The sequence below is a fragment of the Gadus chalcogrammus genome, chromosome 1 (genome assembly GCF_026213295.1).
Source record: "Gadus chalcogrammus isolate NIFS_2021 chromosome 1, NIFS_Gcha_1.0, whole genome shotgun sequence".
NCBI classification, from domain to species: domain Eukaryota; kingdom Metazoa; phylum Chordata; class Actinopteri; order Gadiformes; family Gadidae; genus Gadus; species Gadus chalcogrammus.
Genome location: NC_079412.1, coordinates 12,319,347 through 12,381,846, shown reverse-complemented (window position 1 = coordinate 12,381,846; position 62,500 = coordinate 12,319,347). Strand labels below are relative to the sequence as shown.

At 45.6% G+C, this 62,500-nt stretch overlaps 4 protein-coding genes across 9 annotated transcripts in view; 2 read left to right on the top strand and 2 right to left on the bottom strand.

Annotated features, from left to right (window-relative positions):
• Window positions 1–28,821: 28,821 nt before the first annotated feature.
• On the bottom strand, window positions 28,822–33,021 carry aar2 (AAR2 splicing factor). 3 transcript variants are annotated; one of them, XM_056590019.1, is made up of 5 exons: window positions 32,775–33,021; window positions 31,709–32,499; window positions 31,358–31,587; window positions 30,539–30,743; window positions 28,822–29,871 (listed from the first exon to the last, which is right to left on the bottom strand). In XM_056590019.1, exons 2-4 carry the CDS (start codon window positions 32,469–32,471, stop codon window positions 30,576–30,578), a joined length of 1,161 nt encoding a protein of 386 aa, XP_056445994.1. In that variant the 5' UTR covers window positions 32,472–32,499; window positions 32,775–33,021; the 3' UTR covers window positions 28,822–29,871; window positions 30,539–30,575. The 3 variants fall into 3 exon arrangements, with proteins under 3 accessions (XP_056445994.1, XP_056445977.1, XP_056445985.1); XM_056590002.1 differs by having other exon boundaries at window positions 28,827–30,743; window positions 31,709–32,496; XM_056590010.1 differs by having other exon boundaries at window positions 28,827–30,743; window positions 31,709–32,496; window positions 32,640–32,780.
• On the top strand, window positions 32,894–38,315 carry LOC130382314 (FAST kinase domain-containing protein 5, mitochondrial). 2 transcript variants are annotated; one of them, XM_056589981.1, is made up of 2 exons: window positions 32,894–33,109; window positions 33,572–38,315. In XM_056589981.1, the coding sequence occupies exons 1-2, from the start codon at window positions 32,995–32,997 to the stop codon at window positions 35,998–36,000; spliced, it is 2,544 nt and encodes an 847-aa protein (XP_056445956.1). In that variant the 5' UTR covers window positions 32,894–32,994; the 3' UTR covers window positions 36,001–38,315. The 2 variants fall into 2 exon arrangements, with proteins under 2 accessions (XP_056445956.1, XP_056445965.1); XM_056589990.1 differs by having other exon boundaries at window positions 32,895–33,268; window positions 33,572–38,312.
• Window positions 36,142–53,038, bottom strand: prpf6 (PRP6 pre-mRNA processing factor 6 homolog (S. cerevisiae)). Of its 3 annotated transcripts, none has more exons than XR_008895549.1 (25): window positions 52,775–53,038; window positions 52,280–52,439; window positions 52,066–52,184; window positions 51,869–51,947; window positions 51,221–51,397; window positions 50,767–50,880; window positions 50,273–50,367; window positions 49,807–49,963; window positions 47,037–47,199; window positions 45,674–45,792; window positions 45,347–45,565; window positions 43,499–43,621; window positions 43,287–43,408; window positions 43,013–43,151; window positions 42,766–42,885; window positions 40,811–40,987; window positions 40,480–40,613; window positions 40,242–40,333; window positions 39,865–39,979; window positions 39,523–39,649; window positions 37,845–38,985; window positions 37,433–37,567; window positions 37,161–37,217; window positions 36,857–36,994; window positions 36,142–36,596 (listed from the first exon to the last, which is right to left on the bottom strand). XR_008895549.1 is itself a non-coding variant. In XM_056589968.1 (21 exons), the coding sequence occupies exons 1-21, from the start codon at window positions 52,960–52,962 to the stop codon at window positions 38,833–38,835; spliced, it is 2,892 nt and encodes a 963-aa protein (XP_056445943.1). In that variant the 5' UTR covers window positions 52,963–53,038; the 3' UTR covers window positions 37,644–38,832. The 3 variants fall into 3 exon arrangements, 1 of the variants encoding a protein (XP_056445943.1); XR_008895550.1 differs by having other exon boundaries at window positions 36,857–36,952; XM_056589968.1 differs by lacking the exons at window positions 36,142–36,596; window positions 36,857–36,994; window positions 37,161–37,217; window positions 37,433–37,567 and having other exon boundaries at window positions 37,644–38,985.
• Window positions 53,039–59,877: 6,839 nt separating this feature from the next.
• samd10b (sterile alpha motif domain containing 10b) overlaps window positions 59,878–62,500 on the top strand; it is a 46,407-nt gene continuing 43,784 nt past the window's right edge. The window contains exon 1 of the mRNA XM_056601208.1: window positions 59,878–60,060. Within this exon, the coding sequence (XP_056457183.1) occupies window positions 60,048–60,060 (13 nt within the window). The 5' untranslated portion in view covers window positions 59,878–60,047. The remainder of the gene's footprint in view (window positions 60,061–62,500) is intronic.

The following is a 62,500-nucleotide window of genomic DNA, read 5'->3' as shown; positions in this document are numbered from 1 at the left end:
ATTGTTGGGGGTTAGCAGGGTTAGCAAAATAGTTCCCTACTCATGTCCCCACCCCCTTCCCCTTTTTCTTTCCATGGAGAGATCTGGAAGGCGGTGAATACACAGATTTGTTTGGTCACAGATTTGAGAACTGACTTTGGGGAAGCTTATTTTTTTGCATCAGAGCATGAAAGAGGAAAACGAAGGGATGGCAGGGAGTGCTGGGAGAGACAGTGAGGGAGGGAGGGAGGGAGGGAGGGAGGGAGGGGGGGAGGGGGGGGAGAGAGGGAGCCACGATGGCTGAAGGGTTTGAAGACGAGCTTTGGAAAACTTTGATGGGCCGCTGATGATGGCGATGGCGAGTGCGTTGGTGTGTGTGATCCGGGTGGTCGAGGGGCCAGCTGTCCAGACTTTCATCAGCCATGCCAGCTGGACTGGACAAGACCCTGGAAGCCCCTGGGACCATGGGGAGAGAGAGGGAGAGAGAGAGAGAAAGAGAGAGAGAGAGACAGACAGAGACAGAGAGACAGAGAGAGAGAGAGAGAGGGGGGGGGGGGGGGGGGGAGAGAGCGAGAGAGAGAGAGAGAGAGAGAGAGAGAGAGAGAGAGAGAGAGAGAGAGAGAGGGGGGGGGGGAGCGTGAGAGAGAACAAGGTTGGATGTCACGGTAGAATGCGTAGAAGAAGAATCACCGTTTTGGAGAGTCATGGCATTGGTGACAACTTTAATATCTGGTAAGACTCTGGCTGACTTCTGCTCCTAATGGTGGAACGGAAACTGAAAGCGGGGGGGGGGGGCGGTTGATAAGGATGGAAAGACATTAAGGTCAACTGCATTCATGGGGACTGCAGAGAGAGCTGGCCCCAGAGTCCTCTACAATACTTTGCAATTCTGTGCTTTCTCAAACCCAAAGTACTGCGTCACTCTCTCAGTCAGACTCACCCCAATTACGGCCCAAAGTCTCTTCTGGCGCCTCCACTAGCTTGCAATGCAGTATCTGCCGTCTGTCATTGTGTGCTGTGGTGTATGTATGTACGCCGCAGGGGGAAAGGGCCGGGCCGGGATGGTCTCTGGGTGCATGTGTGCATGTGCGTGTGCTGTGCACATGGTGCTACTGTGTGTAACATTTTGCTGCGTTTACATTGCATCTCTGTTCTTGCGGTACGTTTGAGTGCACGGCTTAGCTCAATGATTCCACCGCCAGGTCCCATCCCCATGTACGCTCCCGTTTTCCGAGGATGATAAAAAAACATTTTCCAAGAGCTCCTCTTTTCTCCGGCCCATTTTGTATGACCTTTATAAACTTTAATTGCCATAAGGATGATATTAGGGAATGTTTTCGTTCCCTGCGCGCTGCGTGATGCTGACACGGGGATGTGGCTCGTATCAATACGAACGCCGTCCCACCCCCACTGTTCCGTGGTGCAAAGCCACCTTCAAACCCAGCCGTAGAAGATCAACTTGTAGATGAGATTGCTCTTGAAACCGCCCGCGTTCTCTCATCTGTGAGGCAGACGTCAACAGACACACGCTCGCATACACAACATACTAAAGTCAGGAAGATTGACCGACCCATCTACATTTCCTGATTCAATTAAACGCAGGGGGAGCAAATGTCAAACCAGAGTAGATATAAGCATGTGTCCTTTGTGGTGTGCTGTGTTTGATTAGGACTATTTTAGATCAACACATCCAAACCAAAGCTAACCTGAAGTCAAACAAGACAGTCACAGCATAGTGGCTGTGACCATTCGCGGGTTGCTTTGCATTGTTGTTTATGATCCCATCGTTTCTTTGGTTTTTCTCAATAGTTTTGGTCTGTTTTGTGACAGTAAAACTTGATAATTAGACAAACCACAAACGTGCATGGATACGTACACACAAAGATATACCAATTCACACACACAAACACACACACACACACACACACACACACACACACTTAATTTGTTTCCCTCTCTAAGTTTGACTTTCCCTCTGCTGCACAGCTTCTCACACACACACACACACACACACACACACACACACACACACACACACACACACACACACACACACACACACACACACACACACACACACACACACACACACACACACACTTACCTAAACACAGATGTGATTCACAACATAAATGGACACCGTTTCGCTGAATTCTTCTGAAAGGTTCAATTTGTAGGACTACAGCCAGTGTTAGTCAATACAACCATGAACTGTCGTCTGTAATCAGTGGACTGTCTGGAGAATTTGTATCTTCACTCTATCGAAACCTGTGTGTTTGTGTACAGTAGATACGTTGCTTATTGAGTGTGCACATGTTTGTGTGAGTGTGTATGTGTTTGTGCACAGTACTGGAAATCTTTGAAAGCACTTTTTCATTGTTTGTGTGTGCACGTGAGCGAGTGAGTGTGTGTTCGTACGTGTACGTGTGGGTGTGTGCGCGTGCTCGCGTGCGTGTATCATGCGTGAGCACAAGTGTGTGTGAGTTTGTGTGTGTGTGTGTGTGTGTGTGTGTGTGTGTTTGTGTGTGTGTGTGTGTGTGCGTGTGTTTGTGTGTGTTTTCAGCTCAGACTGCAAGGGACCTGTGGTCAAGCTTTAAGGAGTGGGACGGGGATGTATGTGAATGAAAGGAGACGTTAATTATATGGTACCGACGTGAGGGAGAGCTGTGGTGGTCTGTGGCATATAGTAAACATTTGACCTTTCCTCCTCCAAACCCAACTTCCACTGGAGACCCCAATGCACAGCGGAGATCTGAGATTTCCCTCAAAAACACACACACCAACACAAACACACACATGCAAAATTGGGGCGATGATGGAAAGCGCTTGTGTTTCCTAGTGTTTGGGTGGGTTGAGTCATAGGACCACGCGTACAGAGTTCGTGTTACAAGGCTGCATCCTCCCTGATAAGAGCGAGCTTGACTCCTTGACGACGCAGAGACACACATTGGTGTGTCTCTGCGTTGTTCTTCACGCTGTCTCCGATGCTCCACACGTCTGTCCGTCTTTCTGTGTGTCTGTCTGTCAGTCTGTCATTCTATCTATCGGTCAGCCAGTCATGCAGTGAGTCAGTCAGTGTTAAGGGGCCTTAAGTGGTGCATGATGAGGATTAGAATGCACATGTTGACTCCAAATCCCGCTGAGGAAACAGAGGATTAGTCTCTGTGTGCCAGTTAGATTTGTCTCAACCAGGGGTCTTAACTGAGGTCAGAGGCTAACCTCTGTTTTCCTTTTTTTCTCCTTTCTTTTCCATGTAGTTCCTTATATCTCTGCTGCTAAACTGTCATCATTCACATGTTGATACAGAACTCAAAGTATCAACTTGCGAGTCCCCCCCTGACCATCTAAACACTGGGGGCCGCATGCGGGCCCTGGCCGCCCGGCGGACCGGACCGGTCGCCACCGCTCCGGTACGCCACCGCTCCGGTACGCTGTTTGTTTTCCAGCAGATCGCTCATTTCAGCTGTGAGGACTTTCAAAGCCGACTCCAATCCGTTTGATTAGTCGAACCCGGGCACCCGCTCGGGGAAAACAATGAGCTCTTTCACGCAGGCAGCCTCTCCTGACGGCTACATGTGATGCCCAGAGTCTTTACATCACAAAGCATTCTTCTGCTCTCCCCGCTCTCCGCCCTTGTGTTTTAGGGGGTCGTTTTGTTTTGGCTTTCCCCCGTTTTCTTCAACGTGGAACTAATGTGGCCAATAAATTATATCTTCGTGTCTCCTGCTCTTGGTCCATGGAAGTGTTTGAAACAGTTGGGGTCGTAGGGATTCTCGTTTCCGTGCAAAAATAAAGAAAGACTGTTCTGTTAGTAGTGATAGAAATGTTATAGTGTGAGTTTTACGAGTGAAAACCCACACTAAACTACTGCTATAAACTGGAGAGTTAATAAACGCACAGTTATACATAGCGGGCAGCAATTAATTAACCTTGTTTTTAAGGGAAAGGGGTAGACTCTAGTCCAAGATTTTAAGGTAGAGATCAGATCAAGATGATTGAAGCAGAACACAAACCTTGAGTGCTGCAAGGCTTGGATTGTTATCCGTCACTAAACCTTTAAGTGGATATAATCATCTGTCATTCTCAAGCAATTTACATGGTTGCCAGATCCCGAAAAAAATTGATGCAGTGTCTATGCAGCTTAATCATCGGCATTATACTCAAAAGGCATTATTTCATTTACTTCAGGAATGATAATAAGGAACATAACTAATTGGTTAGTCTTTATCATGATCCAAGGCTTTTATTTATTAAGTGTTTGAACTGGTCATTGGCAAGAAAGTCACAGCTGATGGGATTGTCCCCCGCTTTCACGTTACCACATGTCATTCCTCATTCCAGAATCTGGCAGTACAAGGACTGTGAGCTGTAAACAGAGATGCTCACAACATAAACTTTCTCAGCACAACGTTCAATGATATGCATCTAGGAGCCGACCGAATCGTCCTAATTGCTAATGTTTGAGAGAGCATTGCCATAAACAAATCAGTTTCAGACAGTGGGCCGAGACGGCACAACAGCATTCAACAGTCGCTCCTTGTGTTCACGGGTTCTGAATGCCTTTCAATCGTCGCCATCTCTGGTTCTGATATCGAGTGCAGAAAATCTCCACGGGCCATCTGGTTTGATGGAGCCTCATGCATGGATACGAATCATGGTTACACAAGCTATCCGCCACACTTCCATGGGGGATGACTGAACTGTTTAATATTAATGTGGACAAATAGCTGTGTAGCTCGTACCTTCTATTAGCATCTCGTAATGTGGCTGGCCGGCAATATGTGGCTCGCAGCCACAGTTTATAAGATGAGTGAAGCATGGCCGTGTAAGTCTTTTTAAACAATAATTAACAAATCTTTGATTATTCGGGCCTTCCTCCACCCTTTCATTGCCTGGACATGTAGTATGTAAACGTGTGGATTTTAAATTGGGCAATGTATCAGGAGTGATTTAAGAGCTAGTCAGTGCTCTGCCTCAGTCAGGGTATTTACTTTGCTGAAGCTTATGCACGGTAAACATTTGGCTCTTTGAAAAGCCACATCCAGGTAAGACCTCTGGTACATGGACAGAAGCCACATGTTGGGAAGAGAAGTGGGTGTATTTAGGTGTTTGCTTATGGGGCCTTAAGAAAACCCATAGATTCCATCTGAAGTCCTGCGTATTAGTCTAAAGTCAAGGTACCCATTGGACTGTTTCAACGCTGTGCTCACCACACACACACAATCACACATACAGACACAAACACACATAAACGCTCATACACAAAGACACATCAAACACACAAACATCAACAAGCACACAAGCATACACTTCAATAAACACCCACAGAAATACAAACACACATCCACAAACACACACACACAAACACACACGAATCAACACATGCACACAAACATAGCGACACACACACACACAAACCCACAAACATCCTCAAACACAAACATACACACAAACGCACACACAGACACATTAACAAACACACACACACACACACACACACACACACACACACACACACACACACACACACACACACACACACACACACACACACACGCAAACATCTGCAAACATCACGCACATCCTTACAGCCCCTGCTGTAATAAAAGCAATATTGCAACATGAATCAGCCATCCACCCTCGGGGCCACTTTAACAGTGCCTTTCTTACAACCTATGGGTGCATACGTTTTCTCATACAGGTTCTCATGCATGTGTGTGTGTGTGTGTGTGTGTGTGCGTGTGTGTTTCTACGTCGTCATGCTGTGCATCTGTGTGAGTAAGTGAATGCACGGCGCCTGGGTTTTATGCGACACAGGGCTGCGGCCAGACAGCCCTGTTAGCGTTAGTGAGGGAGTGGCAGGGTGACAGAGCGCTGGAAGAGCCAGGCAGCTGCTGGCTCTCAGGCCCCTTGGCGCTCCGCTTCCCTCACCGTGGCAATAAAAGCTCTCTCAAATGTTCCCCTCAGAAGAACCCACGATAGCAAGCGGTGATGCGATGTGGCGCCCCGTTCCCCCATGGAAAGAAATCCCAGAACGGTGACTAGAAAAGAAACAAAGGTAAGACGAAGATGGATATAATAAAGAGAAGTGTATATCTATAAGATAAAAAATAAGGGGAGATAATCGAGATAGAAGGATGTATGCACCATACATTGTCCCTGCTTGCCATTTCCCAACAAGGAAGTTCAGCCGTATAATCTCGTATAAAAAAAGATTGGCTAATATTTAGTTATCTGTAATGCAATCACACAGCACTATGGACTTTGAACGCACCCTCTGCTCTCTCTCTCCCTGCGTCTGTCGTCCCTCCAAATTCTTTTACACTCTGCTCCAAGCCAGCTGAGAGCCTGTCCAGCCGAGCCGCAGCTAACATCTGGGTTGCATTGGACCAGGGAGAGAAAGGGAGAGACAGAGAGACAGAGACAGAGACATAGACAGAGACAGAGACAGAGACAGAGACATAGATAGAGACAGAGACAGAGACAGAGACAGACACAGAGACAGAGACAGAGACATAGACAGAGACAGAGACAGAGACATAGGGAGGAGGACGGAAGGAGGGAGAGAGGCGGATAGAGATGGAAAGAAGAAATGGTGAGAGGGGGAGAGAGAGGGGGAACGAAGGTTATATATATATATATAGATATAGATATAGAGAGAGAGAGAGAGAGAGAGAGAGAGAGAGAGAGAGAGAGAGAGAGAGAGAGAGAGAGAGAGAGAGAGAGAGAGAGAGAGAGAGAGAGAGAGAAAGAGGCAGCTGCAACCCATCCATCCCAGGAGAGGATTTAGATGGGGTCTGATGAGACCTGGGTTCAAGTCTTTTCTGACTGGCCATATATACACAAGGTCATGGGAGCAACAAGATGATTTTGGACTTAGAAATGAATCCAGAATCAGCTTTGTGTTTCTTGAGTTTAGGGTGGATTACAACTGTGTTTGATCTCCAGGTTTTTTCTATATAAATCAAAGTAGGGAAAGCGTACGCATACACTAGGAAAACAAGCACTGAGTGGGAAGGAATTGTTGTCAGAGGCCAACACAGACATGGGTTTGCTCTGCGTGTGTGTGTGTGTGTGTGTGTGTGTGTGTGTGTGTGTGTGTGTGTGTGTGTGTGTGTGTGTGTGTGTGTGTGTGTGTGTGTGTGTGTGTGTGTGTGTGTGTGTGCTCTCTCACACACACAATCACACTCTGGATGATTGAGTTAGGGGGAGACAGAGAGACTGTGGGAAAGACAGACGAGAGAGAGAGAGAGAGAGAGAGAGAGAGAGAGAGAGAGAGAGAGAGAGAGAGAGAGAGAGAGAGAGAGAGAGAGAGAGAGAGAGAGAGAGAGAGAGAGAGAGAGAGAGAGAGAGAGAGAGAGAGAGAGAGAGAGAGAGAGATAAAGCCCAATTCTACTCTCACCCTGTGTTCCAGTGTCGGTGCTAGAGCTCACACACTGACACTTGGCTGCTTGGGGAGCTGGTTGGAGGGGCGGTGTGACAGCCAGAGGTGTTTTGCCCTCCGTGAGAGAGAGAGAGAGAGACAGAGACATAGAGAGCCAGGGAGACAGAGAGACAGCGAGAGAGAGAGAGAGAGAGAGAGAGAGAGAGAGAGAGAGAGAGAAAGAGATTGGGGGGAGTAGGGGCGGAGTTGTGCGGGTTACACACTGATATGTTAATATTGTTTGTCCCGGTTCCGCAATAAAAACAAAATTATGTTCAGTTTTTGTTTAAACATATTTAATGCATCCCATGGGTGCAATACAAGATCTAATACACACTAATTACCTTCCTGCACTGTGGTTCTCATAAATTAGGTTGTAAAAGAGGATTATGATTATGGAAATTGCCAGGAATCTCGTACTATAACTCATGCCCTGATTACTATGTGTGTGTGTACTGAACAACGCTAAGTTCCTCAGCAGCGGTATACATCCAAACCAAAATCTAGTGAATGGATTTTGTTTTGCATGCTTACATTTTTTGCTAAAGATAATATATTATAAGCAAAAGAAGACTCAAGCCAAACAATGATCCGAACCACCGCGGCTATTCCTTCAGACTGGGGAACGCCTTAAAGACACCCCAACAAATCATTGAACATTAGGGATCCAGCAGGTCAAGAAGTGACCCCCGTCCCCCTCTTCATTAGTCCTCAGTGGCCCTGGCCTCCGCCCGTACCCCCCCAGCGGGGTGGACCTCTGTGGACAGGTTCATCCAGGTGTGGTCTGACCCCCGTGCTGGGGAGTCTGGGGCGGGCCCTGGAGCTTAATGCGAGGGGACAGATGTGTTGAGCGGGGCGCGGAGGACCGGTGAGACTAACAGGGCCAGACACCCAGGGCTCCCAGCTGCCAGGGGGATATCTGGGACAGGTCCTTGGCCTCTGATCGCTTTACGCTTGGCCACTGCTTTCTTTTCTTTAAATGAGGAGACAGAATGAGTCAAAGAAAGACAACAGTGTTGACAAGCAATCGGGATGGTCTTCTGCTGCACGGCTGGAAAATATGTGGGATCAAAAAAAACTTGCATCTTGTGTAAGGGCCTGTGAAGCCCTCGGGGAGTGTAACTGTGATTAAGGGCTATACCATTAAAACGGACTTGACTTGTGGCTTTACACACGGGTAAGGCACGACATGTATAGGGAAAACTGACAGGAAAGTGGGTGGAAAGAGAGACAAAGGGAAGAGGGGAATGACTTGTAGCTTGGGGCCAGGGCCAACGAGGAGCAGGGGCGGGCCCCCGGGTCTGGGGGTGTCTGGGGGTCGGCAAGAGCCCAAGATCTTCCCGGCCCCCTGGTAGGACGTATTACACGCATGGCAAAAATAATTCCAGCATAGTACAGTTTGATACGATACGACGAATCCAAGTTAGTAAATCAATTGAGGCTGCGGGTTGGTTCGGTTCTACTCACAATGTAGGGCCTACGATATATAAAAACTTAAATATGGCCCGCAGCAGGCATGAGAGGAAAGAGGCCGTGGGCCCGAGGCCCCTTGATTTTATTTAATATTATTATTAATCTTTACGGGCCCCTTGTCATGCCGGGGGCATTTGCCCGGGGGCCTGGCTTCTGACTGAACAGGTTGTGCAACCGAGACGCCCCCTTGAATGTGTCTTCTGAGAGCTGGGAAACTAGCCAGGCCCGAGGCGAGACTTCACCCAGATGATCAAATAGACGCCGAGAACAAGAAGCATGCCGTCTGTCGCGCAAAGTGCCACTGAACTTGCCTTCAGAGTTATGGTACGCTTTTTTTTTGGAAACGTGCATGTACAGTGTGTTATGGGATGCTTCTGACATGCCAAATGTACGCGCCAACATCGACTTTCAATGTTTCCCCGCCTCGGGAGAACCAATAATTAGCATTTAGGCCAGCGAACGGGATACACCCTGGGAAGCAGACTCCAACAGAGCTCCGTGGCGTGCTCGCTCATCTACAGTACACGCAGAAATAGGAGCTCCAACCTCATGAAAATGATGTGCTACATGTGCCGGTTGGTGTAATTTCAAACATCACACTGCAGCACCCAGAAAAATTGCCGAAAACAGAGCACTCCCTAAATATGGCGCACACATTTTATTTGATCTAGTCCACTCTTTGCCATGCACGGGTTATTTACACATTTGCACAACTTTTGACTCTGAATTTTGCTGTAAGACCCGACCTTTTCAAATCCATTCCTCTTTGCGAATGCGTCTCATGCCTGGCCAACATACCAATCATTTGATTCGTAACCATACTGCGAGCACATGCAGGGGAAAATACGGACCCTCTGGTTGCTAGCGAGGCTACGTGGCACCTGTCAACCTCCTGGGCTACCTCTGAGGTAACCCTTCCATGGCAACAGTGTATTGGGAATATTTGCTTTATTTCCCCCTCAACAAGTGAAAGGTGTACTGTATTTTGACAGTGTTTTTTCTGCGGCCCAGTGTAACTGTTTCTTGTTAGGCTGTCAGTCCCCTGGGGGGAGCTGAGGGCATATGGATCACTAGAACACTAGAACAATGGGCTGTTACTCTAGGAGCTGGACAAACAGTCGTTGTTCCTTGTTTTTTTGTGGCAATGGTCCCCCCCCCCCCCCACCACAAGCCCCCACTGTGTTTCCCGGTAGCTTTCTCGCAATGTTCTGTTGCAACCATGCTGTTTTCTGTTGTTTGTGCATGAGTGTGTGTGTGGTCTGTGCTGGCCTGTTTCTGCCTTTTTTGATATATGTTAATACAAAGGAATGGTTGTCGTATGTCAAGGGGTGCATGCACCTTGTTCTGAACACATGTAGTGATGTATGCGGTTTTGTGCTCTTGCACCCGCTTGTATACAGACCATGCACGTGTGACTTTGCAACGCGTTAATGATCTAATGGACACACACGGAGGAGCATGTGCTTCCATTGTCTGCTCGCTCGTCAATCACAAGACAATCCGATGTGACGTTAGAAGGGAGAAACGCTAAACAACCGTTGTAATTCGTCAGGAGAAGAAAAGCAGGAAGTAGTAAAAGAGAAGGGAAAGAAAGATTGGGTGAAAAAATAAAGGCAACCCCTGAGACACGGTTCAGAAAGTCCCGCGGTAAGCCTCCGCTGGGGACAAACTGACACATGAAAACAAAAGGGTGGAACCGGGAGTCCAGAGAGTGGGAACATCTAAGGGGTTTGGGGGTCTCTGGGAACAAACCCCTCCCCCCCCCCCCCAGCCGGCCCTGCGGAGGCCAGTCCTCCCACGAACCATGGCTTTGCGCTCTGCTGTCACTTCCACATGACCTGATCTCTACTCCCAGGTCCCCGGCCGCGGCGGGAAGTCTGGCTCCTTGGAATGCTGGAATTCCATGGTGGTTGTTTTTTGTAGTCTTTTCTTCCTGGTCACAGCGAGGGAGAGAGTGAAACCCAGTGCTACCGCTTCTACAATACTTATCTTCTAGTCAAACTCACTCACTCTCTCTCTCTCTCTCTCTCGCTGTACCTCGCACACACATCCTCCCCTCTGTCGCTCTCTCTCGCTCCCCCTCTCTCTCTCTCGCTCTCTCTCTCTTTCTCTCTCTCTCTCACTCTTTCTCTCTCTCAATCTCTCTCATTCTCTCTATCTCTCTCTCACATACACATCCTCCCATATGTCACTCTCTCTCTCACTCTGTCTCTGTCTCCCATTCTCTTCGTGTCTGGTATGTTCTGCAGTGGGACTCTTACTTTGCACAATGGTACTCAATCAACCTTTTACTAATGCAGCCAAATCATTTTCCCATATCTGGTCAGCTGCTTATCATCACAATTTATTCATGCATGCACTGATAAGTTACAAACTCCCATGAAAATATCCCCCCTCCCCCCGTTCACCTGTTTCAACCTTTGTTATTAAAGTTATTATAATTCAGTCATTCCCTCCTGGGTCAGTAGCGTCTCTGAACGATTACGAAAGCATCACACTTTGACATAATTCTAAGTCACACACATGATATTTCCATTTCCATCCCCTGTCAGTTTCCATATCCTTAGTCCCTGTATTATTCCTAATGCTATTCTTCTATGCGGCTTTTTTCAATAGTCTGTCTCTTTCTCTCTCTCTGTCTGTCATCCTGTCTCTATTTCCATATGCTTGGGGGAAAAAAAAGACCTGCTGGGAGACAATCAAACACTGTGTCTGGAATGTGACTGCGTACAATCTCCATCTCACGCCCGCGTTTAGGCGCTCCATCAGAACAGGGAGGGAGAGGGAGGAGAATAAATGATCTGGCAGTCAGTCTAGGCATCGCATGGCTGACTATTGCCTCATGTGGCTTTACACCAAGAAAAACATCCAGTCATTCAAGCAGCAGGTATTCTCCAGGGCCAACAACTTGTGTATCTGTGGGTGCGCGTGTGTGCGCGCGCGTGTGTGTGTGTGTGTGTGTGTGTGTGTGTGTGTGTGTGTGTGTGTGTGTGTGTGTGTGTGTGTGTGTGTGTGTGTGTGTGTGTGTGTGTGTGTGTGTGTGTGTGTGTGTGTGTGTGTGTGTGTGTGTGGGTGACTGTACATGCTATATGTGAATCGTCACTCTCAATGATGGTATTCCGATTGATTTGGGGGATGACCGTGATAACAGCGTTTAGGAGCAGTGCGCAGAGGTGATTAGTTGTGGCTCCCAAGGACCTGCCAGATTAACATTTAGCAGTCAATATATTTCACGAATTATCCGAAACTCATATACTCTCATAAAAAATCACCGCCAGCAGGCTGTGTGTGTGTTATGTGGATGTGTGTACTCGTGTGTATGATCGTCTTAATGTGTATGCATCAATTTCAAGAATGCGAGCGCATTTAGCCTAATCGCTAACATAAGCGCATCAACATGTTGATGTACAAGCAAGAATAACAATGGGAATGCAGCAGACTCTACTGCTTCAACCATATGCCAGTATTTTTCAATTTTTTTCGGTTGCAATGTTACCTGTCCAGCAAAATTAAAATGAAAGGAGTGGTTTGTAAACCAACTTCATTAAGTGTTACGAGAGCCACAATCTAGAAGCACATCTGTTTCAACTTTATGTTAAACGTATAATCTCTGAATGTATAACTTTGTGCGTTTTCCATGATATATAAAGTGGAGACAGCGCTGGCCCTGTTTGACGTACAAAATATATATTGGCATAATAATCCGTTGAGACGAGTGCATCACACACTCAGTAAGAGTCTCAGTGAGACTCAGTCCATTGAGACAAAGATCTAGGCCAGCAACCTACTTCTCATCCACAGAGAGACACACACTTGTGCATGATCCTAAAGACTACATGAACCATTCAGAACCTAGGGTTTGCTCCTCTTTTCTTACAGCCACCATAGCCTTTTCCCGGTCCTTCATATTTGCTTTGACCAATCATGTTGCTGGAGGCAGGGATCTATAAACCCGTAATTGAACACAATCTCTGCCAACAGTAGTAATCTGTAAAAAGCTGTCTGTAAAGGTTTCAAATCAATACTGTGTATCTGGCAACTGTAGAAATACACTTATTATAACCCCCTTCTGAAAGCCTCATCCACTCGTGCAAATGAGTTTCTCTTTGGTAGAACAACAAGGTGTAACTGCCCTTTCAGTGTTTGGTCTCTGGCCCTGCAAGCTCCGTGACGTCTCCCCCTGCAAGTTCTGCCTTAACATAGTTGGACTGCTGGATCTGAGTTTACCCAGTCACTAACCAACCTTCCCTCAACACCTCCACCATGTCATGCTGGGGAGAGAAACCGGGGCTCTCATTGGGACAATGGGACACTTGTCTCACAGTTGTTGTTGCTGCTGCTGCTGTCACTGCAGTCCTGGGACAGGCGTTTGCCTAAGCTCTGGAGTCACAACAAAGACTAGGACTGGCTAGGGAATAAACAATCATAGATCTTCTCAGGGTCACATCCAAGAGAGCAAGCAGACCTTCCTCGCCAGCGCCTCCCAGGGCTGGTGCGTCAAGAAGCAAAGCCTTGTTCTTCTGGTTTTGGGTTCTCCTCTGTAGAACGGGAAGAATGGGCCGAAGGGGATGGATTATTATAACATTATTACATTGTCCCCATGTTGTTCCATTGCATTCCAAAGCATCATAATGACTCATCAACCATTTGAACCTCTAATTCAAACAAAGAGCGTAGTGATATTATAAAGCATGCATTGTCTTGGTCCTTTAAGAGACTTACTGCCTCATAACCCAAAATATTAAATTGCTCCCAAATGCACGTGAAATGCTCTGCAGGCTATGTTGATGTCACTCACCCGCATACTTTTCTCTCCTTCTTCCTCTCCCACACACACACACACACACACACACACACACACACACACACACACACACACACACACACACACACACACACACACACACACACACACACACACACACACACACACACACACACACTCCTGTGGTGTGTTAGTAGGGTTTTGATCATGTCACGTGACCGACTACCAAAAGCCATCGCTTCTGGAGAACACCAAAGAATTCCAAACACGTTCCATACAGGGAGTCAGATAACTGCACTCTGTGGACTCCGTCCCTCTGCATCACCGGGCTCTAGCCTTTGAGTAACATATATGAAGATTAATAAAGCAACACATTTGTGCTTTATAGACATATTATCTACACATTTCCTACATTTTTCTGGGTGAGTTACAGTTATAGATTACTGTAGTACTAAGTGAACAGACTTTTGAATAGACTACTTGGAGGACAAAGTGAATCAGTCGTAGATCAACCTTATTTCAGAATACGGCAAATGCTTTATCCAACCCTTCAATGATGTGTAGATGCTTAAATTGTTGTTTTCTTCACAGTGGAGAAACATAAGGGAAAGCAAGGTAATTATGCCCTAAGTACACACAGACATACAATCACCCACATAGGTACACACTTGCGTGCACACACACACACACACACACACACACACACACACACACACACACACACACACACACACACACACACACACACACACACACACACACACACACACACACACACACACACACACCTCCTCACATACACAAAACACTAAATGCCACTTCAAATCCCCAGCCGTGGATTGAGAAATTCACCAGATGTAGGGATGCCCATTTAACATTAAAAGTACAGTTGAGGGCAGAAATCACTTTTGGAGCCAAGCTGTGTAACCACAAACAGATGGGCTCTACTGCCGAACTGCAATAGATGAAGGAATGGAAATAATTTTGCTCCAACCAATCAGAGGTAATGGTGGCCAGCCCTCTCCTGACACCCCCGTTCTGACAAACTAGTGGTGGCTGCAGTCAGCATAACTCCTGTGTTGGATCAGTCCACTGGGGCAAAGGGGGGGTGAGGGAAGGACCACAGCCCTCTCTTTGCATTTGGCCATGTACCGGATGTGTGATTGGGGTGTAAAGTGCATGGTCTGATTATACATTAAGTTACATAATTCCTGATGGACCAGCATTCACGGTAAATGTATTACCGTGTGTGTGTATCGTAATCTGTCTCATTGTATAATTGTGGTGACTTCGATGTTTGTTGGAGCTGAAGGGTAAAAGTCCAACTCCCTCAGTCTGTTGGTCTCTCTCTGTATCTCTCTTTTTTTTCTCTTCCGTACACCAATGCAAGAATTGAAATGGCCCTTGTGTATGAGGCCATGAGCTTAGTCAAATGAAGGCCACATTGGCCTGGGTTTGGTGTGACAGAATGTGGACCGCATGGGGAACTCTACAGACAGCCCCTGGTCCTGAAAGAGCATCAGCACATCAGAGTCCAGAGAAGGACTCCTGCTGATGGAGAGAGAGAGAGAGAGAGAGAGAGAGAGAGAGAGAGAGAGAGAGAGAGAGAGAGAGAGAGAGAGAGAGAGAGAGAGGGGCGGAGAGAGAGAGAGAGAGAGAGAGAGAGAGAGAGAGAGAGAGAGAGAGAGAGACGGAAAGAGAGAGAGAGAGAGAGAGAGAGAGAGAGAGAGAGAGAGGCGGAGAGAGAGACGGAAAGAGAGAGAGAGAGAGGGGCGGAGAGAGAGAGAGAGAGAGAGAGAGAGAGAGAGAGAGAGAGAGAGAGAGAGAGAGAGAGAGAGAGAGAGAGAGAGAGAGAGAGAGAGAGAGAGAGAGAGAGAGAGAGAGAGAGAGAGAGAGAGAGAGAGAGTGTGAGAGAGAGAGAGAGTGTGAGAGAGAGACACATAGACAGAGAAAGAAGAGAAAGAAGGGAAAAAAATAAGAAATGGAGAAATAAACACAAACACAGCTCTAAGCCCTCAGAATGTACTGTTGCACACCAGGGACAGAAAGACACACTGGAAAGCATGGAACAACAACACGTCTATAGCTAAACATTAGAGTTGAATCAAGAATCAAGAGCATTCCGTTCAGCCATTCTGCTTCCAAAGGGAGTTGGGGGGGACGGGGGGGCGGGGGGGAGACGGAGGCGTCGTCAGGCGAGATGCTGTTCAGAGGAGAGAGTGTAACAAATTCCATACACACCAGCGGCATGTTTGTGGAGCCCCGCAGGCCGCTGGTTTGGGCTGGCGATGCCTGGGACCGCTCTGCAACAGTAAACAGTGGGGGGAGCTGCAACCAATCAGCAACTTAGCGGAGTAAACAGCCCGAGCGGCCGCTGCAGGCAGAGCGAATGCCTGGATGTGTGCATGCTGGTCTTTGATATGACCACATTGTTTTTGCTTCGGTTTACTGCACCTTGCAAAGAACGCTACGATACAAATGGCTCGTCATTTTGACGAGGGGAGAAAAATGATGGGATGTGACAAGTCAGTTTTGCCTGTGTATCATGAAAAGCAAATGAAAGTTCAGCATTGTATATAACTGAGTTAGAGAAATGCGCCCTGGCATGGTACATAATAACAGAGGTCGTTCAATGGAGGCCCAGAGACTCTTAAGAAATGTTGACAGGTTCCACAAAAGAATAAATGCTACGCATTATTCTCCTTCATTTGCAATTCATAGAGGATCCTATGAGAGCGCAGAACAATTCTGATCAAATGTCAATAACAAAATAACGCAAAAACCCAAATATAAGGCCCTGCTTGTGTCTCCTTACCAAAGGACCAAGTATCACAAAATTATCCATTAAGCATCTGTGGCAGAACCTGCTATTCATAACATGATATGGATGATGGACTGGGACATAATAACGTCCTAAACCCTTTAATTATGGCCAAGCAAAAATGAATTCTACCCTCCCCCCCATACCTCCCGAAAGAAAGGGTAGAAAAACAACGAAGTACATTGTTCCCCTGGTAACGCAAGAGTGTGCAGCATCATCATTATTATAGGGAGCAATGGATGTCATCGCTGGGCGGCGTGGAGGATTACAGGCCGGAGCGGCGGCAAGGGGGGGGGTCAATTTAAAATAAAGAAGAAGAAGCAGACGGCGGGGAGGATGAAATTAAATGTCCCATCAGGGGAGGGCAAAGGCCGGAGATAATCTCAGCAGAAGGCCTTTATCTCAGGATTAAGTACGTCGTTCCAACGCTGTACGTTTACCGCCGTGCTATTGTCCCTGAAATATAATACCTCTTTCATTTCGGTTGTACTGTGTGTGTGTGTGTGTGTGTGTGTGTGTGTGTGTGTGTGTGTGTGTGTGTGTGTGTGTGTGTGTGTGTGTGTGTGTGTGTGTGTGTGTGTGTGTGTGTGTGTGTGTACAGGGGTTGGTTGGGGGGGGGGGGGGGGGAGAAAGAGGGGTCAGGACAGCGAGAGAGACTGAAGGGCCTTTTCATTAAAACATCAAAGAGCGTGCACCCATTCCTCCTTGGATCGTAGCACTTTGCTGAGCCACTTGGCCCACTGTACGGTTCAAGCTTATCCATCTGTAGTCAACTGGCGTGGTCCTTATCACGCTAATTACTTCATCAGAGGTCGAGGAGGAGGAGGAGGAGGAGGAGGAGGAGGAGGAGGAGGAGGAGGAGGAGGAGGAGGAGCAGGAGGAGGAGGAGGAGGAGCAGGAGGAGGAGGAGAAGGAGGAGGAGGAGGAGCAGGAGCAGGAAGAGGAGGCCCCGGCCTCTCCGTTGTCTCCCCTCAGGAAGTTGGACGTTACAGTTAACCACACTCTTGCATGGATCAATGCTGATCGTTCCCCCCCCCCCCCCCCCCCCCATCCCTCCTCATCACCAGACAGCCCTCACCACCTCCACCCCCTGACCTCCCAGCAATGTGGCCCGTATACCGACCGACCTCCTCCCCAGAGCCTGGAGAGATGAGTCTCCAATAATGGGAACATGAGGCTGTCATTGGGGATTTGAGTTAAAGCCGGCCTGTACATCCGCCCCCCGCCAGGGCTCTGGGTATGTACCCCCGTCAGGTGCAGGATCAGAGACTAGGTATGCACGGAATGCCAGCTCCTTCCCAGGGCCGTAAGCACGCCATGCCACGCACTAACTCGCGCTCACACACACATACGCATGCAAACACACACAGATACACTCACATATACATAAACACAGATACACACATACACTGTACATACACACCGACACACACATATATATGTATACAAACACAGGCACATACACTCACATATGCATACACAAACATATACACACATATACATGCACACACGCAAACACACACTTAAACATACACACACACACGCACATGCAAATACCCATACACATATTCATACACACAAACGCTCACATATATATACAAACACACACGCACACACACAAAAACGCACACACAGACAAACACAAACCCACACACAAAAATGCACACACACCACACACATACACAAAAAAACACACAAACCACCTTGCATACACACACACACACACGCACACACACAAACATGGACACGTGGCTGAAGGGGGCTCTATGGGGAGACGGCGTTGCAGGTCAAAGGGCGAGGATTAGCCTTCATGCACGGCGTACGATGTTCAATCTGGGATCATTTATGGAAGCAAGACCCAACCCAAGCTGCAGAAGACGGATTGCAACACTCCATCAGGCATGCTTCTGGTGATCACACGCAATGACCCATGGACGTTGTAGTCCAACACTGTGACGGCCCCCAGCTCCGGCTCACCTCCCATCCATCGCCTGTCTTTGACCCTGAGACGTCTCATCCGGCCCAGGGCAAGGACACACCAGGGTAGATTAGGTTTTCTTTCCTTTTTATCTTCACACATAGTAATCTCATTTCACGGGCTCCGCACAACCAAGGTCAGCCTGGAGGAAGGGCGGGGAGAGCAGGGTCCCTGGAGCTGGGTGGAGGTCCTCTCACATGCTGCCCTGTGCATCATCTCACATGCTGGGTGTGTTTCAGCTAGGGGCCCCTTTCTTCTGTTATGGAGTGTCAGGGTATCTGGTTGAACTAAAACTAAAAATATGAAGTTTAGCTTCACTGACAGGCTACTCATGACTCAAGTTGGTGGGAGTATATCCATTTGAGTGTGAGAGAGAGAGAGAGAGAGAGAGAGAGAGAGAGAGAGAGAGAGAGAGAGAGAGAGAGAGAGAGAGAGAGAGAGAGAGAGAGAGAGAGAGAGAGAGAGAGAGAGAGAGAGAGAGAGAGAGAGAGAGAGGCCAGAGACAGTGCCCTTGGGGGAAATGTCAAGCCTTGATCAAATGTATTTCATCACCTCACCCTGCCTTATGCCGCTCTCTTTCTCAACTCTCACTCTCTTGGGGGCATGGTTAGTAGGCAGGTCAATGAAGCGGACCACAACCTCCACGCCCCGAGCCCCCAAACGTGGGGGTCTAACGTGACATTCAGAGACCCTCCATCCACCACACCCACACCCACCCCACACCCCCCCGCCGCGAACCCCATGGAGTGTGATAACGACACGGTGTGAGTTACATACCAGCGCATCGCATAGATAACATACCAAACCCAGAGCAGCTGCTGCCACTGACTCCCCTCAACACATTCCCCACTCGTTGATGAGCACGAGCACTTCCCACACACACACACACACAAATGCACTTGTACACACATGCGAGTGTGCATACACAATCGCACATGCACGTGTACACAGGCCGTTGCATATGTGCTTGCACACACAAGCACGTGCACGTGTACACTCGCACATGCAGCTTTCGGCGGAGCCTCTGAGTCTCGCTGGCCTTTGTAAATGGCCGTGGAGAATGTGTGTGTAATGGGGTATGGCGGGTAATAATGCCGGGATGGTGGATAACCGTCAATTAATCATCCATGTGCGACACAGGCAGCGGAGCCCGTCTGTACGTTGGATGGGAGGGGAGGGAGACGCGAGCAGAGCGGTGTAAGCCTTAATAAGGTCTGGTACCAGCCAAGGTATAAGCACGCATTAATAAAGAGTCTCTGGGGCCGGCACAGACAAAGCTGGGGTTTAGGCGTGAACCTGGTGGGAAAGTGAGGCCCAAAAATAGCGTGTGTTAATGAACGTTCAGACATTCACACACACACTCACATGACACACTCACATGACACACAAACACACACACACACACACACACACACACACACACACACACACACACACACACACACACACACACACACACACACACACACACACACACACACACACACACACACACACACACACACACACACACTGTATGAACAAACACACATAAACAACACACACACACACACAAAAATTACACACACAAATCATAAATCGTTTTAAAATAAATCCCTGCTAGGCATTTCCAAACATCAACGTGGAGGCACATTAATACAGTTTGAATCTTGCATAGCCTGTAAAAACCAAGAGATCCAAGATATGAACCGTCTTTATTGTACTGAATGTTGCACCACTTTACACAAACAAAGAATCTCAGGTATCGAGTGAATATATTGAATACAAAAACATAGTTTCCTTATTTCTCTAACCCCATCTCTCTCTCCCTCTTTCTCTCTCTTTCTCTATCCCCCACCCCCCTCACAGCTGTTTGTAATGGCTTCCTGGAAAGGTGTGTTGACCCACAGAGAGGCTGTGCTCTGCCCATGAAGGGGCTTCGGTGAGCCTGGCCCAGCCATGTTTTCTTTTAATAAAGCACAAAAAAGAAAAGTGATTAGCCCACCTCCCCCAGTCCCAGTATGGATTTAACCCCTTCAGCCATTCTCAGAGAGGCGCATCAAATCTCTCTCATGCATAGGGCAGGATATGAAAGATGCCTTTCAGATCCTCACAGAACATATGCCGGGCCACACGTGATGTGTCTGAGAGGGACGTGTGTGTGAGTGAGTGTTTGGGGGGGGGGGCGGGGGGGAGGGAGGGAGTGCATGAGTGTGTTCACACATGAGAAAGTGTGTATGTGTGTGTTTGTCTGTGTGTGTCAGTGTCAGTGTCAGTGTGTGTGTGTGTGTGTGTGTGTGTGTGTGTGTGTGTGTGTGTGTGTGTGTGTGTGTGTGTATGCGTGCAAGTGTGTATTCGCACATGAGAGTGTATGTGTGTGTGCATCCCCCCACAGCAGATCTGCAGACTGTCCCTTGTCTTCTCAGACCATCGGATATTAAAGTTGAGATTTGCGCGTTGGCAAAACATATCTCTGCATATCCCCAGGCATACTGCATCCACTTCACAGGCCCTGGCCCTGCTACCGAGGCTCAGTCACAGCACAAGAATGAAGCGATTCCCGGACGTGTGAAGAATTCCCTAGGTCTGCCAGAGAGAAGGCCTCTGAAGCATTCGGATGTCGGTTTGAGTTCTGCACGCGTCGGACTGATACGTTCCCTCTTTCCTCCTGATATCCCAAATTTTTCAGGCCGACCACGAGCTAGGGTACCCTGAACATAAATCACAAACAAACATGTATGCCATGCGCTCACGTGTCCAGAGTGGAGACAGAGGTCTCTTCCCCGGGCGTGTGAAACAACTGTGTACAAAACAATAAAGAAAAGAGTTGGACTCCAATTTGGGTGGGCGTGACCACCAATGATTTGCCAATCATTCCACTGCTTTTATGAGACTGACACTGTTGCCAAGAGACGAGAGAGAAATCCTTTGAGATATAAATCAGGAGAGGATCCCGAATGGAGGGATAAAAAGATAGGAGTGAGACAGCCAAGTGGAGAGAAAAAACAACTGAAAGAATTGTAGATAGTATTTAAGAGAAAATGGGGGAAACAAAAAGCCGCAGCTATGATGACAGACACTTGCTTAACATCTGATCAGAATGGCTTCCAATGCTAAACCACAGAACACTAATGTGTTGATTGAGATATTTGATTTTTTAATAGATTATATTTAGAATGGTACTTCATTTAAAGGAGTAATGTTGTACTCGCTTTGAGACAAAGAAAAAGCATTCCGGCATGGAGAGTTCTGCTGCTGATTTAATTTATATTGATCCCAATAGTGGTCATTCTTACTTATACATCCTTTGTGTAATCATGATTGACAGCAGGAGACCTCCAACGCTGCATCTCCGTCTGATAAGAGCCAATAAACCATATGTATTGCTACCAAGGGAGTCCAAAGGAAAACGTTCAGGCATGTGAAATGATTCCCCAGCAGCAGATAATACAGTTCAAGAAAAAAAAACATTTTTCCCTTCAGAATACTGTTGGATCACCTGAATACCGTTTAAAGTCACTCATTTTGTGGACTAGTATCAAAACTGATATGTATTTCTTCCTTCTGTTATCCATCATCTCATACGCATCATACATATACTGAAAATCTCCCAAACTGTATCCATTCACCCCAAACGACAACTAGAACCTCTGAAATACTGCGTTTATTCAATTCAAGGAATGCCAAATCAGAAGACGGGGGGGGGGGGGGTGAAAGTCGAGCCTCTGAATGTGAGGGCGCAGTGGGAGGATGGGAGCATGACAGCCCACCTCGGTTCGGCCTGAATCAAAACATCCCTTCCCTGTTCCGCCGCACTCATGAATGGGAGCGGAGCGCCCCACGAGCTTCCACCCAGGGCCTGCTCTTTGTTTGTCTACCCATGGATCCTGGCAGCCCTGGTGCACAGGGAACAGGAAGGGATTCAGACGGGAAGCCGGGAGAGAGAGTGGAATATCATTAGATAGAGAGAGACAGAGTCCGTCCACTCTATAATCCCTTCGCGGAGCAGGGACCATATGGAACAGGGCTGGCGGCCTGCGACCCCCCCCCCCCCCCCCCCCGGTGAGGGCCTTCTGATCAGATGTTTGGCTTGGACTGGATGGCTCTCCTTCCCTGGAGAAATGAGACAGGTCTTAATCTCCTCAGAGTCGGTTCGATCTCGACGCGTCTTCAGGACCCACCTGGCATAAGAAAACCAACCTCCGTGGTGGAAATGCGCCTCGGAGCCGGCAGCTGCATGCGAACCCGACCGAGGCACTCAGGAACATCAACAATGATCTGTACTTGAAAACGGTACAAACGTTTGCCTTTGAAGCGCCTCTTTACTTCCAGAGACCCGGTTCAAAAAGTTTCCAACAAACAAAAGAAATCAAGGGGGATTCATGTCCAGATGCGAGCCATTCATTGTTAATAGTTGTGGTATGTTACCGACTGTTGGCACAAACACAGTAATCGTGATGGCTTACTTGGGCACAGACCATAGTATCTGTTCTGCAAGGAATCTGTGGGCAGTTGGGGCTGACTTCCATTAGCCAGCTGTGCTGCAGGAAATGGAAATGGAACAGATGGGATCTGTGGAGCCGGTCCAGCCGAGGAAATTAGCCAATATCTGTTTACTGACCAGGTACCATGGGTCAGTAGTAAACATTATAAGCATCAGGCCTGGCCAGGAAGCAGTGAGGGAGCAGAACAAGAGCAGGCAGGAGGGAGAGAGCGAAAGACATCGGTCTGTCTGTCTGTCTGTTTGTTGCTCCCTCTCCTTCTCTCCCTCTCTCCCTCTCTCCCTCTCTCCCTCTCTCCCTCTCTCTCTCACACTGTTTGCCGTCTGCCCTGGTGGCATACAGAGACTGACCCATAGAGAGACACTGAGAGCCAGACATGGAGCGGATACAAAAAAAAGAGAATCTAGATAAAGACATATAAGGATCTACTCTAATTGAATCATGTCAGTTAGAAGACATAAGGCAGCGATAGCTCTCGAGATGAGCCTCTTTGACACAATCTTTGCAATCCAAATGAGATTCCATTCTTTCCCATTCACTCAAAGTGCTGTGGTAGATAAACTCATTCGGTACATTCTGTAACTTGTGTGGAGTACATCAACACATCTATGCATTGCATGCATTGCTGGATGTTATTTTCCAGCCAATTTCCTTCAGTTCGCAGTCTAAAGATTAAGATCTAAACTGCCTCCCCTACGTTGTCTTAAACAGCACAACGGTTTGGAGTGAAGCTTTGAGTTATTCAGGTTATCCCAGTTCCTGGGGGCTACATAAAGCATGCATCCTTTTGTCAACTTATCACCCATTAAAAATAATGACTATCGTTCTGTTTCCAAGCATATCAGCGTAGGTCTTGCACCTTTTTATCTAATCAGTGCTCACCAGCTTCCGCAAGAGACTCAAGGCTCACTTGTTCACAGTTCCCCTGGACACTGCATAGCCTCCCTCCTCCCTCCGACAGAAGCCGGTCCAAACAGACATCTTTACTCGCACCGGGGACAGAGGCAACGTGGGACACCCTGGATAGACAGGGGCTCTTAGGAGGAACACGCCAGTCTGCGAGTTTGGGGAGGGCAGAAGTGGGCGGAGATGTGGAGAGGAGAAGGGAAAATGTTTGAACCAATCGAGTAATTAGTGGTTATTTACTAAATACCTCAAACACACACACTCACACACACACACAAATACACTGATGACCTCCAACACACACTCATGAGAATGTATGCTTGCGTTATCGTGTGTGTGTGTGTGTGTGTGTGTGTGTGTGTGTGTGTGTGTGTGTGTGTGTGTGTGTGTGTGTGTGTGTGTGTGTGTGTGTGTGTGTGTGTGTGTGTGTGTGTGTGTGTGTGTGTGTGTGTGTGTGTGCATGTGAGTGCGTGCGTCTGCTAGTGATTTAAAGTTTGGTTTGCCTGAAACAGAGCCAGCATATCATGATAAATGCTGAGGGAAAGAAGAGGGAAAAGAGAGAAAGATGGCAAAAGAAAAAAGAAATCAACTCATTGGGGGAGTATTGGAATACAAAAGTAAACCATCAGACCGTTCAGTTCAACCAGCCCCCAGGCCCAAACGTTAATCCTGGAGAGGAGGAGACGATAAACGATAAGCGAGGGACAGAAGAAGCATTCGGCAGAGGTAGGAAAGGTGAGAATGATAAGGGAATAAGGGAAGAGAGAGATTTATGGACGCACTAAAAAGAGAAGGGAGGCTGAGGAGGAGGAAGAGAGGGATTTTCGCTTGGATTTTCAAAAGGCCTCGTTTCTCACACAGTAAAGCCTTTTGGACTCAGAGAGAAGACTGTGGCGTGATTAACGAGTGAGGGGTTTTATTCACCTGTAGTGCCCGGCAGAGGGAAGCTCGGCTGTAAACCTAACGGAGAAGAAAAATAGAAAAGTAAAGCAAACGCGTCATGTATAAAAATAAGAAGAAATATAAAGAACTGTAAATGTACAAAGGTATGTTGCAAGGGATAAAAGCAGAGCCCACATTTGTGATCATAACAGAAATAAAGGTCTACGTTAGACGATTAGTTTGACTGTAACCTTGGGGCTAAAACATATAAAGTCAAAGGTATTTTTTATTAATGATTAACCTTTTTTGGCTCCGCTTTGATCAAAAACACCCGCTGACATAACTTTCCATTTCAAGAGTAGGTAGAGAAAAGAGAGAGAGAGAGGAAGTGAGACAGAGGTTGAAAGTGGGTGAGGAAGCAAGCGAGGGAGAGCGAGACCCCATATATATTTTGTATTTTACTACCACACATACCGCCCGAAACAAAAAACCTGGATAATAAATCATGTATAAATGTTGGAGGAAATGGGCAGTGGAAGTATAAGTGGCCAAAGAAACAGAAATGGAAAAAGATTAACTGAGGGATGGAGTGAGTGAGTGAGTGAGTGAGTGAGTGAGTGTGTGAGTGAGTGAGTGAGTGAGTGAGTGAGTGAGTGAGTGAGTGAGTGAGTGAGTGAGTGAGTGAGTGAGTAAGAGAGAGAGAGAGAGGAGGAGAGAGAGACATGAAGGAATAATAATGGCCAAGAACTGAAGAGCGAGTGTTAAACATTCAGATGATAAACGATTAGCACAGAGGCCTGCTGTGAAAGACCAATTCACCACCTGGACCCCCCACACCCCTCCCCTGTCATGCAACGGTTTACAGGGGGTCCGCCCCTAGTCCCCCTGCTACGAGAGGCTCCATTTTCATCCCTAAGCCCTCGCACAACACACACACACACACACACACACACACACACACACACACACACACACACACACACACACACACACACACACACACACACACACACACACACACACACACACACACACACACACACACACACACGTAAGCTCTCAACACAATGCACATGTGTGTGTGTGTGTGTGAATGTGTGTGTCACGGGGAAGGGATATCCAACTCCTTACGGCTGTGACAATGTCTGCCAGAGTTCAGCTTTGTAGTCCATAGCCAAGGACAACATACCAACACACACACATGTTCACACACCACAAGGATCATTCAACTGACTGACAGGTGGGAGGGAGAGACAGAGAGAATGCTGTTATGCTAAATGGTGTACGAGTTAAATTACACATCCGACTGGTCAAGGTCTGAAGCATACAGGCAATTAAGGCAAGACACAGGCCAGATCCTTGATTCTGCAATAACACTAATGGAATATGTGATCTCTTAAATATAAAGAAAATAAGTAACATCTGAGAACTGCACTGCACTCACCTGATAGCGAAATGTAGTGTAGCAAGTGTGGTGAGTCGGGCAGATGTATGGGCCACTTGTGCGGTCCTTATGTACTACACAACCACATAAACGCATGCATAACAAACGCCTGTTGACCAGACCTCAAAGGTCTTACGCAGTGCTTTAAGCCCCAGCTCTTTATGACTTGACCTGATCACTCTAACAGAACACAGTGCTCACGTGCTCCCATGCCTCACTTGTACCTGCCCTGGTCTCTCTACCTCTTTTTTTCACTTATGCACGCACGCATACACACACACACACACACGCACGCACACGCACACACACACACACACACAGACTGTGGGAAAGTGGTCCACGTGCCTCCCTCAGGTTGGGGTCACGCGAGTCAGACATGTGAAGCCCTGCTGTTTAGGGGTGACGGGGGAATACAGAGGAATCACAGGCCGCTAATCAACATGCTGGAGCGGGAGGAGAGGGGAGGAGGGGAGGTAAAACCCTGAAGACCTTTCTCATAGGAAGGCCTTTAGTGTTTTTTAGTTAGTTTGTAGCTAAGTGTTTTAGCAATCTTTTATGTTATTTTTTAGTGTGAATAGCACTTTGGGTTACCCTGAGTGAAATATGCTTTATATATGAAACAAAACTATTGTGAATGGTGTGAATAGCAGTAGTAGAAATACTTTACAGGCCTACTCACTTTTAACTGCAAAACAGAGATTAGCCATTCATCACTATTTGTGTGATTGATATTTTTAATAAAAGCTAAGTTATGAAAACTGTTTGCCGTTGTGCTACGGACACCTTTCAGCTCACCCTTTACACAAACATTAACACAGAACACCCAGTGTGTGAGGAGATGGCTGATGTTTGGCTCATGGATCCTCACATCCCGTAAGCCCTATGAGCCGTGGAGAAGAGAAGGCAACTGAACGGCACAGTGGTTCACAAGGCTGTGGCGATATGTTTCCCATATGTAATCACAGAGACATGGTTAATCACCAAACGCCCGCTCTCTGACAAGCCATTAATTACAATTATGCGCCTTGCATGACTTCAAAAAAAGTTTACCAATTGGAACAGATTTCCCCCTGATGCATAGTAGACAACAACAAAAGAGGACAGGATTGGCAGGAGTGAATGACTCCAATGTCTTGTGCAATTTGTATAAACAACTAACTCCTCATACTCTGATCGTGTTTATATTAAACTATCCTCCGCTTCCATCCCTCATACCCTCGCTCCATCATCGTTGTTTTCTGTTGAATGTACATCGCAGATCTTATTATATAGTAGTTATATCCTACTGTGTTTGGCTTAGATGTTTGGAATATGTCAGTGCAATTTGTGCAAGGCGAAATATGACATAAACATTGAAGGACGAACTGGTTGTAATGAAAGATTGTCATGCATTTGGCCTTGAAGAAAACATTTCAATGAGCCGTGTCTATTGCTGAAACGGACCTGATCGCTTCAACTCATCCACTTCAGGAGTAAATCCAGAAGACCTCCAATAATTGAGCTGTTTCATACATCAACGCTTAGGCTATTAAAACCAATGACATAAGTTAAGTGGTTTAATAAATCCCTTGTATTTGTTCAAAGGAATCACTTAATCATACAAGTATCTCATAATTCAATTTGTTTCTTTTTTATTTATAAATGGGTGTGCTTCACACACACACACACACACACACACACACACACACACACACACACACACACACACACACACACACACACACACACACACACACACACACACACACACACACACACACACACAGTCCAGTCTTGGACAAGAGTCTAAGCCTCATGGTTGGGAAGAATAGGGAAGAGCACCAAAAGGGCCCCTAAGTGAGCCAAGGGCAAGGAGAGCCCTGTGTTTACCATGGCAGGGTACAGAGTAGCTCAGGAGATCTACGGAATTGACCGGTTCCAGCCCTCCTTACCCAGAGAGAAAGCCTCCCAATATGTATAGGAGTGACAGGGCCCTGAAAGACTTCACACACACACAAAATCAATGCAGTCCTAACTCGGACCCCCCCCCCCTCACCACCACTGACCACACACCTCCTGGGGGGACCACACCAACCTAAACAATTAGAGATAACAAAGGGAAATGTTTTCCATACCAGAATCGTGTAGAAGGAAAGGGGATTTGGGGCGAGTTGTGTAGATAACCCAGGAAAAGTGAAGGAATTGTTGGCTGGCTGGTTGTTTACTGTGATCCTATAAGGGGGAGAGGAATGCCAAGGCCGTAGCAAGGACGGCATCAGCTGGGATCGTTTTTCATAAACAATGTACACCGTTGCACACCACTGAACAAAAAGAAGAATGAAAACCATGCAAAGTAAAATAATCACGACGTTTCTGCTAGTGATTTGCAAATCATTTTCTTTATCTGGGAAATGTCATCACACAGAAAGGCCTGAAGGGCATTCACAGTGAAACGCAAAGGGTGAAACATGTTTGTTTTTTTATGTTATTCAAAGGCAATAATCAAAAAAAGGAGCTTTACTAGTATATTCTCCATGAAATCAATCAGTTCCACAGTGCCAAGTTTCAAAAGGAAGGAGGACGTTGTGTATCGGGATCTGGATCGACATTAGCAGGGCCTACCCTTTTGATTTGGAAAATTTGATTGAACCAACTGATTCAGATAATTCCATTAAAGGGCTCAAGACTTTTTTTTCACAGCAGCTTTAATGTTCTGAGACGGCTTCAAAGAGGAGAGAGAGGCGCTGGTTTAGTGATCACAAAGAAGACAGCCAGCTTAAGAGACAGAGGGACTGGCACACGATAAATGAATGGATTAATGAATGGATGTAAAGACTGATGGTCCAACAGGCAAGCATGTCTGTCCCCATCCGTCACATGGCTCACACCCACGCATTCAGGGCTAATAAAGAGGCATGTAATGCAGTTTGTCTTAACTGTTGTATGTGCATCCATCAAAGTCAACCCAATTACCTTGATCGGTGCCAAGACTTGGCTTTCACTCACATGATGGACCCGTCTTGACTCAGCGCTTTTGGCTGAATCTCAATCAATAAGATTGCGCCAAATGGTTTCACACCAACTCTTAATTATACACCAAGTTGTTAAGAATCAAGAGAATCAAAGGATCACATTTTTTCTGTTTATTGGAGACATTTTTGGTGTTTAACCAAGACTTTGAAAATCAAGAGAATCCACAGAACCAATGCTATAATCTCTAATCTCACAACATTGGAGGTTACAAGACTTCCAAAATTAGGGGGAAGGGTTACAGACACACCATCGTCTCCATTGCTTTGTTGGCATTTAACCATACTGATGGAGGGGTCTGGTGTCTATATTCTGACTGTTTAAAATACTTTATACCATCACCTCCAATGGCTCCTCAACCTTAGGGCTATGATTGCCATCTAGTGGAAATAGTTACCATTCTGGAACCACTTCTATGTGTTGAAGAAAATTGAATCTGCTGTGTAACATAACACATTATTCATGAGGCTTTAAGAAATGCTTTGTTTAATACAAAGGAATGTAGGGCGTATAACAAGTTCTCAATACAATATGATAATCAATCACTCCATTCAAATCGTGAACTCTGCCTGACAAAAATAAGTACAATTGTGGTTTATTTTGCTTTGTGATAGTTCAGTTTCATCATCGATGTTCCAAAACTGAATGATAAATGATTGACCGCCATCTGATGCATATTACTTACAATGAGATTCTTATTGCTCCAGATCCTAGAAATAAGGAGCACATGGGCGATGACTGAGAAATTGCTTTTCCACAAATCAAACTGGAATACTTGTTAAATGGGTTCCCGAAACTGCAATAAACCATAAAAAAGAGTCCAAAGAAAGTCCCAAAATTAGCAATGACTTACTGGGAGGTAACAGTGAAGTATTGACACATCCTGCAAAGGCAGTGCTGCATTTAGTAGACAGTATTAGGGGAAGGACTGTTCATTAAGTAGATACTATCATGGGAAGGACTGTTCAGTTAGTAGATAGCATAAGAGGACAGTTAAGTGTATAGCAACGACATGCTTGTAACAGCTGCTGACCAGTTGTAAAAAAAAAAACTGAATGAATGTTCAGTATCCAACATGGGTTTTAAGTGCAGTGGGCTCAAAGTACTACAATGACTTTTTTTTCAAGAACAGCATTATGACCACTAGAGGGCAACAAAGAACTATTCCATTGCTGTCACAATCTGTTCTTATTGCACCAAAGATATCCGATAGAATGATACAGTTCATCTGAATCTAAATGATCACTGCTTGAAACAGCATAGGAACAAATAGTATTTCATTATAAGTGGAGATGGTTTTGGCACTGAATTAACGATCTTCTCAAACAACGGTGGGACTATGCTTGCATCTTCGGGCTGCGTGTCCCGTCTCTTTACCTGACGTGGCCCGCAGCAGAGGGATGGAGGAAGGGGATCACTCAGGTGTCACACCTTCGGGCAGGTCCACCACGACCGGGGCGCAGTCGTCCAGATCGGCGTCAAAGTCCCAGCGGAACTTCTTTGTGAGGTGGACCTTGAACTTCTCCGCTCTCTTCCGCAGGGTGCTGTCCACGCCGGGCCCGATTGCAAACTGGAAGAAGTCCTGGAAAACAATGAATGTAAAAGGAGGGTTGATACTATTATAAACGATACAATGCACTGGATGTTGGTAGAGTATGGTCAGAAATATTACGTTCTTGTATTTCCTTATTGCATAGCAATTTTGGATCTGTTATTATTCAGAAAAAGTACACTATGTTCACGTACATTTCAATTGGCTGATGCTCGTGTAAGGTTGAGGACCCCAAAAATACATGACTAGCTCGCTAGCTTCGGCATTTTTTCTGCCCAGCCTTGGTGAATACCCGCGCAATGTGTGCCCGAGCACCACTCATTTCATGAGTGGACTTAAAAAAGGCCTGAAACAGCCATAGATTGTTTACTTTGTCCAAATTTATTCATTAATGGCTTTTGGGATGTAAAGAGAAAGAATGCTTGTAAATTCTGCTTTAATATGCACAACTCAAACATTTCTTAATTGCTAAATAAAATTTCAAATAGAACATCTACTAAAAGAAAATCTGAAATATGTTATTCAGCATTTTCAGAAAATGCTATCGGGGCAGGTTAATACATACCTTCTACACGCCCTGACATGCCTGCATTATTATTGGATTAACATTTAAAGATGGTTAGTCACAGTTATGAATTGGCTACCTGGAGTGTGGACGTGAGGAAGTTGTCCTGCGATACAATGTCAACAAAGAAGTCTGGTGGGATTTCTCCGAGTTGATGGTAGAGCACGGCGATGAGGCCCAGGTACAGCTCCTTGTGGCTTCGCATGGCGTCCTCCGAGCGACAGAGGAGAGCCAGCAGCCGCTTCCAGTGCTCAAAGCCATCGTACACATTCCCGATCACGAAGCATACAAAGGCAAACTGAAGCTCACCTGTGGAGGAGGATAGCATTGGTAAAGTAAATATTACCAGAAAACGTTTTCCATTTAGTCAAGTATAAAAAAAATAAGTGAATGTCTGCTTTGACCCCCAACAAACCCTGTGGACACTCACCTAGAACGTCGAGGGGCTTCAGTTTGTAGTGCTTCTCCAGCAGATTCACCAGGGCGTAGCTCAGATCCAGGCTACACTGGGTGATCTGGGCAGGTGTGGCACCTGGAGGGTATGTCTGACTGGGGATACTGGAGAAGCGCAGCTCTGTGCCTTCCCTCTGCTTCATCTGGGGAAGCTTTTCTAAGCCCTCCTTCATACTCTGACAAGCAACGTCATTCTTCGGCAGATTTTGCTCTTCCCGATCCTTGGTGTGTTTGAGTTGGAGTTCGGGGATGACGTCACAGAAGGCACACACTCTGCCAGACAGAGGCTGCAGCTGATTGGCCACGTCCTGGGTCAGGCGGTCGGTCAGAGACACCCACTTTCGCATCACTTCATATGGGTAGGGCCCAAGGAATGGGTCTAAGTCTTGTAGGTTGGCCCTGACACGACTCACCTCCTCCTCATTCTCAGAGGGTGAGAAGTCTAGATCTTCCTCTTTTGGATCCCAGTTAGCTAAAAGGATCTCCCGACTTTTAAGGGTGAGGAAGAGGCCGGTCTTTGGGCCAGTTTCACCTCCAATGTGAGCTGGGTTAGAAGAAGAGTAGTGCAAAAAGTGCAATCCTGGAGGAATCATCTTAACACCTCGAAAGCGGGGACCAACCTTCCAGCTCTTGTAGTCAATACCCAACTCTGTGCCCTGAGGAACTCCCAGCAAGACCAAGGTAGCTCCCTCCTCGAAGAGCCTCCGAGCAACATCAGGATCCATGTCCACACTGGCCATGGCTTGTCAATCACAGAGCCAATCACTGCTGAAGGAAACCAGGCGATCATTTTATTTGAATTAGATAGAAATAACGCATGACGGTTCAGTCTCATCGTACGCATTACGGTACTTATAGTTACTTTTTTTTTTAAACATTGACTGAATCAAAGTTAGATTTTCCCTGACCAGAAATAGTGATTTGAAGTTTGCTCTGCCAATAATGCATGTATACTAAAACCAAAGAAAATAAAACGTCATCACATGTCTAGACTGGTCGACATTCTTTATGTTACGATTTGATTTAGAAATAGTAATACATACGTCAATATCGTTGGCGGATCGGCTATTCAAGACTGTGCGTGAGGTTAGTACTCCCGTGAGAAACCCTCTATTGAAACAAAAGTTCCGCTTCCGCAACAGAAACGGTTCGGCGGACGGCTGCAGTTCGGCTTATTGTTGAAAGTGAATGGCAAACTTTACAACCTAGGTTCGCCATTTAAGTTATCTATTTTATTTTACTCGAAAGGCTAACAGTCAAATAATGTACACTGTCGGGTTTCAATATTGGTTACACTCTTCCGGTTATGTGACACCACGTGATTTTATAATTAGTGCTCGGCTGAGCTGCAGGATCGAGTCTTCTGCACTGTATTCTGGTAAAATAGTCTAAGTAAACATACAGACGATATATTTTGATGTAGGTTTCAAAATACATATTGAGAACGGAAAATAGCTTACAATGTTAGCACCTCTAACCTGGAATTAGACCGAAACATTCAGTTAAAAGGTCATCGACAGATACCCTTCACGTGGAGGTAGGAAGTTGACAGTAGGAGGCTTGTTGTATGTGTATACCTTTTCAATGACTGACAACATAACCGCCCTGCAACGAATCTGTTACTTGTTACTGTTGTTATAGCTGAAAAAGAATGTCAATAGTCACTTAGTATCTGGAATGAATGTTTTTATGACTGTTATGATTTGCTGATACATCAAATAAACCCTTATTGATCATTATACTTTGAATGCAAAAATGATATACCATGTTGAAAGAGAAACTTTTCAAGCAGAACTTACATTTTTTATAATTTCATTGCCGTCTTCTCTTTGCCTTTCAGCATACGAGTTGATGTCTGCATGTGTGATCTATCGCCAGCTGGCCAGGCGAGGCCATGTCGCCCAATGCTATAAGGATGTCCTCCTGGCCAGGAAACTTCACAGGGCTCTTTGCGACCCAGAGGCTGAGGCTGATGAGCAACAGAAGGAGACGGAGGCAGCTGTCCACCCGGGGGTGTATCGGCTGCACTACAACCCCACCTTGTATCGCCGCCCCAAGAAGGAGAGTGACGCCGCGGCGATCAAAGCCAAAATTGACGAGGACGCACAGGGCTTCATAGTCGCCACGCCCTCCTTCAGGCAGCAGAGCAACCACTACAGTGTGAGCTCCTCACGGCGCCTCTCCAGCACCAAAAACAAGCTACTGGACCTGGCTTTCAACAAAGCCTCCGAGGACAGGACCCCACCGCGGTCTTTTGACAACAGAGAGGCCCAACCATCGGAGGACGATCCTTATAAACCCGACCCACGCGCCTTTCAGCGATGCCGGCCGGAGTACGCCTCGACGACCCTTGACCTTAGCCAGAGGCCGCCTGCCATCCGATCCGAGCGGGCGTTGCAGCTTCTCCACAAAGCGTCGGTGCTGAAGGGCAGCCTGAAGGCGGCGGACGTGGCCGAGTTCCTCCGGGAGCTGGGTCACCTGCAGCCGGAGCAGACATCGCTGGCGAGGAGCGACACGCGCTTCATCATGCTCCTCCGCTACTCGGTGGAGAACCTGCGGCAGTTCAGCCACGCCCAGCTTCTGCAGGTGCTGGAGTCCTTTGTGTGGCTGGCCCTGTCCCCGGCTCACAGTATACTCGGGCAGTTTGAGAGTGAGCTGATACAAAGGGCTCCTCAGATGAGCCTCCCCCAGCTGCTGCTGGCGGCCGACCTGTGGCGCTGCCTGAAGAAGCCAGTGCCTCAGTTCCTACAACAACTCTATGACTCTGTGGAGCTGCAGCACATGGGTGTGGCTGAGCTTGTCCAATTGGTATACATTATGGGGGAAGGGAGGCACTGCCCAAAGGATTTAGTCGGCCGCATTGAGACGATCTTACTGCGCCACCTGGATAAACTTGAACCAGAGGAGGTGGGCACTGTGTGCCTGGGGCTCTTTAAATCGCAGACATCCCTTTCCGAAAGAGCCGTGGCCTGCCTCGTAGACAAGGCCCACTCTGTGGTGGGGGAGATGACTGACTTTGCTATGGTGAATGTCATGAAACTGTTGCGGTTCAGCCACCTTGACCACAAGGTGTGGCTGGAAGTGATGGCTCAGGAGGTGCCACGGCGAGTCCCGGGAATGGGCGTCATGGGGCTGATGCACGTGACGCTGGCCTGCTCTGCACTTCACTACCGCAGCGATGCTATTCTCATGTCTGTGGCGGAGAGGTTGCCCTCCTTGGCGCAACAGTGCCGGAGCAAAGACTCCTGCAAGCTGCTGTGGTCCTTTGGAACCCTGGGTATTCCCCCTTCCCAGTGTCCGGACTTGTACTCCAGCCTTGTTGCAGCTATGAGACAGAGAAAGGCAGAGTTCGAGCACTATCCTGAGCATCTTCTCACAGGGCTTCTAGGCCTGGCCTTTGTTGAGCAATTCCCAGAGGACCTCCTAGCGTTAGCCCTGAGCCCGGAGTTTGTCAGCCAAGCATTGAAAAAGACCCAGCTGGAGTTGAGCAAAGATCTGTTCACTCTAGATGGGACGGTGGGGCTAGAGTTGCCTCACTGGACCGGACCAAGGTTGGCGGTCAGACCAAGAGAGGAGGCTGCGAAAATGCTGTGGAGGTACGCTCAGACGGATATATGCCAGAAACCAGAGGTTCTGGAGGCAGAGCGACTGCTGCAGGATCTGCTGGGGGGCAGGCAGTTTGTATGTAAAAGAATGATTCTGCCTCACACCCGCTCTATAGACCTGTTGGTTCACCTAGATCCCGCCGGGATTCCGCTACCTGTGAACGTAAGTCTTGAAACTGCTATAATTCCAGAGAAGAGCTTGTCAACCAGTCATGCTCACAAGAAATTGTTAGCAATGGTAGGGGTGAGGCTCACTGAAGATCTCCTAACACAGATGGTCTCCTCTAAAAAGGACATGGAGCCTTCAGGTTTGTCACATCAATCTTCACCACCAGCTCTGCTCAGACTGGAGGCTGATGAAGGAGTAAACCAGATGAGAGTGGAGTCGGAGCTCGCTACGACCATGCCCCGCATGCTAACTGACACGCCTACGAAGTTGAACAAAACCATGGTCAAGCTGGCCATTCAGGTGTCCAACAGGAACCACTACTGCTACCAATCAGAGCAGCTGATGGGGCTTCATGCCCTGAAGAGGAGACAGCTCCATCTGGCAGGATACAGGGTGGTAGAGCTGAACCACTGGGAGTGGTTCCCCCTGCTGAGGAAGCGCCAGGCGGAAAAACTAGCATATTTACACTGTAAAATCTACGGCAGTATGGACTGATGACTCTTATCCGCATTATAGGAATGTTTGTGATTAATTAAAAATTGCCACAAAATCACAAGGAAACATTTTTTATCTATTAATCTTGTTCACTTATTACTTATAAGATAAAATATACTTTATTCATCTCAGTGCAACCACGAAATGATCCCATCACTGATGTGTATGATTTATGTTTTATATATAATCATGTGACAGGATTATAGAAACAGAACAATGATCAAATTTACAGTATAGAAATACTACAACTTGTATAAGGAGGTTCTACAGTACACTATAGATCTGAGACTACCAAACATTGGAAGCTACAAAATATAAACATCTATCGTATGACAAGACATCTAGCTTTATTGACTGTATTTGGTCTATTTACATTTATTCGTTCAGCAAACGCTAATCTGTTGAACGATAATCTGTTAATTTAGGAAACATTATCACGTGGGATATCATGGTTTCCTATTTTTTGAAAGAGTTAGTGAAAGAATGCTTTGAAACTTCTGCCAACAGTTGATGAGTGCCTTGATGATGATAATGCGCTGGAGCCGTCGTCTCTTCCCTTTTGTTTTTCTCGCAGGACAAACTTTATTTTGCTTTACCTGAAGATATAAAAAGTACAATAACAAGTATTACACAACTTTTCTTAAACCTTCTGCAATATAAGATGAATGATTTTTCAATGGCTGCGATCACAGAAAGCAATGTCATCAATATCACAGATAAAGGGGGTATTTGAATAGGTAGTAAAATTCATTAAAAAATAAGTGATACAAATAACCTGTATTATTAAAGGGGGATAGAGTGGGTTTGCTTATCTGCAAGACCAGTGTGTAAAAAGTTATTCCTGTAAACGCCTCACCATGTTCTGTCTGCAGTTGTAAGTGAGGAGCTGTTCCATGCTGTCGACTGGTTTTTCCAAGGCCGTTGCTCGTTTTTTACCCCTGTGGCATCTAAACTGTTGAATCATACCATGAATAGACCGTAGGATGTGGTGTGCCTGTCATGAGAAATTGACATTGCAACACATGTGACACAAAGGCAGGATAACCTGGAGCTGTCAGGTATAAGTAGTGAAGTGTTGAGCTGAGCAGTGAAACCTTTCTCTTAACCCTGTCCATGGTGCTGAAACAAGGAGGTCAACTTTTATAGGTACAGTTATTTACCTTCGCTGATGGGCAGTGGTCCCTTTCTTTGGATACGTTTAATTTGCTGGTCAAATTCTGAAATAAATAACATGCGTCAGCTAGTCCAAGTGTGAAATGCAACGCCATGCAGACAAAAATTTGGCGGTAAGGGAGGGCAAGGCCACCCACAGATGGCGCATACTCGTTTTTATCCATGAGTGCACGTCTTAGGAGGCTCTCCACTATTTACTTGGCATTTCAATTCAAATCGAAACTTAACCCCGAAAGATCACACCACAACCTCTGCGTACCAGACTTTGAAGTTCTACCAGGATGATGTTTCGGTAGGTGTCGTGGATTTCCTTGTAGTTACACTTGCGTTCACCACAGCAAACGACCAACAGAATAATCATGGTGAAACTTCGAAGAAAAGACCCGTTGAGACCCTGTGGAATATATGCACTTGAATTAAAAAAGGATCGCAAGATGATTGTAGGCTGCTGTTGCGCCACGCATAATTGTTACTGTGTGCCCTCGCCAAAGCGCGCCAACTAATACTTGCAGATACATGCGCTCTTCGTGTCCCGTTGCTCAGTAATCAGCGGCTAATGCCAACACGTATGGAGCCATTCCAAACGCAATTTTTTTAACACAACTGCGGAACATTTTAATGCAATGGATGTTATTTTTGTGTCCGTGTGCATGCGAACGAAGCCAACTCACCATTTATCATATTTTATTGCGGGACCAACACATAAAAACCCATCGCTTTGAGAAGAAATGATAGTCCATCAGATGGCTTTGGTAGCTACCAGCCGACCCAGAATGATTGTATCCGAACCAAAGCAAGAGGTAGGCAGGCAGAAAGTTTAACCATTCAGGAGGTTGATATCGCACGTGTTTTTTTTCCCGAGTTATCAAATCCAACGCCGGCTCCGGTTTCCTTTACCGTCATGGGTTGCTTGCTACTCGTGGGTTAAGAATACGCTCCAAACTCAAGTCTGATCAAGTCAAGGAAAACTTCCTCAAACATAAACTTTCGTTTGAGTGGTGCAAGGTTCAGAGGTATCTTTTTTTAATGCAGTTTCCGGTTGAGAAATTCAAGCAACATTGAAAAGCTATAAAGCTGCAATGATGTAGGACTATACCTTACCTCTACAACAGATAACTACAATATATTGAAAGGGACTTGGATGGAGATAACCATGTGCATTAAAACGGTCAGACAATAAAAGATTACAATTTTCTGAGTTTTAATAATATGGGGGAATCAAACCCACCCACTAAGTTTGTAAGAGATCAAATAAACAAGCTGAGAAAAATGTTATCTTAAACCTGCAGGGGTTCAGTCAAACACAACGCATCACAAATAAAGAATCAACAACACAACTCCCTAGAATGATACGCTTATACACGCCGTTTACTTAAGCACACAAAACAAAAATATAACGAGACAAAATTAACCCATAAAAATACATGTTTCTTTCGTTGTTTTCCACAGTTCAGCCAGATGGAGCACAACCAAAGCAATAAAAAAGGTGAACAGCTGTAATGAAAGAGTGTGGCCACTGTATACATATCACTGTACACAGCGGGAGGGAAAAAAAGAACAAGAGTCACAGCTCATAGCCTTTCCCCCGACCCCTAACGTGTGCCGAGCGCCCGAGTCCTGCCAAACTGCCTTGAATCCTTCGTGTGAATGAAACCGTGATCAGAAGGTGTTCTTGATCTTGGCCGCCACCTGGGTGAGGATCTCGCCGATCTTCTTCTGCCAGTTGAGGACGTGTTTGGACTCGGCGCACCACAGCTCTCCGTGGCGCGGCTCGGCGTTCTCACACCTCTTGCGTACCTCCTCCTGCTGCTCCTGTGGGCGGGCGGGGGTGACAACATTAGGGTGGTGCGTGTCGGGGGCTGCTTTCATGGAGGTCCATTGAGTCGCTTTCATCCAAAGTGATACAGGGTTGTTGGAGAGAAACCTCAACACTGAGCTAGTTTCTATTTAGAGAGTAGTACACATGACACTGTTTGTTTTGGACACAGCTGTGATGTTGGGGGCAGGTGGTATTTTCTTCTACAATACTTGTGCTGTCGGCATTACTAATAAATGTAAGCGTGAAATACAAATGTGACCTTAGTGGAAACATAGTATCGGAACTGTCCAATGTATGTATGCATTCAGCTATAGTCGATAAGCATAAACTGTGTTCTACGCTGTTCAGCCACTTTTGTATGAAAAAGAAAATGGAACGCAATTTTCACAACATTTGTAAGAAGCAGAACACTCTAGAAAAAAGCCGAGACACTTACCGGTAAATGCTCCCTCATTTAGGAGACCCCCCCCTGCGTGCACGCGCGCACACACACACACACACACACACACACACACCTGAGGCATATTTACCTCTGTGCCGTGCTGCAATTCAAACTTATAGAAGAGCGCCCAAGCATCTCCCAGGTCTGGCTCGATCTTCACTGTCCTCAGGAACCATTCTCTGGCCTTGGTGATCTTACGCTCGCTCCAGAACAACCTGAGGGGGGCAATAAAAACAACACCATTAGACACACTGTGGTGGGACATGCACGCCCTTTCCTGGATGATTACAGCTATGTAGGGAAATATCCTAAGGCAAAGTGGACTTTAAAAATTCCCGTTCAACCCTTGATGAAAAGTAAGACCAACAGAGCCTGAAGGAACAAATGATTGTGAGAACATTGTGAAACAGTAGGACAAGAGGAGCCGTACTTGGCCACAGCCAGCAGGACGTGGGGGTCGTGTTCACATTTCTTCAGCGCGTCCACGCTCTTGGTCTTCCTCTGCGGCCGGGCCTCCAGGAACACTGCCTCAGCCCACAGGATGCCTTGAGGAAAGACGAGAGTAAGGCCCAATCCCATTTCTACCCCTTACCCCTTCCCCCTTCAAAACAAGGGGGAGGGGTAAGGGGAAGGGGCAAGGGGTCGAAATGAAATTGGGCCTAACTAGCACCGTAACCAACGGCGACACTTCCTGTTTCTGCGAGTAGTAGTCAGATTGTATCCACATCAGTAAGAAAACGATACATCTTAACACGGAACACATCAGCCCAGATCAAATAGGTGGACCAGGAATTCTAGATGTCTCACCAGAGTTGGCGCACTCTTGCAGGGCTTTAGCCATCAGGGTGTGGGAGATATTCTTTAGTCCTGCCCGGAACTCTAGTCGGACTGATTCCAACCTGAAAAAGACCATCATGTACAGTGTCAAATACATTCACTCAGTATTAGTAATCTGTCAAATACTTGGCCCAGTTTGTATTTGCTTGGGCCATTCACAGCTCAGATGAAGTAGGATGATAGCGGTGTGTGGGGGGGGCTGTCTTACCATATCTCCGGGGTCTGGGGGTTCTTGAGGCGAGCCTTCTCCAGGATGGCTCTGGCCCTGGTGAGCTGTCCCACCCTCTCCTCCAGACGAGAGAGCAGCACCCACAGGGACATGGAGTGGGGACACTTCTTCAGCTGGAAACAACCCAACAAGAAACACGCCATTTCAGACCAGAGAAGGGGCACTCGAGTCAGACTCAAACTAAAAATATCCAACCCAGTGAGCCGGGCCAGGACTTGTATCCTCATCATGGTAGAAGAGTGGCTGCGCCAAATACAGTTCCCTCCCTCGCACCGCCCCCCCTCCCACTGCTGCTACACCTCCTCCTCACCCCCTGGTTGTAGGCATCTCTGGCCTTGTCATTGTTTTCGGACTGCTCCTCGATCTGGCCCCTCATCATCCACAGCTTGGGGAAGTCCTCGTAGTGCTTGAGGGCCTCGGAGCACAGCTCGTGGGCTGCCTCGATGTTCCCCAACACCCACTCCAGCTTCACCGACTTCATGAACACCTGGGAGGGACACAAACACACGTTGACTTGGATGAAGTACCCTCCGTCGAGAGCTTCCGGTGACCGATCTGTAACTGACGCCTGACTCGCCATCCGCCACATTTCTTGAGGATGGATTGTTAAGCGCCAAAAAACATGTTTCACGTGTTCATCTTGTATCATGTTTTATAAACCAATTGGTCTCTAGTGGTTTATAACTCGATATTGCAAAGACAAAAACTTCAAAGAAAAATGCAGTGCTGTTTTCAGTGATTTGCGTACAAAAAAAAGTTCCTAATGCCGTTACGATGCAAATCTCATAGCTAATTTACATAAGGGGTTTGTGAGTAAAAGATAACTTCATAAAGTAAGAAGTAAGAATTGGCATCACTTCATAAAAGACTAGAAAATAAGGCAGACTTTTCCACAAAGTGCACTCAGTCCATGAACGTTGGCGCGTTTCCACCGGGTCGGTTCGGTGCGCAAAGGTGCGGTAAGGATCGTGTTTCCACTTCCAAAAGTGGGCGTGATCCGGACAGAGCCGTTTGAGCCGTACTCGTCTCACAGTACTCCTGAACTAAATTGTTACTCGCCATTGGGTGGTATGAGAGAGAGATGTGGTATGAGAGTGTGAGAAAGATGCGTAATAAGTTGTGGCTTATACTATGGAGCGGTACTATTTAAGCGGTCCTGCATCTAAAAGAAAATGTTGATTATTTTTTTCATTCGTCTTTGTAGGTGACAAATAACTTCGGACAAAGAAATTTGGCATAACTGGTCCTAAAAAGGTCTAATTACATTGGGCTGATGTGGAGGACAGAAGCCTTCAGCAGCACTATCAGCCAGAGTCTTGCCAGCTGTTCAAAGTGCATGGGTTGTGCAAGCCCAGGCCTGACAGATTCCCAGCAGTTATGCAACAACTTGATTATAACACACTATTCAGGCTTCATCGCAACACTCAAGAGTTTAGATGACTAAAAGCCCGTATTTGCCAGATGGGTAACCAAAACCACATCGGGGAAACCTGGGGCAGAGTGGGCCACACATGGCCACCCTTGACTGCCAAAATAGAATGCATCCGGAATTGATGTGCTGAACAGAGGCTCTGCATGACAATAAGGGAGGTCAAAAGTACACAACATCTTTCTGTAGACCTTCAGCAGTGAGGAAAGGCGGCATTTGTATTTATATAAGTATCACGATTATTATCATTTGTTCATTAATCATTCAATCAATCATTATGAACAATTTATTTCGACCTTTTGGACAGGAACATTAAAGGTTGGGTATGGAATTCTCTTTTTTGGCCATTTTTACTTGAAATCCTTATCATAACCCACTTACAGCCACTGAGTTAGAGGTACTGACATGACAATTAAACAAGTCAATCATCTGTGGAACGGGCAGGGCTCGAAAAACTCCAGCCAATGATTTCCAGACCCACAGAGTGGCATTGGACAGTAAGTACGTCAATCAAACGTCGTACTGCATTCCCCCTCCCCCGCTCGTGACCCCTTCGTGCACATACTCAAAGCTTGTGACCCAGAGCAAGCTTCTGTTTGTTGTTATCCTGCGGTAGCTACTGGAGCTAGCTAACTAGCTAATGGCTCTCTCTCGCGCATCTGTGTTCGCTCGTCCATGACTTGGAATGGGTGGAGTCAGAGTCGGCGTTGAAGGAGAGGAGGTAGGACCATTTGAGTTGTGTATTTTCAAAATCTGCTGGCGTTTCCCAAATCCCATACCCAACTTTAATGGGTATAAGATCCCTTCTAATGAGAAAGACACCCTGAAAGGCTCACCCTGGCCGTGGGCGCGCTGCTCCGGGCCTTGGACAGCAGGCGACGGGCTCGCTCGTACTCATTGTTCTCAGACTCCAACTTCACGGCCGCCAGCCAGATCTCCTCACTGTTTGGGTTGGCCTGGAGAGGAACACACACAAACATACCCATACAGAGTTCAAGGCAAACGGCGGGAGAAAGTCACATACACCGATGTGATCTGAGCCCCATAGATATGGCGGGGATGAGCCTTGTGCGTGTGGGTCACCTGGAAGGCCAGCGCGAGGATGCTCCTGGCTGCAGGCACGTCGTTGGCCATCCACTTGGACTTGGCTCCCATCAGCCACAGCACCTCCGCCTTGGGGCAGTGAGCCACAGCCCTCTGGAGCAGAGCCTCCAAAGACTCCCTGGAAGGAAAATTAAGATAGGTTTAGCAATTTGGACTGCAATTGGGAAGGCATAATCAGAGAAAGGGGGGGGATTCATAAATACACAGCCCGTCAGGGTTGCAGACTCCCCATGAGGACATTGCTGTGACGTACCTGGTGCCATGGTTCTTCTCAAAGTAGGCAGCCCGTAGCCACACACTCTTCTTGCTGGGAAACACCTGCAAAGCGTGGGCGTAGATTGCCCTGGCACATTCCAGAGCACCATGGGACACGCACTGCAACCCACACAGACAAATGAACATGAGGCATGGCGTCAACATCCAAAGATGTACATTCCTGGGGCGGGCGGCAGTGAAGATACCCACACTTTCTGAGTCCTCCATCCAGGTGTGCTTGCAGTCCTCCTCCTCAATGCCGATCCCTATGACAGCCCGTATGACGGCCTGGCAGGTGGCCACGCTGCCCGCCTTGTCACACTCCTCTGCATCCTGCGGCGGGAGAAGACCACAAATCATTTAGGTGGTGGGAGAGCGTTAAGCCTGTTCCGATTTGCTGATCGTATATTGACTATTGAAGGGTTGAGCGACAATTTGCTTTCCCACGCCAATTATAATGTCATTTAAACTAATGTACCATCAAAATGTACTCTATAGACAGAGCGCACGAAGATTCACACTGCCTCTTTGAGGATATTATTTTTGTAGGTCACAATAAGTAAATAATCCGACGCATGCGCACAATCGGCAAAGCGGGACAATGCAAATTTCCAGGGTTTTGCAGACAAATGTGTCTTAAAAGTAATTTGCAAACAATCTTTTTACCATCGTCCACTCAATGTTAGGTGAAGGGTAGTCTCGCAAAGCCAGACCAAACTACAGCAAGAAGAATGGTCTGGAACCACGCTATTTAGAGCCGTCTATCCAGGGAGAAACTGGGCTGGCCTGTATTTATTTCTTTAAACCAATCACAATCGTCTAGGGCGGGGCTAACCCCGAGAAGCCTCAGCGGTGTCCATGCAAAATAGTGCCAGGGGGGAAATTATTTTGATGGAACGTCTTGACGTTCAGAGGCTGTCAAAGAGATGGCTCAATCCCAACCGCCACAAAAAACGATTAAAGATGTATGTCGCCTATGTGAAGATCCTTTTATAGATAAAAAGAACAAACATGGTTTGTTTCTTTCTGGCCTTTGGCCCTTGAGGAGCTCATGGGACTTATCAAAACGACAGACGTTTTAACATTTAAATGTTAAAACAGCAAGAACATCTTTCTTCCTCAGCGAATGCTGCAGTCAAAGTTCTCTTCAAAACTCGCCATACTGCTTAGTGTCCGAGTTTGAGGGGGAGCACAATACGGGAAAGCCAGCAACAGGAAGGGGAGGAGTAGGGGAGGAGTAGCGGTGGAATCCGACGCTCAACTATAGACGCTGTCCATTTCCGCTCAGCCAGACTAGGTGAAGGGTGAAATCCCAGGCAAGAGGAAGAGCGCTACGTTGACACTCTACGTCTATCCGATCCTAGTTTGGCGATCTAGAATAACCCAGATTGGACGTTGTGAAACAGAAACAGTAGCCCATGCCTTGAATGAGCCAGAGAAAGGTCAACAGCATGAAATCTGGCCAACAGTGAGCCGAACAGCTGGCATGTTTCTATCTGGAATTAAGGCATGAAATGTTTTTCTTGTCAGGATAATAGCCCTCATTTACTCCTTCACCAGGTAGGCCTCAGGGATGTTGTTACCGTTGTTATAAACTTCATAATTGATTCTAAATGGAGCATGCCTTGGGGTAAACTGTAACATTATCTATGGCAACAACAACACAAATGTTTTTCTTCAGCGCTGCCAATATGATGGGAAATAGCTGCTTTCCTTTTTTTCCCTCCTTCAAGCAACTGCATGTTTACCGGCACTTAGCGTTGACATGTCTGTTTTTTGTGGTCTCAATTTCTCAGTAGGAACAGAAGCTAGGTCAACAGAGAAGGTTTAAGGAGGTATTCCCTTAGATAGTCCCAAAGAAATAAAAAGTCTGTTCCAAAATGAAGACAAAGCTGAAACTCACTGTGTGGTATTCACAGTATGGGTGGCAAGTGACTTGCCACTTTTTAGCATTACTTCCAATTTCAGCTTTTTAGCATACCGTCCAATTTAAAAATAAGCGAACAATTGTCTTCAATATTGGCGGTTTGACCCTTTTGTGAACACACAAACACACACCTGTATCCACTGTTCCCTGTTGATCTCCACGCCGTTGGCGCCCAGCGAGGTGATGGCTCTGTCGATGATCTTCTCCACCATCTGCGTGTTGCCGTTGGCCTCCTCCAGCTTGGCGGCGGTGATCCAGATGTGGCGGTCCGTGGGGATGTTCTCGCGGGCTTTGTTGAGGACGCGGCGGGCGTTCTCGTACGTCTCCAGCCTGGCCAGCGCCAGCCATAGCTAGGAGGAGGCAGAGGGGATGGTTCGTCAATGTGTGATGGCCGGGGAGAGAGGACAGCCACTAGGATGGTTGATTCTTTGGTATGGTTAGGACTCTACTGCGGGTACCTCCACGCTGGTGGGACAGCACTCCACCGCTCTGCTCAGCATGATCCTGGCGTCCTCGGGTTCTTCCAGCTCCACGGCCGTCTTCCAAAGACGCACCGATTTGGACACATTCTCAAGGGCTGCAAACGAGGGGGGGGGGCGTAGAGGCCGTTAAGAAAAGACCCAGAATGCACTGGTATGTACCGTTTGCCAAGTGTAAACTTAATGTAGTAAACAATAAGCCGTACACCAGATGGACAGAGTTGCAAGGGTGCAAATCATGTGGTTAAGTACTGCCGTAGTACTGGTACCGGTATATTATATAACCACAGAGAGCAGGGAGCAAATGGGGACATGTAGAGGACATTCTTCTGCAGAGAAAGCCCAACATCCATCTCCCTCACTGGGGAATGTTGAAAACTAGCTGCCGGTGTGTGAAACCCCGGGCACTAACCCTTGTAGGGTCTAGTTTGTGACTGCATGGGTGCAGAGACCGGGGCATAGGTGATTTGTTAGACAAAAGACGGATTCAGAATAGTTGTAGAAAACTCTTTGCGGGCATATTGGCGACCTTCTCTTGGCATTAAAACAGTGTTTTCATTCATCCCACTTTCTATTCAGTCTTGCAAGTAGTATTTTGAATAGGCTTATTGATCAGGTCATATTTCAACTAAGATGTTTACAGTCCTTTCACTGCTCCAACCAAATCCTAATGTTTTGGCTATTACGTGTTCAGAAGTGAGAAGTCAGAACAGGAAATAACTAGAGGATGTGGGTGACCATCCCATGAACCCCAAAATTCTAACTTTAACAACCAGTAAGTCAGGCAACCACTCTTCTTAACTTCTTTTTTTTTTGTTTATTCACTCAACTCACTGTGGGTCAAATGTGCAGGTCTGACGGTTGGCTGAAACGGAATTAAGCTGATTGCGATCTGTATAGTAGTGTGCATGTAAACAAACTCATTGGTAAAGGGGTTTACGAGTTCATTCACCGCGGCACAGCAGGGATGGGGATTAGGGGGCTTAACAACGTTGTTAAGGTCGAAAACTTGGTTTATCTTGCTGGGATGGGAATTATTTTCCTGCATTGTTCTGTTCCGTTCGAACATTTTCCTTTAAAAAATAATGGCCTATCAATCGAACCCAATGTTAAACCCATACACTCAGCCACACTAAAGATTACATCATACAATAAAGCTTAATATTGTATCGCAATAATAAAAAAACAGTATGTACACAAAAAAATTAAATCACTAAGATCGTCCCAGCAGATTCCTGTCCCAGACTCAAAAGTAACGCAATGGAAACATTTGAATGACATGAATCTCATTCTATGTAAACACCCATTTATTTATTTATATTTATATACTACAGTGACTCACCCTTCCTGAGCACTCTCTTCTTGGCCCTGCCGTCGGTCTCCAGCTCCGCAGCCCTGATGTAGATGCGCACCGAGCCGGGCAGATGGCGCACCGCCTGGGCCACCACCGCCTTGGCCGTGTCCCCCGGCTGCAGCCTGGCCGCCTCCAGCCACATGTCCTCACTCTGGGACACACAGGGAGGATGGCGGTGGTCAGCAGGCACTAGGGCTGAACCATGTGGTAATAATCTATTTCGACCAATATTGCGATTGCGATTCAGTATGCGATTTTTCTTTTTAAAGTTCCTTATTTTCGGTTTCCCGTGATCCGTACGGATCAACCATCACGGTTCGGGACGCAAGTGATCCGCGGATCGGCTGATAAAAAAAGAAAGTTGTGCGTTGACGTGATCAGCGCATTTATGCTGATCACGTCAGCATCAGGGGGGATTGTTTAGAGGACAATTCCGGTATTAACAACATCATCAAGTATCGTAGCGAAATACAGTTTCTGTTGTGTTTTATTTGGTGTTCCATTAATCCCATTGAACGTAAACCGGAACCGGACGTGTTTAGGTTTGGTTGTAGTCTTTTCGCTCGGTTCGCCGTATCAACAGTAGGGCTAAAACCGAGCGAAAAGACTACAACCAACCCCCCTTGCAATGAGTCTCCGAACCGAAATCAATGGATTTACAAAATGCCAAATAAAAAAACCAGAAACTGTATTTCGCTACCAAACTAAAAAAAAGAAGATAAGGATGTCTGCATTGCCTTGGGAGAGTGTAGACTCTAAACTCTCCCCAGGAAATGCTTGCAGACATCCTGAATTGTAAATCCAGGGTTAGGGATTATTTACTATCCTATCCATGTTAAAAAGAAGGAATAATGCCTCAGATAGCACATTTTTTAAATATTGACCATGCTTAAAGGAAGCAGGATTATTAACTAATTTGTCACTTTATTTTGTTTTTACACAGTTGAAGATTTTATTTAAAGGCACATTTGTCTTGTTATCTTCATTGTTGTTGTTGATCCGAAAATGATCCGACCCGTGACTCAAAAACCGTGACCCGATCCGAACCGTGAGCTTTGTGATCCATTGCACCCCTAGTTCAAATGCAACAAAAAAAAAAAGAAATTTCGGCGAAAACTTGTTTTCCCAGCAATATAAAATAGATAGTAAAGATGGAATGATGACCTGTTTAACGTCCTATCTTGAACTACGATCATCTTATCAGCAATTAAAGCAATAATACACGTTCTATTTCAACCAAATAATAGAAAAGTATCAATAGTGGTATCAATAAAGACTTGGATCGTTAAGGAGTCTCGAAAATGGTATCAATATCAATAAAAATTAACGATCTCCTGTCATCTGACAGAAATTAAGATGATTTTATTTATTTTTAACCGTTAGTATTTACCTGTTAAAGATCTTATCGGTTAACCGTTAACCATGGACTTCCCTTATATACTGTATATATATAAATGTATATCATATATTGTATGTTTTTTTTGTGTTATCCCAGTTATGTTTTTATCATTTAATATTACTTTTAATAGTTATGGGACGTTGGAGCAATAACCTGATGTTTTTACACTTCAGTCTGAACTGTGAATTTGAAGTAATGTTCAGTTTTTGAATGAAGATGCGACAATTGCAAATGTTTCCTTTTTTATCCGATTCATCGATTAATCGAAAAATAATGGACAGATTAATCGATTATTAAAATAATCGTTAGTTGCAGCCCTAGTGCAAACATCACATAAAACAATCATTAGCTGCAGCAAATTGTGTTCTACGTTAAACTATAAATGCTGCATACTGTACCTGAACTAATTTAAAGAAAGATATAGTAATAAATCATCTACAAAGGAAACAACCTCAAACCAAACCAAAAACTAAATAGTTATAAATGCTAGAAGTCTGATAGAGAATAGGAAAACATCTATATGGAAGCAAATCACTGCCGTCATATTTTGAATGTTAATAGCCATTGAATTTTGTAAATGGAAATGTAAACCCATTCATAACATTGAACTATTATAATTTAAAAACAGGGTAATCTGAATTTTTTCGTTTTGTATTCACCGCTTCGAATTTCAAAAATGTTATTTCAAGTAGAACCATTTAAAGCTGGTTTTCAGTTTCCAGAAAATTCAATCCATAAAAATGTAAATGCAGTAGCGGTGTATTCGAAGGACAGGCCTAAGTAATTGAGAATTTTAGATTTGCAATCTAACATACTGCCGGTCTATTAGAGTCAGTCAAGTGATCAAAGAAAACAGTTAGAGAATAAATCCAACGATGGCTAACAGGTAAAAAAGGCGGGACTCCGGTAAATGGTCCGGTTTATGTAAGTTATGAATATTCAAACTCAGGCCTCAATAAGCAGAGGGGATCACACATCATAACAGCTATGATGACAGGAGACAATTTGATTACATTTAGTCTTGATTGCTTCGTCCTTTCCTTGGAATGCCCTGGTACATGAGCTAAAACATTTTGAACTTTACTTTTTGTCCCTGAATTAGTTAACGCAGATAAAAAAGAACATTGAAATCATGTTTTGAAATGGTACAGACTAATTCAAGAACGATAAATTCAGATGACCTTGTTTTCAAAGTATAACGTTTCAATGATACAAATTAAATCATGGTTACACGACTTCCATACACAAACTTCAATAGCTTTTATAATTCAAAACATGACGGCAGTGATTTGCTTCCATACATCTATGCCTGGCAGCATGAGCAGCTTGCGCCATGGAGGAGAATCGGAGAGAGCTCACCTTGGGACACATCTCGGTGCCCTTCATGATGAGGTTACGAGCCACCTGCAGCTTGCCCGTCACCTCCTCCAGCCTGGCGGAGGCGATCCAGGCAGGGGGGTGGTGGGGGTTGGTCTCCCGCACCGACTTGAGCAGAAGACGAGCCTTCTTGATGTCACTGGAGGACAGGAGGACGCGGTTACACAAGAGACAGATGAATCGATAGATGAGGCCTGCTGTGTGGCATTAGCGATACGGCCAGGGATAATGCGTTGTTATTTAAATGTGTTGCATTATTATTGAATGAACATGCAATCTTGTCTAGACATCAGTACCGAGAATCAATTGATGTGGAAAGTATGCTCTAAATAATTGTTAGTAGGCTCTTGAACATAAAAGCGGGTCAGAGCAATGTGATTATGATGAACTATTTGTATGTCCATGTCAAGCCTCTCCTTCAGCCACCTCCTGCCATGCAAGCCCTCACCTAATGTCTCCTCCGTGGGTGGGGATCATGGAGTTGAGGTCGGTCAGGTAACCTTTTGGATCCACCACCGTCTGTCCACTAACTGAGTCAGACACCTGTGGATACAGAACAGACACTGAATAAAAGAGACTAACTCTTGTGCGTCACTTGTTTCCAGACTGACGTACAAAACAACGACACATATTGACGCTAAAAGTTGCACTATGCAGCTTTTCCACTGCAATTATTTACCCATTGAAACATATCTAAACTTACTAGAACCTTTCTCAAGAATAAGACCCTCATCTATGAGTTAATATATACAAAAGGTTTATTTTCTCCATAAATAATTGCATTCCAATCCACTTCTTCCCCATCAGTAACACTCAACCGAAAAGGATACGGCTAGAACTGTAGCTACAACTCAAGCCAATGAAGGTTGCTAATTGGAAAAAGTACAGAGTTCAGGTTTTTAATACAATCATTTCCTTCTAATAGACAGGTTTATAGGTTACCTGGCTAAGCCTCATGTCCATGAGTGTGTTCCTGGCTTGGCCGATCTTCCTCATGTCCAACTCCCCGGTTCCGGGGGTCATGCTGCCTGGGTAGGGGGTGTTCAAACCGCCCAGCTGGTCGGGGAAGGGTATGCAACATTAATGGACATGGGAAAGAAACATACGTAACATATGTCCTTTCATTGGAAGAGAAGCCATTTTTTTTAAAAAAGGTGGGTGTTTTTTTTTTATGTTTTATATGCCGGAAGAAGGATTCAAATAATACACATGTGAACACCATGTCATTCCATGTTGTCTCAATGGGCTTGATAACTGGTGAGGCAACAACTGGGCTGTTAGTTGGGTCTGCTTTCCTTCCGAGGAAGAGCCTGACCCCTGCTGGTGCATTGTGTTACTAAAACAAAGTACACTATCGAAAAGGCAGAATGCAATACATCTGTGTGCTTACACTTACCCCCTGCAGTGGGTCCACGGTGGTGTTCTTGTCACCAGACTGAAGGTGCTTGGAGAAGAAGCTGTCGGGCATAGGTGTAAGCTTCTCATGGCGCGGGTTTCTCTGACGCTTGTTTCTTGCATCGCCCACCTCTGGGATGCTGAGCCAGTCCTCCTCCGACACCTCTGCCAGCTTCCTCTGTAGCAAAAAAAATACGAGGAGGAGGATAAAGAGATATTCCAATGAGAAGATGAGAAGATAAGGAACAGGTTGAAGCAGAGTTAGGGTTCAAATTGAAACTCTTGCCACAAAGTTAGGCTGGGAAAATAGACGCATTTCAAAACCAGGATGATATGGTGTGACCATGACGCAAAACCAGTGCAATAAAGTGAAGAGATACATAGAATATATTTAAATGGGTTCTATATTGGCACTAAAGACTGATGAGTTCCAAAGGAGAAGTAAAAAATGGGCCTCTGGGTCAAGGAAGCCTACAGGTAAACTAAGGACGTTCATCAAACCAAACCCTCGGAACTAACTTGCCCCCATATTAATCAACGTAGGATGGGCCCAAAATGCGACCTAGTGGATGAAGTGACCTAGGTCCTTCAATTAGGACATCCGTGCTAGCCATATATGTCGCTGTTAATTTTACATGCAGTGTTTTACCTTTAGATCTGAAAACTGCTGCTGGATCTTTGGTCGCTCCATACGGTATTTCTCAATTTCATCCTTCTCGCGTAGCTCCCTGAAAACATAGCACACTTTTTAAATAGAAGAACCCCTGGAAGAAGGTACGTCAGCATTATGGAAAAGATTTTTTTGGTTTGGCAATTTTTGGTAGAGATTATAGGTTTTCCTCCCACCTCCTCTCTTTGCGCCGCTCATCCATTCTTTTGTCCAGTGCCGCATATATTGCATCTGCCTCTTCATCGTCTTTCTCGTACGGCCCACTGGAGAAAAGGCTACCTGCATAGCCGTTAAACTAAAGGAAACGTAGTAAGGAAGAACAAAGTGAACATTGAATACACAGCCCATTTGCACACTCAGCACCCCCACAACTACAAGAGGTTGACCAACCTCGTCATAGTTGGTGTCGTTCAAATCTTCCTCATCCTCTTCGTTCTTTTTCATCTGGTCCCCAACTGTCCTCTTTCCCGGGGGCGCATGGCGGTCATCTACTGGGTCGTTCGCATCCCGAGCGGGACCAATATCGGACCGGGTGGTAAATCCAGTAGCACTGAATGGGTTCAAGAGATAGAAGTCGGTCTAGCGGACACTTTAAAAGGTCAGCAAGATCAAGTTGTTTTAAAACACAATTGTGTGCTTCTAAATCAATGACTGAAAACAAGAGTTGTGGATCAACCACATCTATGTCATCGCATGTGTCCCATTATAGGTTAGAATGTGTACGCTTACATTTACAGCCAAGTACATTAGCAATATGTATCCTAAACGTTGATTAGTTACTGCACCGATGCAGCACTAATCACTAACAGGGTTACAAAAGTCAAAACAACTTGTATTTAGCTTGTTAGCACGCTAGCTGCATCCAGCATTGCGAGGCAGACGTACCCTCTGCCGAGCCCGGGTACATAGCCCAGCGGGGCAGGCATCCCCAGAAACGGCTTCTTTTTCTTCCCCATGAGCGGCGAGGCCAGGGGCACGGCCGGTGGTGCACCGGCAGCCCCGGCGGCCCCCGCACCGCCCGTTGCCGCTTTCGATACAACTTTGCTACCCTGTCTCCCTGGACCGCCCGACATCGTTGCACAGCCGCCGTCTGAATTCAATTCAGGAAGCACAACAGCCCCACTTCCGGTCTGATAGAAGAGTCCAATGGGTCTGTTTTTACAACAGCGCCCTCAGTCTTTAGACGAATTTAAGCTCATCTTCTGTAAAAATGTTGTCAGGAGCTCAAGTAGATAGACATATCGGCATCCGATCCTATTACCAAACAAACATCAATAAACATGCAATTGATTTTCTGAATATAAAACTGAAAATATGTTCAAAATTAGTTGTTATGTTGGCCACAAGGGGGAGCCATGTTAATGCCAACGTTTTTCCAGGGACGACAGAAGCCGGTCGCATGCCTTATAAACATGCATTTAATTGTATTCCGTTTTAGCCTACCACCGTTTTTCAGCGAGGCTATGTTACAGTTTATCCAAGGCACATTTGTTTTTACTTGCCCCTGTTGATCGCTTATATTTAAATTGCAAATATGGAGAAATTAGGTGTGCTTATCCTGTTATATTTGTATTGAGCATGTAGTTCAATCAACTTTAAAACCCACTTGATTAGTTATGTTTTTTTTCCAGAAATATAATCAGGCTATATTCTGACATTTCCTTCCCTGGCAATTCCTCTTTCATTAACTTTGCCTGAAGGGTCAACAGTATTTCTGGACTAACATTGAATGATGACGTTTGAGACCCATTAGGAGATATATGGATCACCCAGCCCAGGTGCTGTAGGCCTATATGAAGCACAACGTACCAATAGCCACAGATTATTATATACAGTATGTGTGGCTATATAACGTCCATATTCCTTTTCTTCCATTTGTTAATGTTTTATTAATTCTAAATATAAACTCAGCAACATTACCACTTGTAGGCCTAATCAATCAAGTCTACTGGTCATTGGATAAAAATTGTATTCGTTTCATTGTTGTGGTCAAGGCTTTAATCATCATTAAAAATCATTGATAGATCATAAATCAGCTATTGACAATCTCTATCTGCTGCACTCCCCCTCCGATTTATTTTGCATTAGATGGTCTTCATTATATCCCTGTGACCCCATATCAATGCCACAAACTAAATACAAACCACATACAAACGCTGAACAGCTGCTCATACCAGCTCTCTCTGTGGAAATTTATTTATTTTGTCTCTGGGAATCTAATATGAATGTTCATGTCAGCATGATTAAGCAAATGCCATGGAGAATGTGTTTACACTCCATTGGAGGAAAAGAGATAGGTTGTATTTTTAAGCATAAACACATGCAGAAATGGGCACATGCACAGCCATGAATGTGCACATGGCTATACTACACATGTAAACACACGTATAATAACCTTAACGTGTGCATGTGCAAACACACACGCGCACGCACACACACAGACAAACACGCACACACACACACGCACACATACACACACACACACACACGCACACACACATACACGCACACACACACACACACACACACACACACACACACACACACACACACACACACACACACACACACACACACACACACACACACACACACACACACACAAGTTTTACCGCAGAGGGATACTGTAATTGAATTTTTTTTATAAAAAAACACAATTTAAAAAATATTGATCTCTAGTATATTGTATCCCCTAAAGCAGTTTTCTTCTTTGATGAATTGTATGCAGAAAAATTATTCATAAACTTTTTGAGTTATGTATTTATTGCTGTTAATGGATGTCGCCTTGGATGAAAACGTCAGCAAAATAAATGTTATGCAAAGAATTGTAACACTTCACCTCATCTCATTGTACACATTCTCCATTTGAAAACAAATGTTTAATAGGACTGATGTCACTGCTATGTGTTAGCTTTTATTGATTTGTAATGTTTCCATATATGCCTAAACCATCAAATGTTACCTATAGCTGCTTTAAACATAGTAAGACATGTCAATCGTAAGCAAATAAGATTGATAGTGTCATATTTATATGTTCTTTATCAACATTAGAGGAGGCCGTTAGTGTGTCTTAAATGTTAAATACATGAGCGTATAATTTATTTTTACAAGGAAAAATATAATTTGGATTTTGGGTTAGTAGGACATCCTCAATTGTCTCATTGTTGAAAACATGTCTGACCAATAGTGCTAGTTCCCCTCGGTTCATGGCTGGCAGAATGTGCTAGCATGCATGGATGCAATATCTTTAATATGTTTGGTCATATGTCTTCTTCACCCATGCGTGCCCTTTGCAGCTTCTAGTGGAGGAATGGCAGCTTGCAATCTGTTATCAGTGAGCTACATCCATGACAAGTAGGATACGCGTTGGTCATATAAATAAATGCAGTGAAAGAAATGGCAGCTGCTCCTAAATACAAATTCGGACAAAGAGGGACTTCAAGAGGAATAAATCATGTGTACAGGCGAGGACTGTTGGGGGCAATGTGGACACTGGTCACACACAGTTGAAAGGATTATTGTTCTATTGATTTATCGAGCATTTCCTACAGACTTTTATAAGCAGTCAAAAACACAAAAGCACAAACATGATCAATGATCATTTATGCTCAAAGCGCTCTGTGGAGTTAATCCTCAAAGCTTGTGGTCATATGTAAACTCAAGTCCTCAAAATACTAAATATGTCTTTGTTCATGATTGCCTCAATTTACATATTAGGCTAAAGCAAACAACAGCGTCCTTGCAAAAGGACAGCAGCAAATTGCTATTAGTGCCAGCTCGAGTAATTCCATTGTAACAATTGCCCTAAATGGAACTCTATCGATCCATTGCTCTTCGTGGGATAACAAAGATTTGAGCCATGACTGCGTGGCATGAGTCAAAACAAGGTTCCTAGCAGATAGGTCTCCACCGGTTCCCTTTCTAACAGTGCAACCTTGAGACTTGTTTAGAGGACAAGGGGGATAAAGAATTACACCGCAGTAAATATTCTCTTTGCTACAGGCCTAAAAAAATTTGGATTTTTCTTTTCTTTTCACAGAAGGTTTGATGGCAGGGCTGATGAAGGAAACTATTGACTGCCGCTGTTCTTTCTAACCAGAGGTGGGAGCCAGCCTGGCACTGGGCTGGGCCAGGTTATTTCGAGTGATGGATCTTAATGTGAACTCCTCCTTGTTCACAGCGACCCGTTCACTGTCTGTCTTTCTCTTGAGTACACAAAGAAAGGGAAGTTCAGAGGAAAGCAGAGGACAGCAGATGAGCGCACTTGCTACATGTTGGACTAGGCCTACAGGGAGAGAAAGACTCACATGTAAAGACAGTGTTAAGGAAATGGAGAAGAGAGATAGGGAGAGAGGGAGAGAGAGAGAGAGAGAGAGAGAGAGAGAGAGAGAGAGAGAGAGAGAGAGAGAGAGAGAGAGAGAGAGAGAGAGAGAGAGAGAGAGAGAGAGAGAGAGAGAGAGAGAGAGAGAGAGAGAGAGAGATAGACAAGGACAGAGAGAGAGAGAGAGAGAAAAGCTTGACCATTACTCTTAAGGGGTTTAAGGCTTGGAACTAACTTGGCTGTTTTACAATTAAGGATCATCCCTGGTGGACAGACATAAGCGATTGGAAATCTCTTAACCCTGTTTAAGGGAGCAAAGCTCTAGCCTGCCTCTGAAGCTTCGTCCGCACCCTGGCTGTGTCTGCATATCACCTTCTACTAACCTTCAGTCTCTTCAAGTATTCTGCCAGATGTCAAAAATTCTTAGTTAGTCAAAGGAATATTTTAGTTTAAAGAGAGTAACAGATATTGAGGATAATGTGTGTTGATGAGGGTATTGTGGGGATTTATAGAACAGCTGACTTCATTGTGTGTTACATTGTACGAAGAACAAAGAGGCATAGAGCACAAACCTATTAGCGGAGTGCTAAAATATGCACTGTTTACACACACAAAAATATATACTCACACATAACAGGCACATATGTTCAGCAGAAAAATACTTTCATTCTGGCAAAGAAGAAAACAGACACATGGGAGAGCGCAAGCAAGATGGGTAGATATATGGAAGGAGGGAGAGAAAGAGATAGAGAGAGGGACAGAGAAAGAGATAGTGAGGGAGCGAGAGAGGGAGAGAGGGAGGGAGAGGAAGAGAGGCAGATAAAAAGAGAGAAAAAGAGAGAGAGAGAGAGAGGGAGATAGAGAGAGCATGTGCATGTGGGGATATGCACATGTGTGTCTTGTGTTAGGAGGAAGGCTCTGTTTCAGAAGCTGCCAGTACGTGCAGGCTATGAGAGTTGAGGTCAAGTTGTCGAGCGACGCTATGTGAGAGGAATAAGAAGCCCCCTTTGTCACTCTGCATCCCTAGCGTAAGATGCTCCATCAAACACGCACGCACACGCACACAAAAACACACATGCACACAAACACATCCGCGCACACACATACTCTAATATGCATGCATCTGAACATGCACACACTTGACTCAAAAGGGTAAGGCCCTCAGATTTATGGACAGACAGAGTGAAATGGATTCTGTCCTCTTTCCTGCTCATACCCCTCAAAAATAGGCAGTGAACGGGGTTTTCAGAGGACATTTGTTTCCTATTATGCATATGTTCAGAATGAATAAATCGCCTCTCCTCCCGTCTCTGATTAATATTACAGCTCAACATACAGCCGGCTCCTTATCTCTCTGTGGAGTGAATTCTGAAATCCATTAGACTCATTTCCTCTAGTTACGCTCTTTCTGACCCCAGATCAGAGGCAAGAGTCCAAGTGCCAAACACGCTCTCATGGGCTCTAGAGCGGCTGTTGTGGGGCAGAAAATAAAGACCCTTCCTTTGGTCTCTTGGCCTTTTCCCATCTGTTCCTCACCATTTAAACAGCACCCATTTGGTTGGTTCACTCGTTCCCAAACGGTTCATTATGTGAAACGGCCATTGAGCCGGACACCAGAGTTGGCAGGGCTAAGGATGGCACAATCCTAGCGTCAATAGCCCCTCTATGAACCTCCTAGGAGAAGGCTCTCTCTGTATCCTCAGCCCCGTGCTGATCGGTCCTCCTCTTTTATCTTTCCCTGTCTACATCACCCTCTCTTTTCCATGCATTTTTTCTAACTTCCAGTTCCTTTATTGCTGTATTTGTTTTTCGAGATGAATGCCCAAGAAAAAAACACGGAAAGGTGTATGGTATTGTGACATTGTCACAATATACCGTAGAATTTAAAGTGATCAAAAAAATCGGTCTGTACATTTTTGTGTTATTAATCTCCGTTCCAGAAGTCCTCCTATGGCATAGCAGTACTCCTGGGGGGAAGACGGCACAACGCCTTGTTTCCTGTATTGTAACAAAGATATTCTACCGAAGAGAAACTCATTCGCACAAGTTAATGAAGCTTTCAGAAGGGGATATTTCAGTACACTGCGTTCGTTTTAAGTTTGATTGGTCAAAACAACTAAGGATCAAAATGAAAATCAAACACCCCATTCACTCATAGATGGGCTGCCATCAGGGCTGCCATCAGACTTTAGATATTAATCTGAAGTCTGATTTGAGAGACTATTGTGTTAAAGATGTTCAATTGAGATGTCATGATCCTTTCCAAAAAATAACACGACAACGGCTACACCCTTCACATTTCTCCACAAAATCCTTTGCATTTGTGTGATAATGTAATAACACATGTACTATAATAGCGAGGGACAGGTTTTAGCATCATTCTTTTGCCTTTCTGACATCCCATTTACTCAGCCTCAGCCAATCGAATCCTTTTTTCAAGCAGTTCCCACTGTATTAATAATTCACTACCCTAGCCTTCTCCCGCATTAAAGAGACAAACTGTTACTGCTTGAGATATTACGGGATAAAATGTTCCAACAATAACAAGCTAAAACTCTTCTAAATTGAGATATGTTCAAAAATGCTTTCCGGCGATATAATGTTCTTTTCTATTGTTTATTTTAGTGTCTCTGGTTGATTTCAGTACCTTTTCAAGTTTCAAGCTGATTTGAGTGAAAATTAAAGAGAGGGCGTTGTATATATTTGATTTTTAAGAGTTTAAGAGTGTGTGTGTGTGTGTGTGTGTGTGTGTGTGTGTGTGTGTGTGTGTGTGTGTGTGTGTGTGTGTGTGTGTGTGTGTGTGTGTGTGTGTGTGTGTGTGTGTGTGTGTGTGTGTGTGTGTGGGTGTGTGTATGTGTGTGTGTGTGTGTGTGTGTGTGTGTGTGTGTGTGTGTGTGTGTGTGTGTGTGTGTGTGTGTGTGTGTGTGTGTGTGTGTGTGTGTGTGTGTGTGTGTGTGTGTTAATGTGTGTGTGTGTGCGTGTGTGTGTTTGTGTGTCTGAGTGTCTGAGTGTTTGCACGTGTGTGAGAGACTGTCAGCTGCTGGCTCTTTGTTCCATGTTGTTTGCTTTGTGATGAACTGGTGCTTTGGCCCGTGGGAGTATACGTTGTCTCTCAACACACTCCTTACGGCCTGTTTCTTCATGTTTCCGCTCCATAACTTTGAGCTATACCACAAAAAGAACTGTCAGACAGAAGTCTGCACACATCTTGAAATCAATTATGCAAGCTATGTGGGTGGCTGATGAAGTCGCGTTCAACATTTGTTCCGAAAAAAAACCCTGCTTTGTAATTTCAGCATAACTTTTTAATGAATAAATGGCTCCTCTTAACAGGCGTATAGCAGGTTGGAGCTTGCAATGAAGGAAATACCTAGTTATATTCAAGTAATTGAGTCATTTATGTGTAAGCTAATTAATGCACATGAGTGCCAGACTATTTAATTTGAATGAAGAACAACCGTCAATAGGTTTCCTTTACAGATAAAGACGTTAAGGGAATCAATGGCAAGGCAGGAGCTGAAGCGCGCGTGCGTGCGGGAATAACAAACGTACAACGCTCGTGCGTAGCTGACCTTTTGTCTCGCGGCGGTCAGGTAGGAAAGGGGGCGGAGACTAAAGGGAAGGAGGCGTCATCTTAATAGCAGGCGGACAGACGGGCGTCCCGAACACAACAAATGGTTCGGGAGTAGCGCGGTTGCTTTCATATGGTGCTGGTAGACGAGCGCCGAGTCTTTAGGTGTGATTTGTTAGCGCTCCAAAAGGCACATTTCCCCCCATTGACAAGAAGCATGGGAGACTCCTGCTGACACAACGGAGAGATACACTCTGAGACCCACTATGGCTGTGGACGGTAAGTGCGCGTTTGTAACCTTTTAATTAGGCGGACAGGGACGGAAATGTATTTGAATGGGCTGAAGAATAAAATAATAACATAGGCGAAACAATGTTTTTCCATTTCATTCATTTTTTTCTACGTAGGCTACTCTGGAATAGAATAAGGTTGATTGTTGAGCCTACAGAACCACAATTTTAAATTACAATTTTAAAATACTTTAAATTATAAAGTGATGCTGTTTATTTCTACATTTGTACACGTACACCACCTCTAGCTGTGTCAAGTTCGAAAAAATGAAGCCTGACGTGAAAACGTTACATGCGACTTATAACTTAGTCTTGATCCTTCAATACATGTTAACATATTCTAAGTCATATCATAATAATGGCACAAAACGTTTGTGTGACAGCTGTATGTGTGTAGCCCGCAACAGTGGCCAGCTCTTTTTCAAAAGCTGAAACATAAGATGACATATCCAATTAAGTTGGACATGTATGGTCGACAGTTTTTTCTTGCTGCAGGCAACAAGGATACCTGGCTGATTGGACTGGAATAACTAGACAGAGAAAACTAAACTGGGAAGTTAGGAAATCGTGGGTCAAAGCAAAACGTCAGCTTTCCAAAGGAGAGCCCACACATTGATGTGTTACATCTTTCACTCCTGCTCCTGTCTGATCTGCTGGCTGTTGCTGTGACAGTGGTGTGTTGAGCGAGGAGAGGACCAATCAGCGTCTCTGTAGCGTCACTGACAGAATTCTGCTCGAGTAGTTTGTGCTCATCGTCTCCTTTCAAGCAGGTGTGCTGTTCTTCTTTAGTATCGCAGGCAGGTCGTAGGCCTTTATGGGGCACTGGTTCTGTCCGCTGCATTCCAAGTGGCAAACAGCAGGCTATGTTCAATGCATTCACGGTTTACTGAAGGATAACTCAAACATTAGTTGAATCACCGCCGAGGGGTGTGGACGCCTCGTTGACATTAGCTTTAATGAGAGTCGGCGTAGAAAAGGCAGTGGAGGCAGCAGCAGGCAGCTTTGAGAGCACACAGACAAGCACACTTAAACGCAAACACAAACACAGGACACCAGGAATTTTGTTTTGTTCATCTCATTACAATATTAATACTTTTTTTTGTTGCGGACTTTGAATTTAAAATGCTTTCAGGAGTATTTCTACAAAGGCACACAGACTATAGTTACATGATGGGGATGCGTTCTCTGATCTCCTCAAGGGCCCCCCGGCTCGAAGATTGCAATCTACTTATGAACCCGCTAGCGTTTCAATGTACTTTCAGTTTGATGTTGTTTGGTTCTCTGACGGTAGCGTGCTTATGTGGTATTGATACGGGTTCTGCCGAGTCAGAACCCTGTGTAGCATCTGGAGCTGCCACCTTATTTATGAGGATGCTGCCCAATCCTCATTATATCAAATTCAACAGACAGAGGGAGTAAAATATGGCTCTTATGACATGATGTGCCTCCCACGGCGCTATTATATTAAATAGGCACTTCTGCACACATATACGTTACAAAAATATTACCCATACTCTACAACTATCATTTAGGCAAGATTCACCCAACGCATCATCTGGTGACACCCAGAACATCTGGCTGCATTGTAACATCATAGATAAGCAGCAGCTTAACAAATTATGCTGTTGGACCGATGTGCTGTCCACTGAAAGAATGGGTGAGCGAAAGGAGAGACAGACAAATACAGAGACAAAAAGGGGGTTATTCTGTATTTGTCCAGTGTGTGTGCGTGTGCGTGTGCGTGCGTGCGTGCGTGCGTGCGCGCGCGCGCGTGTGTGTGTGTGTGTGTGTGTGTGTGTGCGTGCGTGTGTGTGTGTGTGTGTGTGTGTGTGTGTGTGTGTGTGTGTGTGTGTGTGTGTGTGTGTGTGTGTGTGTGTGTGTGTGTGTATGGCAACCTCAATACTCTGGCCTGGACTTGCGGGGATCTGATGAAATGAAGGAATGTGATGCTTCTGAGAAAACATGCACACACACGAACACACAAACATGCACGCACATGGGTACACATACGCACACACACACACGCACACAGACACACACACACACATTGACCCACACGCGACACGCACACACATTCATATTTATACCCAAACTGACAGGGCCGTCACTATAGTGAAAGTCATTTCTCAGCTGGCTCTGAAATAATAAAAACAACCCCTAGTTCTGTCTACAGAGAGCACCTCTCCCAACCCATCCCTTTGTGTCTGCGGGTTGAAGCTCAATTCATGTTTCCCGTATGAGGAGGAGGAATATATTGATGCCCTCAACAGCTCAATTAAACAAAGTGGCCAGTCGGATATCCACGATTAGAAGAACTGAATGAAGGAATGTCTGAAAGTGAGGGCAAACTCATTTTTGTTTGTACTACTAATTTGTTATTTAAAGACCGAAATACCCTGAACAAAGGTTGTTGTTTTTTAAAATCATTA

What these genes read in the sequence shown, in the direction of transcription:
- aar2 (XM_056590019.1), bottom strand. Translation starts at nt 32,471, where the DNA reads ATGGCCAGTGTGGACATGGATCCTGATGTTGCTCGGAGGCTCTTCGAG. An exon ending in GAAGCCCCTCGACGTTCTAG is followed by an intron (nt 31,588 to 31,708) that starts GTGAGTGTCCAC and finishes CCTCCTCCACAG; the next exon opens with GTGAGCTTCAGTTTGCCTTT. An exon ending in TCCTCACGTCCACACTCCAG is followed by an intron (nt 30,744 to 31,357) that starts GTAGCCAATTCA and finishes ATTGTTTTCCAG; the next exon opens with GACTTCTTCCAGTTTGCAAT.
- prpf6 (XM_056589968.1), bottom strand. Translation starts at nt 52,962, where the DNA reads ATGTCGGGCGGTCCAGGGAGACAGGGTAGCAAAGTTGTATCGAAAGCG. An exon ending in CCGTGGACCCACTGCAGGGG is followed by an intron (nt 50,881 to 51,220) that starts GTAAGTGTAAGC and finishes TTCCCCGACCAG; the next exon opens with CTGGGCGGTTTGAACACCCC. An exon ending in ACCCACGGAGGAGACATTAG is followed by an intron (nt 49,964 to 50,272) that starts GTGAGGGCTTGC and finishes CCTGTCCTCCAG; the next exon opens with TGACATCAAGAAGGCTCGTC.
- LOC130382314 (XM_056589981.1), top strand. Translation starts at nt 32,995, where the DNA reads ATGTACACTGTCGGGTTTCAATATTGGTTACACTCTTCCGGTTATGTG. An exon ending in GTCTTCTGCACTGTATTCTG is followed by an intron (nt 33,110 to 33,571) that starts GTAAAATAGTCT and finishes TTTGCCTTTCAG; the next exon opens with CATACGAGTTGATGTCTGCA.